The sequence below is a fragment of the Vicia villosa genome, linkage group LG4 (assembly GCF_029867415.1).
Source record: "Vicia villosa cultivar HV-30 ecotype Madison, WI linkage group LG4, Vvil1.0, whole genome shotgun sequence".
NCBI classification, from domain to species: domain Eukaryota; kingdom Viridiplantae; phylum Streptophyta; class Magnoliopsida; order Fabales; family Fabaceae; genus Vicia; species Vicia villosa.
This window is the reverse complement of record NC_081183.1, coordinates 86,683,541-86,755,629: the sequence shown is the minus strand read 5'-3', so window position 1 is coordinate 86,755,629 and position 72,089 is coordinate 86,683,541. Positions and strand designations below refer to the sequence as shown.

The 72,089-nt window shown below is 34.9% G+C and overlaps 2 protein-coding genes across 2 annotated transcripts; both read left to right on the top strand.

Moving 5' to 3' along the window:
* Positions 1-28,888: 28,888 nt before the first annotated feature.
* On the top strand, positions 28,889-29,461 carry LOC131597468 (uncharacterized). The gene has a single exon (XM_058870165.1). It carries the CDS (start codon positions 28,889-28,891, stop codon positions 29,459-29,461), a length of 573 nt encoding a protein of 190 aa, XP_058726148.1.
* Positions 29,462-53,002: 23,541 nt separating this feature from the next.
* On the top strand, positions 53,003-53,524 carry LOC131597467 (uncharacterized). The gene has a single exon (XM_058870164.1). The coding sequence runs from the start codon at positions 53,003-53,005 to the stop codon at positions 53,522-53,524; it is 522 nt and encodes a 173-aa protein (XP_058726147.1).
* Positions 53,525-72,089: the final 18,565 nt, after the last annotated feature.

The following is a 72,089-nucleotide window of genomic DNA, read 5'->3' as shown; positions in this document are numbered from 1 at the left end:
TTCAAGATTCGGTAATTTTCTTCATCTTTTTTTCATCTATCATAATGTGATTCTTTTGTGCTTGTGTTTGATGCATCGTTGATGCTACATTGGTTCTATTTGATGGTGAATTGATGGAAAATTCGTGCTCTAATTGATATGTGATCATAAGGTGTTTGTATGTTTGTCTAAATCAAGTTTTATAGTTCATAATGCTGTTTTTTTGAAAATTGTGCGCAGGAAATCGATTTCCTACAGAGGAAAATCGATTTCCACTCTGTTTTTTTGCCAGATTTGAATTCTGCAGGCAGGAAATTGATTTACTATAGAGGGAAATCGATTTCCAGTGAGGCAGAATGCTTGTTTTTGCTATTTTTGACTTGTTTTTGGTTCTAACTCTTCTTCTACTCCATTCTTTTGATGTTTTCTTTGAATCACAAATTAGAGGCCTAATTTCTCTCTAATACCAATGGACTTAGGGCGTCGATAGGATGAAAATCCGAATCCGCGATATTAAGTGATTGAAATTATGGATGAAAGGAGCTTTTGAATGTGGTTCCATCTTTTCTTTCCTTTTATTTTTAGCGATGAAAGTCTTAATACCTTGAGAATTCTTATGGATTCTTGGTAAAGACTAGATCACTCCCTATTTTTCTTTTCGTGTGGTATTGCTTTCGGAGAGTGATCTACATATTGCTTCTCTCGCATGCATTAGCACATAAAGTTTTGACCGGCCTCATTGTAGGGTGATTTCTACATAAATCACTTGGCGATCTGCTTAACATAGCGCAATATTTCGTGTCCCGAATCAAAAAACGATCAAATATGGAAGAGAATTGTATGCGGTTGATTTAAGACTTATGGAGATTTATCGTGTAGTCGCTATGATTTTATCAAGTTTCTGATAAATTTCCATTGAATTTAAATCCGAGAACATCCTTCACTCACCATCGATCTTTATTACTAACTTTGATAACATACTTGACAAGTTTCAAGATGGTTATCTTTAACATCTAACAATTAACTTTAATTTCTGCACTTTATTATATTGCTCTTTATATTTCTCACTTTATCGCTTTATTTTATCATTTCATCATGTTTATGTTTCCGCCATTTTCTCTTTGTCCATTTGGACGTTTATATTCCGCTATTTTCTCTTTGTTCATTTGGATGCTATGTTTATGTTTCCGCTTTTTTTTTGTCCACTTGGACCATACTTAACTTTTATGCTAAAACACTAATAATCAACAAAAATCTAAAAAACTTTTAAGGCTCTCTTTCGGACTATTGGTTACTATCCTGAGCATTTTGGAGATTCGGACTTATGGACTTAGTACCTCTGGACCCTTACGATATTATTACTCTGTTGTTATTTTGTCTGCCTGGCATTGGATTGTTGTCTGTTTTTGTATGCATGTATTTCCTTGAAAGTCCTTGATGGTTAATGCTAGAACAAGATTTATTCTGATCAATATTCTTAGTTTTGATGATAACAAGGATATGAATTTTGTATGAGATAATTTGGTACTCTAATACACTGCAATTTCCCTTTCAGGAAATATATAAAGAGTATGCACAAAATCAGCGCAAAAAGCACTGACTCAGAAGGTTCAGCATGCAACATCAGAACATGGTCTGGCAAGACATCAGAAGATAGTCAAAGCAGAATCAGAACATGGGTCTATGGAAGCATCAGAAGAACTTGAGTTCAGAAGCAGAAGCACTGAAGTTCTCATGGTATCACGCTCAGAAGCACTTCAAGGTCAGAAGACAAGAAGATGCTCTGCACCAAGCTGTTTGACTCTGATGATATTCAAACGTTGTATACACAAACATCATATCAGAAGCAAGTACAAGATGGCAGGCTACGCTGACTGACAAAAGGAACGTTAGAAGCTATTAAAGGCAACGTCAGTAGACACAACGTGAACAAGGCTCGAGGTAGTTGACAAAAGAGTGAAACATTAAATGCAATGCTGTACGGATTACGCAAAGCATTAAATGCTCCCAACGGTCATCTTCTCAAGTGCTTATAAATATGAAGTTCTGATGAGAAGCAAGGTTGACGAATTCTTGTGAATACTAACTTGCTGAAACGAAGTTTAAATCAAAGCTCACAAACTTCATCTTCATCAAAGCTCACTACATTGCTGTTGTAATATGTTAGTGAGATTAAGCTTAAACTTTAAGAGAAATATCACTGTTGTTATTAAAGCTTTTCAGAAGCATTGTAATACTCTTAGAATTGATTACATTAATTTGTAAGTAACTAAAGTGATCAAGTGTGATCAGGATACTCTAGGAAGTCTTAGCTTGTGTCTAAGCAGTTGTAACTAGAGTGATCACGTGGTGGTCAGGATACTCTAGAAAGTCTTAGCTTGGGTTTAAGCCGTTGTTCCTAGAGTGATCAGGTTGTGATCAGGATACTCTAGAAGACTTAGTCGTGGACTAAGTGGAAAACCATTGTAATCTGTTGAGATTAGTGGATTAAATCCTCAGGTGAGGTAAATCACTCCAAGGGGGTGGACTGGAGTAGTTTAGTTAACAACGAACCAGGATAAAAATAACTGTGCAAATTGTTTTTATCGTTCAAGTTTTTAGACTACACTTATTCAACCCCCCCCCCCCTTTCTAAGTGTTTTTCTATCCTTCAATTGGCATCAGAGCGCCGGTTCTAAGGTGCAAGCACTTAACCGTGTTTAGAAAAGATTCAGGAAGAGAAAAACGCTTCAGTAAAAAATGGCTGGTGAAATTCCAACAAACCCACCTGCATCTACATCTGGCTCTGCTGAGCAATATAATGGTAACAATGGTTACACTAGACCACCAGTATTTGATGGTGAAAACTTTGAATACTGGAAAGATAAATTGGAAAGTTACTTTCTTGGTCTAGATTGTGAACTATGGGATCTTCTGATGGATGGTTACAAACATCCAGTGAAAGCTAGTGGCGTAAGGCTTACAAGGCAAGAAATGGATGATGATCAGAAGAAGCTTCTCAAGAATCATCATAAATGTAGGACAGTTTTGCTGAATGCTATCTCTCATGCTGAGTATGAGAAGATATCTAACAGTGAAACGGCCTATGATATATATGAGTCATTGAAAATGACCCATGAGGGAAATGCTCAAGTCAAAGAGACTAAAGCTCTTGCTCTAATCCAAAGATATGAAGCCTTCAAGATGGAGGATGATGAAAACATTGAGAAGATGTTCTCAAGATTTCAAACGCTAACTGCTGGATTAAGAGTTCTGGATAAAGGCTACACCAAGGCTGATCATGTAAAGAAGATTATCAGAAGCTTACCCAGAAGATGGGGTCCAATGGTGACTGCATTCAAGATTGCCAAGAATCTGAATGAAGTTTCTTTGGAAGAGCTTATCAGTGCCTTGAGAAGCCATGAAATAGAGCTGGATGCAAACGAGCCTCAGAAGAAAGGTAAGTCTATTGCATTAAAATCTAATGTTAAAAAATGTACTAACGCTTTTCAGGCTAGAGAAGAAGATTCTGAAGAATCAGAATCAGAAGAAGAAGATGAACTGTCCATGATCTCCAGAAGGGTAAACCAACTCTGGAAAAGCAAGCAAAGGAAGTTCAGAGGCTTCAGAAGTTCAAAGAGATTTGAACGAGGAGAATCTTCTGGTGACAGAAGATCTGACAAGAAGAAGGCTGCCTGCTATGAATGCAATGAGCTTGGACATTTCAAGAATGAATGTCCAAAACTTCAGAAGGAGAATCCCAAGAAGAAGTTTCATAAGAAGAAATGTCTTATGGAAACATGGGATGATTCTGAATCAGAATCAGATTCAGACTCTGTAGGAGAGCAAGCCAACTTCGCGCTGATGGCTACAGAAGATGATGGATCACAATCTACATCAGAATCAAATTCTGAAGAGGTATTTTCTGAACTATCTAGAGAAGAGTTAGTTTCCAGTTTAGCATAACTTCTGGAACTCAAGGCTCATCTTAGTATCAAATACGAAAAGCTGAAGAAGCAGTTTGAATTTGAAACTAAGAAGCTGGAAGTGGAAAATTCTGAGCTGAAGGAAAATTTTTTAAATCTATCCAAAGATAGTGGATCTCCTTCTGAAACAGAAAAATCCATTCCAAGTCTCAATCATATTCTGAAAGAATATGACTCGAGCTTCAGAAAGTTCTTATCTAGAAGTATTGGCAGAAGTCATTTTGCTTCTATGATATATGGTGTTTATGGAAACAGAAGGTTTGGCTTTGGCTATGAGGGTGATACCTCACACAAATTTGAACCTGTTGATGATCTGAAGATCACATACAAGCCATTGTATGATCAGTTCAAATATGGCCATGCACATGATGTTAGGCTCACTTCACACACACAGAGCTTTAACACTGTTCACACCAAGAAGCATGTGACACATCCTAAGAAATATCATGCTGACAAACCTAAAGAATATCATGTTGTTCCTCCTGTTAAATATTATGCTAAACCCAAGTTCAATCAGAACTTGAGGAGAACTAACAAGAAAGGACCCAAGAAATTGTGGGTACCTAAGGAGAAGATAATTTCTGTTGCAGATATCCTTGGCTGCAAAGAGGACAAAAAGCAAAATGTCATGGTACCTGGACTCTGGGTGCTCGCGACACATGACGGGAAGAAGGTCTACATTCCAAGACCTGGTGCTTAAACCAGGTGGAGAAGTCAAGTTTGGAGGAGACCAGAAGGGCAAAATCATTGGCTCTGTAACCATAAGTCTTGGTAACTCTCCTTCCATAACTAATGTACTTCTTGTAGAAGGATTAGGACATGCTAGTTTGAGAAAGATTTCTCAGATTAACAAACTAAATCTGGTGAGAGGACTCCCTAATCTGAAATACATATCAGATGCTCTTTGTGAAGCATGTCAGAAGGACAAGTTCTTCAAACCTGCATTCAAGTTTAAGAATGTTGTTTCTTCCTCAAGGCCGTTAGAACTCTTGCACATTGATCTGTTTGGCCCAGTCAAAACAGCATCTGTCAGAGGAAAGAAATACGGATTAGTCATCGTAGATGATTATAGCCGCTGGACATGGGTAAAGTTCTTAAAACACAAGGATGAGTCTCATTCAGTGTTCTTTGAATTCTGCACTCAGATCCAATCTGAGAAGGAGTGCAAGATCATAAAGGTCAAAAGTGATCATGGTGGCGAATTTGAGAACAGATTCTTTGAGGAGTTCTTCAAAGAAAATGGTATTGCCCATGATTTCTCTTGCCCTATAACTCCACAACAAAATGGAGTTGTAGAGCGAAAGAATAGGACTCTACAAGAAATGGCCAGAACCATGATCAATGAAACCAATATGGCTAAGCACTTATGGGCAGAAGCAATAAACATTGCATGTTATATTCAGAATAGAATCTCTATAAGACCTATTCTAAATAAGACTCCCTATGAATTGTGGAAGAACATAAAGCCCAACATTTCATATTTTCATCCTTTTGGATGTGTGTGTTTTATTCTGAATACTAAAGATCATCTTGGTAAGTTTGATTCTAAAGCACAAAAGTGTTTCCTTCTTGGATATTCTGAACGCTTTAAAGGCTACAGAGTATACAATACTGAAACATTGATTGTAGAAGAATCAATCAATATCAGGTTTGATGATAAGCTTGGTCTTGAAAAACCAAAGCGGCTTGAGAATTTTGCAGATATAGATATTGTTATATCAGAAGCCGTAGAACCAAGAAGCAAAGCTGCAGAAGCTGGAAGTCTCAGAAGCAATGGATCATAAGATCAAGTTGCTGCATCTTTAGAGAATCTCAGGATTTCTGAAGAGCCAATAGTCAGAAGATCATCTAGACTTTCATCAGCTCACTCAGAAGATGTGATTCTTGGGAAGAAAGATGATCCTATCAGAACTAGATCATCTCTAAAGAATGACAATCAGAAGTAGTGATCAGAATCAGAAGATGTACAGTCTTTTCAAAACAACACAGCTGTCATCTATGAGTATCTAAAAATTAACGCGTGTCTGTACGGTCAGTACAAGCGTGCAGTTGAAAAGACGCCGACCTAGGTAACTGTGTTAAATCATTTCACTTACCATGTTCTCTCTCCTAATGTCATTTCTCATTGAATTCATAATGATGTCTTTTTCTTGTAATCAATTTCTTTCAAAACAGTTTTCTTTTCTCTTTATTTTAATTTCTCTTTTCAAGTCGTTTAAATAACCCGTTTCATCTTCATTTATTCCTATTCTCTCTCTCTCTCTCTTTTGTGTATCTCTTTTGTTGCATTTGCTTTCAAACCCTATTTTCTGATTTGATCTCAAAGCATAATCATCATGAACTCATCTTCAAGTTCATCAAACCCAGCAGAAAGACTCACTTCTACACAGATTCTTCTACGCAAATATGGGTATGCTCCGTTGAAAACATGCATGATTCCCACTGACGAACTGGAAGTTCTTTGTGAATCTGCTGTGGACTTCAACAACCTTAGAGCAAATGGTTTTCAGTGTGACGTCAGAATATTGGAGCAAGGATGGTCGAAATATCTTGATAGATTTGTTGGACCAATTTATCCTGAACTTGTGAAGGACTTCTGGGTACATGCAACGGTTACCCCAACTGCTATCATTTCCTTCGTGCTAGGGCATGAAGTGGTTATCACTGAAAAGCTCATCAGGAAGCTGTACAATCTGAATGATGGAGAAGGTTGGTCTGGTCTTCAACCTAGAACGCTTAACTGGTATCAAGTTGAAAATCAAATCTATCTTGCCTTCGGAGCTGATTCTCATAGAAAGGGCACTTTGAGGCCGTTTTATCAAGTATGGGCTGAGATTATTCTGGGTTCTCTTCACCACAGAAAGAAGATGTTCTCACCCTCCGCCTACATCAGTCCGGATCACAAGTACACTCTCTTCTACATTGGCAGCAAGATAGAACTCAACATCTCTCACATTCTGTTTGAGAATCTGAAGACTTCTATATTTGAATCAAGAGAAGATGAAAGGGCGAAGTACCCTCATATTCCTAGAAAAACTATTCCTTTCGGAAGAATGATTTCAGACATTCTGACTGAAAGCAAATTGCTGGACTCCATCAGAACACTTGATGCGTCCCATTTTCTTGGAGTAGTTCAGGGTCCCATCTTCAATGGTGTGGATTTGTTCAGACAAGAGCTCATCCAAAATGTACCTTCTGTGTGCACAAGCTTTCCTGACATTCTATCAAGAAGAGTTGCTGTTGAAGGTTTTGTCTCTTTGTTTCATAAAGAACTTCATCAGGTTGTCAAGCTTTACCTGGAAGATTGTGTTAGGAAGCAATCAGATATTGATCCTGCTTGGATCCGTGGCAGAGTACTTCTGTCCAAAGCGGATCTTCTGAAGAAGGATCAGAAGGAACAACAGGCAAGGCTAAAAAGAAAGGCCCGAGAAGATGAGGCTAAGAAAGCCAAGAAGCTGAGGGTCACCTATGATCCTGACAAGGTGTACTCTCCTGAATACAGGCAGCAAAGGATCAGAGACTCTTTTCACACCACCATATCTACATATGCTTCTTCTGAATCCGTCACCAGGCATGTTTTTACTCCACCTCCTTCTGTTCCTAAACCTTCTCCCCAATCACCTCCTTCTGAACCAAAAATCAACTTCACTATACCAAATCCTTCTCCATCATCTCTTTCCACTCCCATTCTAAACCCCACACCTCTAAGTATTCTTCCCCCAACTCCTTCTGATAAACCTTTCTTACCAATCCCCTTCATAAATACTCCATCCTCTTCACAACCTATATTTTCTGATACTCCATCCACATCAATCATTCCCTCAGATGTTCCTTCTTCCTCATCCACCGCACCTCCACCTTCTTTATCCCATCCCTTACCTATCATAAAATCCAAACCCCACTGCCTTCTCTACCCTGACTACAAATTCACTTTCAATCCACCTGAACCTGAACCCTATGCCTACCTGGAACTGTTCAGACATGAGGTGATTAGTAGTCTAGACCTTCTGAAGGATGCCTTCCTAAATGGTCTGGATGATGTTTCTACAAGAAATCTCTGGAGAAGCTTTCGCCAGGATTTTCAAGTAGGAGCAATGGGAGTACAGAAGAGACTAGTGGCTGCTGCCCCTGGTTACCCTGGTTACCTTCTGGAGGGTGATAATGGTATATACTACCATCCTCTCAGAAATTGTGTTGCTGCCGAGGAGAAGCCCTTTGTGGATGAGATGGAAGAAGCAAGACTTGCTGCTGCATTGGAAGCTAACCCTTGCAGGGAAATTATGGTCTGGAGACCTCAATATCCTGTTCTGCTCGGAGATTTCAAGACTCTCTTTGACTTTCTGAGGGAAAACCCTTCTAAGAAAGACCCAAGCTTGGTCATTCCAGAAGTTGTTGACCCACCAGAAGTTGAAGGTCCTCTTGCCCCTAGGAATCTAGCTGCCATTCTTCAGGCACTTGAGAATGGAGACTCTGAGATTCTGGCTGCAGAATATGAAGATGCTTCTATGCAAGAAGCAGATGTAGAAGATCATGTTGCTGAAACAGTTCCTGTTGAGGAAAACCCTGCAAATGATCTATCAATGGAAGCTGCAGATCACAATGCCATCCTTGTGGATAGAAGCTGTGAAGCTTCTTCTGATGAACCTTCCCGTCTTGCAAGGACTCTGGAAGTTATTCAGAAGAACCAGGATGAGCAAAGCTCAGTCAATGCTGAGTTTAGAGCTTTCATGGAGAGGCAAAATGAGCACAACAATGGGATTCAAAATATGCTGGCCAAGATCTTGTCGAAGCTAGGGTCATCTTAGATTGAGTCTTAGTTGTTTTGCTTTTCGTTTTTGCTTTGCTGCATCTGTTTTGTGCATCTTCTCTTGCTTATCCTCTTGTACTTCTGTACTTCTGACTTCTTGAGCCTAAATGAAAATTATCTTTTTCTTCCATATGTTTCCTTTTGTTTTTCATCTGAATCTTTTATGTTTTTGATGTTATGACAAAAAGGGGGAGAAAATGTGATAAATGATCTTATTAATATTATCAGTTACAGGGTAAAAAGGCCCCACATTTCTAACAGAATTTGCAAGATTTGTGTTTCTAAGTGTTGTGCAGGAATTGAAAGCTCAACATAAGAAGCAACAAGATGAGGAAAAGCAATTCTATAAAGAATCAAGCTTTTGAAAATTGAAGCAACCTGAGTGCTAGAAAGCTTCAAGATCAGAAGCAAGAAGGAAGAATGTTCAGATATTCTGATGATAGAATATGCTCTGAAACATTATGTCTATGTGTTTTGATACATATTATGTGGCTCTGATACATATTATGTGTTCTGAAACATATTCTATTTTATGATTCATTCATGCTGACTTTTGTCGTTTAGTTTGTTCTGTAACATTTCAGGATGTAGAGATGCTCTGATGATGCTCTGGTACATTCAACAATGTTCTGATACAATCTAGCATGAAGTGATGTAAGAAAAAATTCAAGCTCTGAAGCTGTCCGATGGAAGCAGGAATCAGAAGCTGTGAATGTTCTAAAGATCAGAGAAATTCAAGTTCTGAAGCTGTCCGATGGAAGCAGCAATCAGAAGCTGTGAATGTTCTAAAGATCAAAGAAATTCAAGTTCTGAAGCTGTCCGATGGAAGCAGGAATCAGAAGCTGTGGATGTTCTGAGGATCTAAAGAAATTCAAGTTCTGAAGCTGTCCTATGGAAGCAAAAATCAGAAGTCATGAATGTTCTGAAGATCAAGCATATGTGAACGTCTATACTGAAATACTCAGGGAAGTCTATTATTTATAAAATTCTTCTAGTATTAATTTCAGGGGGAGATTATTCATCTCAGGGGGAGATTGTTAATCTCAGGGGGAGACATATTCACACAATGTCTATATGCTTATGTTATAGCTGTGTAATTGTCTTTAGCCGTCTGCTCTTTCTGATCGCAAATTCATATCATTTATATATGTTTTTGTCATCATCAAAAAGGGGGAGATTGTTAGAACAAGATTTGTTCTGATCAATATTCTTAGTTTTGATGATAACAAGGATATGAATTTTGTATGAGATAATGTGGTACTCTAATACACTGCAATTTCCCTTTCAGGAAATATATAAAGAGTACGCACAAAATCAGTGCAAGAAGCACTGACTCAGAAGGTTCAGCATGCAACATCAGAACATGGTCTGGCAAGACATCAGAAGATGGTCAAAGCAGAATCAGAATATGGGTCTATGGAAGCATCAGAAGAACATGAGTTCAGAAGCACAAGCACTGAAGTTCTCATGGTATCACGCTCAGAAGCACTTCAAGGTCAGAAGACAAGAAGATGCTCTGCACCAAGCTGTTTGACTCTGATGATATTCAAACGTTGTATACACAAACATCAGATCAGAAGCAAGTATAAGATGGCAGGCTACGCTGACTGACAAAAGGAACGTTAGAAGCTATTAAAGGCAACGTCAGTAGACACAGTGTAAACAAGGCTCGAGGTAGTTGACAAAAGATGAAGGATAGAAAAACACTTAGAAAGGGGGGGTTGAATAAGTGTAGTCTAAAAACTTGAACGATAAAAACAATTTGCACAGTTATTTTTATCCTGGTTCGTTGTTAACTAAACTACTCCAGTCCACCCCCACGGAGTGATTTACCTCACCTGAGGATTTAATCCACTAATCGCAAGAGATTACAATGGTTTTCCACTTAGCCCATGACTAAGTCTTCTAGAGTATCCTGATCACAACCTGATCACTCTAGGAACAAATTGCTTAGACACAAGCTAAGACTTTCTTAGAGTATCCTGACCACCACGTGATCACTCTAATTACAACTGCTTAGACACAAGCTAAGACTTCCTAGAGTATCCTGATCAACACTTGATCACTCTAGCTACTTACAAATTAATGTAATCAAATGAGAGTTTTACAATGCTTCTGAAAAGCTATATTCACAACAGTGATATTTCTCTTAAAGTTTAAGCTTAATCTCACTAATATATTACAACAGCAATGTAGTGAGCTTTGATGAAGATGAAGTTTCTGAGCTTTGATTTGAACAGCGTTTCAGCAAGTTTTTCAGAAATAAGTTCGTTCAGAATTGGTAACCTTGTTTCTCATCAGAACTTCATACTTATAGGCACTTGAGAAGATGATCATTGGGAGCATTTAATGCTTTGCGTATTCCGTACAACATTGCATTTAATGTTTCACGCTTTTGTCAACTACCTCGAGCCTTGTTCACGCTGTATCTACTGACGTTGCCTTTAATAGCTTCTAACGTTCCTTTTGTCAGTCAGCATAGCCTGCCATCTTGTACTTGCTTCTGATCTGATGTTTGTGTTTACAACGTTTGAATATCATCAGAGTCAAACAGCTTGGTGCAGAGCATCTTCTTGTCTTCTTACCTTGAAGTGCTTCTGAGCGTGATACCATGAAGACCTCAGTGCTTCTGCTTCTGAACTCAAGTTCTTCTGATGCTTCCATAGACCCATGTTCTGATTCTGCCTTGACCATCTTCTGATATCTTGCCAGACTATGTTCTGATGTTGCATGTTGAACCTTCTGAGTCAAAGCTTCTGAGCACTGATTTGTGCATACTCTTTATATATTTCCTGAAAGGGAAATTGCAATGTATTATAGTACCACATTATCTCACACAAAATTCATATCCTTGTTATCATCAAAACTAAGAATATTGATCAGAACTAATCTTGTTCTAACAATCTCCCCCTTTTTGATGATGATAAAAACATATATAAATGATATGAATTTGCGATCAGAAAGAGCAGATGGCTAAAGACAATTACACAGCTATAGCATAAGCATGTGAATATGTCTCCCCCTGAGATTAACAATATCCCCCTGAGATGAATAATCTCCCCCTGAAATTAATACTAGAAGAATTTTATAAATAAAAGACTTCCCTGAGTATTTCAGTAGAGACGTTCACATATGCTTGATCTTCATAGCATTCATGACTTCTGATTTCTGCTTCCATAGGACAGCTTTAGAACTTTGAATTTCTTTAGATCCTCAGAACATTCACAGCTTCTGATTCCTGCTTCCATCGGACAGCTTCAGAACTTGAATTTCTTTGATCTTCAGAACATTCATAGCTTCTGACTTCTGCTTCCATCGGAGAGCTTCAGAACTTTGAATTTCTTTGATCTTCAGAACATTCACAGCTTCTGATTTCTGCTTCCATTAGGACAGCTTCAGAGCTTGAATTTCTTCTTACATCACTTCATGCTAGATTGTATCAGAACATTGTTGAATGTACCAGAGCATCATCAGAGTATCTCTACATCCAGAAATGTTACAGAACAAAACTAAACGACAAAAGTCAGCATGAATGAGTCAGAACATAGAATATGTTTCAGAACACATAAAATGTATAAGAGCCACATAATATGTATCAGAACACATAGACAAAGTGTTTCAGAGCATATTCTATCGTCAGAATATCTGAACATTCTTCCTTCTTGCTTCTGAAGCTTCTTGCTTCTGATTCTGAAGCTTCATAGCACTCAGCTTGCTTCAAGAGTCCAAGAGCTTGATTCTCTAAAGAATTGCTTTTACTCATCTTGTTGCTTCTTATGTTGATCTTTTAAAGAGGATCTTCAATCCCTGCAACAACACAACTTAAAGCATAGAACTTTGCAAGTTCTGTTAGTAATGTGAGGCCTTTTTACCCGGTAAACTGATAGTATTAATCAGATCATTTATCATATATTTTCTCCCCCTTTTTGTCATAACATCAAAAAGAATATAAAAGATTTAGATGTAGAAAACGACAAAGGAAAGAAACAGAATATAACTTTTCATTGATTAAACAGACAGAATTACAAAAGATGCATGCAGAATAAGCAGATGCAATCAGCAAAGAAAACTACAAGGACTCAAAGACTACAACCCTAGCTTAGACATAATCTTAGCTAACATATCATGAATCCAAGGAGGAAGTGAGAGACAGTTCACAGGAGGAGAGCTAATGTCTCAAACGAGGCTTTCCCTTAACATAGAAGTCAAGAACATGATGCTTAACTTCATCCAATATCTCAAGAAAGTCTTCTTCCTTTGGATAAATGTTGATAACAACATCAAAGAAGAAATCTGACTTGTGACTTCTTGGAATCTTGAGTCTCTTGTGAGATCCGTCTTGAAATCAATGTCAGCGATCCCCGAGATTTGTTTCTCATCCTGGAACCAATCAACCCTTCCAGCCGTTCTCTTCAAAAATATTAACCACCCTTGAGCCTTCGTCTTCACATCTGGTTTGAAACCATAAGCACCCAAGTCATCAGCGTCCACAGAAGATTTACACAAAACCTCCATTTCTGATGGAAGAATGGAGCAAGTTTTCAGTGGAGTAACCTCTTGTCTGTTGAATGCTAGTTGAGAGGAACTTGAAAACGGATTCATGGTGAATGCTAGTTTGAAGATGAAATAAGCTAGGGTTTATGCAAGATGCATATAAAGAGAGAGAGAAAACAGAGATGACAATGAATGCACAGAGATAGAGAAATAAATAGAGGGAAAAGAAACGTTTGAAGAATATAAAAGAAACTAAATAAAAAGAAATGATGGATAGCATTTAATGTTAAGTGACGTGAGGAGAGATAATAATGATAAAAGAAGTGATTAGCACAGTTACCTAAGTAGGCGTCCCCTCAACTGCACGCACGCTTGTCCCGAAATAGTGAACACATATTTACCATCTGGAAAGCCAGTTACAGCTGTTTTACTTTTAAAGAGATTCTGAATCAACTTAGACAATGAAACATTAGTAATAACCGAATCACTACTTCTAATTGATTACAATCAGAACTTCTTATAAAAGACTAATCCAGTCACATTTCAGAAGATACTCATACATAAGATCTTCTCATCTTCTCATTTTGGGCATAAATCCATACTGATGTTCTTCAGAATAAACTTAAACCTATCTTCAGCAAGGGGTTTTGTAAAGATATTAGCCCATTAATGGTCTGTATCCACAAAGTTTAAAGATATAACACCCTTCTGAACATAGTCCCTTATGAAATGATGTTTAATCTTAATATGTTTAGCTTTTGAATGTAAGATAGGATTCTTTGATAAACATATAGCAGAAGTATTATCACAGAAGATAAGAATGTTACTCTCATATATCTGATAATCTTCTAGCTAACTTTTCATCCAGAGCATTTGTGTGCTACAACCAACAGCAGCAACATATTCTGCTTCTGTTGTTGAGAGTGCAATTGTAGCTTGCTTCTTGCTGTACCATGAGATCAGATGACTTCCAAGAAATTGACAACTTCCAGAAGTGCTCTTTCTTTCTATTCTATCTCCAGCATAGTCAGCATCACAGAATCCTACTAAGTTGTATTCTTTGGATTTTCTGTAAACTAAACCAACATTAGTAGTACCTTTCAGATACCTCAGAATTCTCTTAACCGTAGTTAAATGAGATTCTCTCGGATCTGATTGGAATCTAGCACACAAACAAACACTAAAGAGAATGTCAAGTCTAGAAGCAGTTAGGTATAGAAGAGATCCAATCATACCTCTGTACAACTTCTGATCTACCTTCTTACTTACCTCATCCTTACCTAGGACACATGTTGGATGCATAGGAGTTTTGGCTTCTTTGCTTTCAGAAAGATTAAACTTCTTCAGAAGTTCTTTCACATACTTCGTTTGATGAACATAGGTTCCATCAGAAGTTTGGTTGATTTGAATCCCAAGGAAATACTTGAGTTCTCCCATCATGCTCATTTCAAATTCAGCCTGCATAGACTCAGCAAACTCCTTTCCAAGTGTAGCATTAGATGTTCCAAAGATGATATCATCAACATATATTTGACAAATTAAAATATCCTTTTTAAAGGTTTTACAAAAGAGAGTAGTATCCACTTTTCCTCTAGTGAAACCATTTTCCAGAAGAAAAGAACTTAAAGGTCCATACCATTTATATAACCATTTAAGAAGGCACTCTTGACATCCATCTGATAAAGAGTGATGTTGTGTTGAGTGGCAAAAGAAATTAATAGACGAATAGATTCTAACCTGGTCACTGGTGCAGAGGTTTATGTGTAGTCAATCCCTTCTTGCTGACTATACCTCTGAGCAACCAGTCTAGCTTTGTTTCTTACCACTTCTCCCTTCTCACTTAGCTTGTTTCTGAAAACCCACTTAGTGCCGATGATGTTGAATCCTTTTGGTCTAGGAACGAAGTCCCATACATCATTCCTTGTAAACTGATTTAGTTCTTCTTGCATGGCAATTATCCAGTCTGGATCTTCTAGAGCTTGATCAACAGAAGTTGGCTCTATCAAAGAAACAAGACCTAATTGACATTCTGTATTGTTCTTAAGGAATGCCCTTGTTCTGATGGGATTGTCTTTCTTTCCAAGGATCACATCTTCTGAATGAGCTGATACAAGTCTAGGTGATCTTCTGACTGTTGGTTCTTCAGAAATCCTGAGATTCTCTAAAGATGCAGCAACTTGATCTTCTGATCCATTGCTTCGTAGACTTCCAGCTTCTGCAGCTTTGCTTCTTGGTTCTACAGCTTCTGATATATCAATATCTATATCTGCAAAATTCTCAAGCTGCTTTGGTTTTTCAAGACCAAGCTTATCATCAAACCTGATATTGATTGATTCTTCTACAATCAATGTTTCACTATTGTATACTCTGTAGCCTTTAGAGCGTTCAGAATATCCAAGAAGGAAACACTTTTGTGCTTTAGAATCAAACTTACCAAGATGATCTTTAGTATTCAGAATAAAACACACACATCCAAAAGGATGAAAATATGAAATGTTGGGCTTTCTGTTCTTCCACAATTCATAAGGAGTCTTATTTAGAATAGGTCTTATAGAGATTCTATTCTGAATTTAACATGCAGTGTTTATTGCTTCTGGCCATAAGTGCTTAGCCATATTGGTTTCATTGATCATGGTTCTGGCCATTTCTTGTAGAGTCCTATTCTTTCGCTCTACAACTCCATTTTACTGTGGAGTTCTAGGGCAAGAGAAATCATGGGCAATACCATTTTCTTTGAAGAACTCCTCAAAGAATCTGTTCTCAAATTCGCCACCATGATCACTTCTGACCTTTATGATCTTGCACTCCTTCTCAGATTGGATCTGAGTGCAGAATTCAAAGAACACTGAATGAGACTCATCCTTGTGTTTCAAGAACTTTACCCATGTCCAGCGGCTATAATCATCTACGACGACTAATCCATATTTCTTCCCTCTGACAGATGCTGTTTTGACTGGGCCAAACAGATCAATGTGCAAGAGTTCTAACGGCCTTGAGGAAGAGACAATATTCTTAGACTTGAATGCAGGTTTGGAGAACTTGCCCTTCTGACATGCTTCACAAAGAGCATCTGATTTGTATTTCAGATTAGGGAGTCCTCTGACTAGATTTAGTTTGTTAATCTGAGAAATCTTTCTCAAACTAGCATGTCCTAATCTTCTGTGCCAGACCCATTGCTCTTCAGAAACAGACATAAGGCAAGTCACCTTCTGCTTCTCAAGATCTGAAAGATCAATCTTATAAATGTTGTTCTTTCTCTTTCCTGTAAATAGGATTGAGCCGTCCTTCTGACTTACAGCCTTGCAAGACTTTTGATTGAAGATTATATCATAACCATTGTCACTTAATTGACTTATGGACAATAAGTTATGCGTTAATCCTTCTACAAGAAGTACATTAGTTATGGAAGGAGAGTTACCAAGACTTATGGTTCCAGAGCCAATGATTTTGCCCTTCTGATCTCCTCCAAACTTGACTTCTCCACCTGGTTTAAGCACCAGGTCTTGGAATGTAGACCTTCTTCCCGTCATGTGTCGCGAGCACACAGAGTCTAGGTATCATGACATTTTGCTTTTTGTCCTCTTTGCAGCCAAGGATATCTGCAACAGAAATTATCTTCTCCTTAGGTACCCACATTTTCTTGGGTCCTTTCTTGTTAGTTCTCCTCAAGTTCTGATTGAACTTGGGTTTAGCAAAATATTTAACAGGAGGAACAACATGATATTCTTTAGGTTTGTCAGCATGATAATTCTTAGAATGTGTCACATGCTTCTTGGTGTGAACAGTGTTAAACATTTGTGCATGTGAAGTGAGCCTAATATCATGTGCATGGCCATATTTGAACTAATCATACAATGGCTTGTATGTGATCTTCAGATCATCAACAGGTTCAAATTTATGTGAGGTATCACCCTCATAGCCAAAACCAAACCTTCTGCTTCAAGAAACACCATATATCATAGAAGCAAGATGACTTCTGCCAATACTTCTAGATAAGAACTTTCTGAAGCTCGAGTCATATTCTTTCAGAATATGATTCATGCTAGGAATGGATTTTTCTGTTTCAGAAGGAGATCCACTATCTTTGGATAGATTTAAAACGTTTTCCTTCAGTTCAGAATTTTCCAATTCCAGCTTCTTAGTTTCAAATTCAAACTGCTTCTTCATCTTTTTGTATTTGATACTAAGATGAGCCTTGAGTTCCAGAAGTTCTGTTAGACTGGACACTAACTCTTCTCTAGATAGTTCAGAAAATACCTCTTCAAAATATGATTCTGATGTAGATTCTGATCCATCATCTTCTGTAGCCATCAGCGTGAAGTTGGCTTGTTCTCCTTCAGAGTCTGATTCTGATTCTGATTCAGAATCATCCCATGTTGCCATAAGACCTTTCTTCTTACGAAACTTCTTCTTGGGATTCTCCTTCTGAATTTTTGGACACTCGTTCTTGTAATGTCCAGGCTCATTGCACTCATAGCAGACAGCCTTCTTCTTGTCAGATCTTCTGTCACCAGACGGTTCTCCATGTTCAAATCTCTTTGAACTTCTGAAGCCTCTGAACTTCCTTTGCTTGCTCTTCCAGAGTTGGTTTACCCTTCTGGAGATCATGGACAATTCATCTTCTTCTTCAGATTCTGATTCTTCAGGATCTTCTTCTCTAGCCTGAAAAGCGTTAGTGCATTTTTTAACATTAGATTTTAATGCAATAGACTTACCTTTCTTTTGAGGCTCATTTGCATCCAGCTCTATTTCATGGCTTCTCAAGGAACTGATAAGCTCTTCCAAAGAAACTTCATTCAGATTCTTTGCAATCTTGAATGCAGTCACCATTGGACCCCATCTTCTGGGTAAGCTTCTGATGATCTTCTTTACATGATCATCCTTGGTGTAGCCTTTATCCAGAACTCTCAATCCAGCAGTTAGAGTTTGAAATCTTGAGAACATCTTCTCAATATCTTCATCATCCTCCATCTTGAAGGCTTCATATTTTTGGATTAGAGCAAGAGCTTTAGTCTCTTTGACTTGAGCATTTCCCTCATGGGTCATTTTCAATGACTCATATATGTCATAGGCAGTTTCCTTGTTAGATATCTTCTCATACTCAGCATGAGAGATAGCATTCAGCAAAACAGTCCTACATTTATGATGATTTCTGAAAAGCTTCTTTTGATCATCATCCATCTCTTGTCTAGTAAGCCTTACGCCACTGGGTTTCACTGGATGTTTGTAACCATCCATCAGAAGATCCCATAGTTCACCATCTACACCAAGAAAGTAACTTTCCAGTTTATCTTTCCAGTATTCAAAGTTTTCACCATCAAATACTGGTGGTCTAGTATAACCATTGTTACCATTATATTGCTCAGCAGAGCCAGATGTTGATGCAGGTGGATTTGTTGGAATTTCACCAGCCATCTTTTACTGAAGCGTTTTTCTCTTCCTGAATCTTTTCTAAACACGGTTAAGTGCTTGCACCTTAGAACCGGCGCTCTGATGCCAATTGAAGGATAGAAAAACACTTAGAAAGGGGGGTTTGAATAAGTGTAGTCTAAAAACTTGAACGATAAAAACAATTTACACAGTTATTTTTATCCTGGTTCGTTGTTAACTAAACTACTCCAGTCCACCCCCACGGAGTGATTTACCTCACCTGAGGATTTAATCCACTAATCGCAACAGATTACAATGGTTTTCCATTTAGCCCACGACTAAGTCTTCTAGAGTATCCTGATCACAACCTGATCACTCTAGGAACAAATTGCTTAGACACAAGCTAAGACTTTCTTAGAGTATCCTGACCACCACATGATCACTCTAATTACAACTGCTTAGACACAAGCTAAGACTTCCTAGAGTATCCTGATCAACACTTAATCACTCTAGCTACTTACAAATTAATGTAATCAAATGAGAGTTTTATAATGCTTCTGAAAAGCTATAATCACAACAGTGATATTTCTCTTAAAGTTTAAGCTTAATCTCACTAATATATTACAACAGCAATGTAGTGAGCTTTGATGAAGATGAAGTTTCTGAGCTTTGATTTGAACAACGTTTCAGCAAGTTTTTCAGAAATAAGTTCGTTCAGAATTGGTAACCTTGCTTCTCATCAGAACTTCATACTTATAGGCACTTGAGAAGATGACCGTTGGGAGCATTTAATGCTTTGCGTATTCCATACAGCATTGCATTTAATGTTTCACGATTTTGTCAACTACCTCGAGCCTTGTTCACGCTGTGTCTACTGACGTTGCCTTTAATAGCTTCTAACGTTCCTTTTGTCAGTCAGCGTAGCCTGCCATCTTGTACTCGCTTCTGATATGATGTTTTTGTTTACAACGTTTGAATATCATCAGAGTCAAACAGCTTGGTGCAGAGCATCTTCTTGTCTTCTGACCTTGAAGTGCTTCTGAGCGTGATACCATAAGGACCTCAGTGCTTCTGCTTCTGAACTCAAGTTCTTCTGATGCTTCCATAGACCCATGTTCTGATTCTGCCTTGACCATCTTCTGATGTCTTGCCAGACCATGTTCTGATGTTGCATGCTGAACCTTCTGAGTCAAAGCTTCTGAGCGCTGATTTGTGCATACTCTTTATATATTTCCTGAAAGGGAAATTGCAATGTATTAGAGTACCACATTATCTCACACAAAATTCATATCCTTGTTATCATCAAAACTAAGAATATTGATCAGAACAAATCTTGTTCTAACAAAAGAGTGAAACATTAAATGCAATGCTGTACGGATTACGCAAAGCATTAAATGCTCCCAACGGTCATCTTCTCAAGTGCCTATAAATATGAAGTTCTGATGAGAAGCAAGGTTGACGAATTCTTGTGAATAATAACTTGCTGAAACGCTCTTCACATCAAAGCTCACAAACTTCATCCTCATCAAAGCTCACTACATTGGTGTTGTAATATATTAGTGAGATTAAGCTTAAACTTTAAGAGAAATATCACTGTTGTGATTAAAGCTTTTCAGAAGCATTATAATACTCTTAGAATTGATTACATTAATTTGTAAGTAACTAGAGTGATCAAGTGTGATCAGGATACTCTAGGAAGTCTTAGCTTGTGTCTAAGCAGTTGTAACTAGAGTGATCACGTGGTGGTCAGGATACTCTAGAAAGTCTTAGCTTGTGTCTAAGCAGTTGTTCCTAGAGTGATCAGGTTGTGATCAGGATACTCTAGAAGACTTAGTCGTGGGCTAAGTGGAAAACCATTGTAATCTGTTGAGATTAGTGGATTAAATCCTCAGGTGAGGTAAATCACTCCAAGGGGGTGGACTGGAGTAGTTTAGTTAACAACAAACCAGGATAAAAATAACTGTGCAAATTGTTTTTATCGTTCAAGTTTTTAGACTACACTTATTCAACCCCCCCCCCCCCCCCTTTCTAAGTGTTTTTCTATCCTTCAGTTAATTCCAAGGCATTGATATAAGGATTTTACCCGAAAACAGCCGTTACTCTGCCCGATTTTCATTAGAATTTTAATGTGCTTAATGCAAAGTGGCGCTAAAGATAATAAGTTCATCTGGATCCCCAAGTGGTAATGTTTTCGTTTGGTATTGATAAGTCCAAAGGATGGGAAATCTACCTTGACTCATAATGTCAAGTGTTGGCTTCTTCTTCGGTTAGACCATTCCTTTCCTTAGCTTTTATTTTACGCATTAGGATAGCCTCTTCATATCCTCCCCTTCTTTAATTTTCAAAATCTTCTTCCTTTTTCAAAAACCTTCTTATGTTTGCAACCTTTTTAAAATCTTTTCTTAAAAATATCTTTTTGCCCTTAGTGGCTTTTCTTCAAAAGTTTAGACACGACTAATTGTTGAAACAAGTGGCGATACCCCACGATTTTGAAATTGATTGATATAATGAGATCTTTTCCGCATGAGAGAGCTAGTGGCATACTCGTTGATTTCTATCCGAATTGGAGCCCTTCTTTCATTTACGATGCAAAGAACTCATTTTTTCTCATGCTCAAGATCAACGGCTGAGTATTTCTCTCTAACGATGATAAAGTGTTTATTCGCTTTTTTTTTAAATGTTTTCCCTTTTAAGAGGAACTGGAACTACATTAGCTCTGACTTCTCCATTGCACCGAGGAGGTATGTAGGCACAAAACTTAATGTCTTGCCGAGCTTATTTTAAAAATAAAAACAAACTCTTTTTCTAGCACACACGACACAGATTTTCAAAATGGTTCTTGTGGAGTACCACGGATATGAGGGGTGCTTAAAACCTTCCCCTTGTATAAACAACACCCGTACCTAAGATCTCTTCTTTTTGTTTTAAAAACAAACTTTGGGTTTTCTTCATTCCTTTTCCTTTTCCTTTGGAAACAATAAAGCGTGGTGGCGACTTTCACTGAAATATTGAGTCGACTCAATCCTATGGCTTCGATCTCAGATTTTCCCCGCTACATGACCCACTAATATATTTTCTTAAAGATTTTGTTTTAAAAGTATTAAAGATAGACTCATAGTCTTTTCCCCATGCAAGGGAAGGTTTTTTAATGAGGCACCATATTCTCTTGACTTTTGATCTTTACATGTTGGAATGTTATATTGGACCTTCACAGATGGATCCTTGTTGTCCTATGAGAAAATATACGTTGAATCTTCACTAAATGATCATTGTCGCCCTATAAGACAATATACGCTGAACCTTCACTAAAAGATCTTTGTTTCCATATGATACAATATATATTGGATCTTCACTAAAAGATCATTGTCGCTCTATCAGACAAAATATACTAGACATTCACTAAAGAATCCTTACTACCATGTCAGCCAATATACGCTAGATTTTCACTAAATAATCCTTGTCATCCTATGAAATAAAATACGCTGGACCTTCAATAAATAAAACATTGTCGCTCACTAGGACAATAAAGTAGATATACTCCTGCATATGAGAGCATCTCCAATGCGAGATATATTCTTGGTTGCTTGTGTCATAATTTGTGGGTTTAAATTGCCACTTTTAATTTAAGCAATCTCTAAGCAATTTCAACTACTTTTACTCAAATGGTAATTGTAAATAAGCAACATATATTTGATCCCATTGATTTATATTATTTTATTCGTACTAAAATTTAATAACCACTTTTCAGTTGAATTGGTTAAAAAATAATAATATTTAATGTTAAGTTCTTCATTTTTGAGATTGTTTCACGAAGCTTCATCTTTTAAACTTAAGTAACCAAAGTTGCCACATAATACAACTCCAATGGTTAAAAAAATAAACAACAGAACTTAAGGGTTAAAAAATCAATAAATTTCTACCGTTGTAGATGCTATAAAGAAACACCTATTTTTGAGATTGAGCAGCAAAAGGCTGATGAGAAGGACTTCGCTAATACCATGTACTAGTGTTCTACTCAAAGAGATGAAGATAAAATTGAAGAAAATGAAAATATACTTTAATTAAGCATACTGAAAAATAGAGGCAACAACTCTATAACTACAAGACATAAAAATATGGGCCTAAGGATACATCATGGCTGAGCCCACTTGGAGGAAATATAAAAATTACTAACTTGAAATAATAGTTTTAATTCATAACATAATCATGCTGCCATATGGGCTTCTTCATAATTCTCCTGGGCCTATCACTACTATCCATCTCAATGAGAACCTTGTCCTCAAGGTTAGAGAAATTGCGTGGCAGATCCAGCCCACTGCAAGGCCCATCGCAACTTGGATTATGAAATTTGGTGGGAGGGAAAATAGGACACGTGTTGGATGGAGGGGAAGAATATGAACATTTGAGATCCAACGGGAAAGGAAGTGAAAAAGTGTTTGGTGAGGCAGAAATATTGGGCAGTGTAGCATTTAATGGGGCAAGAGGAATACAGCTGGATGCACATGGGGCGGTTGGGTTGGTAAATGGCGAGGGGTATAATGGTGGGGTCACATTTGAGTGATAAAAAAAATTTGGGGAGAGAATCCAATGTTGTTTGACAGTCCCAATCTGAAGCTAGACGGATCTGACGGTTGAACAAGGGTGGAGGTATCTAGATTTTTCTGACTAGTGAGATTTGGAACATATGCACTTGAGTTATACTTTAAAGACTTAGATAAAATCTTTGGTGCCTTTGATACATCATTTGCTTCAAAAAATTTAGAACATTTTTTTTTTGTCAGCCACTTCTTTCTCTCCCACCGTCTGTGAAGATGTTTCCAAAACAATTGAGTCTAACCTTTCATTCTCTTCCAAGTTTTGCTCTTGTATCCCATCTATTCCTGAATCCAAAACAGTTACCTCATCCCCTTCGTCCTCCTCTCTAATGTTCTCCAATAGAGGAATGGGTACAACCTTTTGGTCTTGCGCATGAAAGAAACGCAACTAAAGACATGAAAGACTGGGTGGATCTTAGATGAAGGTGGTAGTTGCATCTCGTAAGCTACGAGACCGATTTTGCGCATAACAGGGAAAGGAACGAAATACCTTTTTGAAAGCTTCTGAGATGTTCTTCGATAAACAGAGGTTTGTCGATATGGTTGAAATCTCAACAAAACAAGGTCTCCTGGGGTGAAGGTATAATCCTTACGTTTTTTATTTACTTGGTCCTACATAGTTTTTTTAATACAGTTAATATTTAGCTTCAATTTATTAAGGATGGTTTGTCTTTGTTGTAGCTTTGAATCAAGTAAAGAGATGGTTTAAAACCCTTTGACATAATCTTTAACTACTGGCGTTGGACGACCATAAAGGGCTTCGAAAGGTGTCATTTTGATTGAAGAGTGTAACCAGGAGTTATGCCAAAACTCAGCTAAGTGAAGATATTTGAACCATAGTCTTGGATTATCGCTTGTGAAGCACCATAGGTACGTTTCTAAACATTTGTTCACAACTTTTGTTTGGTCGTCCGTTTCAGGATAATAAGTTGTACAGTATTTCAGGGTTGTGCCTTGCACTCGAAAAAACTCCTTCCAGAAAGTGCTCAAGAAAATCGGATCTCGGTCGGACACGATCATTTTTGGTATTTCGTGAAGTCTACATACCTCTATGTCTTTGGGTGTTGGATTGGTTAATTTGGGAGGCATGGAGAAGGTAAATGAAAGCACCAAATGATAAGAAGGGTTTTGCTACTACCATGAACTAGGGTTCTACTCAAAGAGATAAAGATAAAATTGAAGAAAATGAAAACATATTTTAATTTAGCAAACTGAAAATAGAGGTAACAACTCTATAAATACAAGACATAAAATATGGGCCTAAGGATTCATCCTAGCTGAGCCCACATGGAGGAAATATAAAAATTGACAATTTCTTTATCCACCCCTCCCTTCTTAGGAACCCACGGCAAAATTCCTTAAATGCCCCTATATTTCGGAAGTGCATCTTTGAATGCATTTTTTTTTTGAAAAAAATGGTTATTTTGGAAGTGTATATCCGAAGACACTTTTTTTATAGAAAAAATGTGAATTCAGAGATGCACTTCCGAAGACACCATTTTTTTTGGGAAAGGGATGTTTTCGGAGATGCATATCCGAAATATTCTAATTTTTGGTCTTGGAATTTTTCGGATACGCATATCCGAAAAAACTCAATAATTATTAAAAAATTAAAATCAACGTGAATCAATACCATTAATAATATAATTAATTATATTAATTAAAATATATTATTAAATATATATCATTATAATCAAGATATAATAATAATAATAATAATAGCCTAATAAATATTTAAATCAACACCTTATTTATATATATATATATAATTAATAATAATAATAATAATAGTAATAAAGATATTTATTTATTATTTTTTATGATACATAAAAATATTATTTCATAAACTAATTTTCAAAAACAATTTTGTAGTTAAAAAAATTCATTTTATAAACAAAATTTTCAAAATAATTTTAAAGTTAAAAATTATTTTACTAACTTATATAAATGAAAAATATTCTTATTATATTTCATAAGTAAATTTTGAATTATATAAAATAAATATATAATTTATTCACTAAATAAAATTAAGTCAAAATCTTCTTGTAATTTTTTTAAACCAAGTGAAAAATGATTTTTTTTATCATAATTAATTATTAAAATAATTTTTATGTTTGTGGTTGTTATTTATTATTTTTAAAAACTATGTAATTCAAAATTTATATTAAAATATGAATAAAGTAGTAAATAATTTTATTCTTACTTGATCTCTTTTATTTTAAACTTTTTATTGAATAATTATTAATGTATTTATTTTTTATATAATCATAATTGTTGTGTATTAACATTAAAAAAATAATAATTGGGAGAGAGCTCCTGCGATTTCCGACGAACCTGCGAATTCCGGTGAACTACTGTGAGAGCCTCCGACGTACACTACATGGAAGGATTCTGTGCTAACGGAACTAGATGAAACGCTGAAACCTCTCTTAGATGGTTTAAATTCCTAATCCTAGGGTTAGGGACCACTAAGGGTGGAATTAGGGTTAACTGTGGTTTCGTCCAATTTTGGGGATGGGGCGTGGCCGGCCGAAGAAGAAGTTGGCAATGACCCCTCCGGCGAGTGTTCGAGTTTTCTCGTCTGAACCAAATTCTGGTGGGGGAAAGAGTGACACAGAAATTAGCATTGTGAGGAAAGTACAAAAGAATAACGAATAGGTTTTGGAGACAATCGTAGAGGAGAACATTGGAGAAGAGGGGAAAGCGGATACGACACCACAACTGTGGGTGGATATCATCAAAGGAAACCGGTTTCCATCGAATGGTATAGAAATTCAGTACATGGCGCCAACGATTGTTAATGGCGAAATTGAGGTGCAAATTGAAGAGCAAGACATAACCTCGGAGAAAGATTTCTGGAAGAATTCTCTGATTCTATACGCTATTGGTGATGAACTTTCAATGAATGTTGTGAGGAAGTTCATGATAAACACTTGGAACTTTGTCACTCTACCAGATCTATACTACAATGAGGAAGGGTACTTTCTTATTAGATTCAAAAGACGAATAGATAAGGTTGTTGTGCTTATGCGGGGACCATACACTATCTATAAGAAACCCATCCTACTCCATGAATGGACACATACGTTCACGCTCAAGGATGATGTTCTGCGGATCTTACCAATCTGGGTAATTTTCCCTCAACTGCCACTGGTGTACTGGGGAGACAAGAGTATTGGCAAAATTACGAGTGCTATTGGCAAACCTCTACTAACGGATGAATGTACTGCGAAGAAACTGAGAGTTTCTTATGCACGTGTACTGGTTGAGGTTGACGTTACTAAGGAGCTTAAGGAATAAATTATAATCAAGGAACCTCAGGGGGTTAAAATGACACAGAGGGTGGATTATGAATGGAGGCCACCATACTGCAATATGTGTAAACAGGTTGGGCATGTATGCAAAAGCAGGGAGGTGATGCCGAAGAAAAGAGATGAGAAGAAAAAAGAGTGGGAACCAAAAGGTAAAAAAGGCTAACAATGAAGTGGAACAACCTAAATAGGCACCACAGAAACCATTAATGAAACCACCTGAAGCTACTACTCAAACAGAGACAGAAAAGGATTGGACTACCATAAAAAATGCTAGTAGAAGCAGAGGGAAGGGACCAATCATGGAAGAAGTTTTAGTATGTAATAATGGATATGAAGCCTTGATTATGGGGGAGAGCTCATCATCCAACAATTCCAATGATTAGCTGGAATGTGAGAGGACTCAATAAGAAGACTAGAAGAAAAGAGGTTGGAGTCCACCTCAGGAAGTTACAGGTTAATTGTTTTGCTTTATTAGAAACTAGAGTTAAGACTAATAATGCCAATATTGTTAGGAAACAACTTGGTTTTGACTGGAACTATTGTGATAACTATGAGAACCATTCAAATGGTAGGATTTGGATTGGTTGGAACCCTACTATTTTGAATATTAAGGCTATTAATTAAGATGCTCAATACATTCATTATGAAGTTTTCAGCACCAATGGAGAGTTCTCACACTTCCTGACTGTGATCTATGCGCATAATCATATTGGTAATAGGAGAAATTTATGGTTTGCTTTGCGGAATATTGGTACCACTATAACGGATCCTTGGATAGTTATAGGCAACTTCAATAATGTTCTGAAAATTACTGATAGAATTGGTGGTAAAGATGTTCAAGAGGCAGAATATAGGGACATGGAGGATATGATGAACCTGAATGGTCTCTATGAACATGATATAATAGGAGCTCACTACACTTGGTCAAATAAACAAATGGACAAGATGATCTACTCACAGATTGATAGGGCACTCTGCAACACTCAATGGTTTAGCCAATATCCTAACATTGTTATTGAGGTCCTTGATCCACACATTTCTGACCATGCCCCCCTGAGAATGCAGATGGATACTAGAGTGGTTCATTGTAAGTGATATAGATACACTTTCCTGAATTGTATTACTGAGGATCCAGATTTCTTTCCACAGTTGAAAGATAGTTGGAGAAATGAGGAACCGGGCCAGCCTATGTATTCAATATGGAAAAAGCTGCAGAGAACTCAGCTTATATTGAGGAATATGCAGAGGAAAGTTACTGATTCTGTGAAGAACATTCAAGAGAGCAGACTCAAATTAGAGCAGGCCCAAAACCAGCTTAGGGATGACATTCATAATACTCAATACTGCCAGGATGTTAAATATTGGACTGATGAAGTGATTAGGAGAACTGAGATTGAGGAGAAAATTCTTCAGCAAAAATCCAAGGTGGACTGGATTACCCTTGGTGATGGGAATAATGCTTATTTCTTTGCCAATTTAAAAGCAAAAAATAAGCAAGTCCTCATAACTAATCTTGAAGATGCCCAGGGAAATATACTTCATGAATTCAAAGATATTTAGAGGGAGATTATTGGATTCTATAGAAAGCCTATTGGTACGGATGCTCATAGCTTAAAACATGTGGATATCCCTGCCCTTAGAAATGGTGCTCAGCTCAATGGGGAACAACAGAGTGCACTCACTGCAGAAGTCACTGAGAAAGAGATTTGGAATGCTATCAATAGAATGGGGGATAATAAGGCACCAGGCATAGATGGGTTCAATTCTAAATTTTTTAAAGTTGGCTGGGAGGTGGTGAAGTATGATGTGATCAAAGCTGTCAAAGATTATTTCCAGCATAACAGACTCCATAAGGCTGCAAACTGTGCTCTGGTAACTCTGATACCTAAAACTAAAGAGGCAAAGACAATGAAAGACATGAGACTAATTGCTTGTTGTACCACACTGTACAAAATTATTTCCAAAATCCTTACAAATCGGTTGGGTAGTGTGATTAATGCTATTGTTGATGAAAGCCAAACAACTTTTCTTTTCGGTAAAACCATTCATGATAATATCATAATGGCCCATGAACTTCTTCGAGGATACAATAGAAAACATCTATCCCCTAGGTGTACTCTGCAGATTGATTTACAGAAAGCGTATGATACAGTGGAGTGGCAAGCCCTGGAAATGATAATGCAGGAAATGAGCTTCCCCGAGAAATTCACCAACTCGATTATGACTGCAGTTAGCTCAGTGTCCTACAGATAACTTATCAATGGTCAGGTGAGCAGCATTCTGAAGGCAAAAAGAGGTTTGAGACAGGGCGACCCTATCTCTCCTCTTCTATTCGTATTGGTGATGGAATACTTGCACCGGTGTATGGCGCACCTCCGTAGATGCCCGAATTTTACTTATCACCCTAAATGTGCTAGACTTCATATAAGTAATATTTGTTTTGCAGATGAATTATTACTTTTTGCTAGAGGGGATGAAGCTTCTATTCAAACTATGATGCATATTTTCCAGCAGTTTTCAGAGGCAACAAGTTTGAAAGCTAATCCTACAAAGTGTAAGGCGTATTTTGGTGGTACGTGTAATCCGGAAAAGCGGAGAATATTGACAGCAACTAGTTTTAAGGAGGGAGAGCTACCTTTCAAGTACCTTGGAGTACCTCTCTCGAGTAGAAGACTGTCTATCAATCAATGTCAGCCTCTAATTGATAAAGTGTTGAACAGGATCCAACATTGGTCTGCTAAGTTGCTTAGCTATGCTGGGAGACAACAATTGGTCAAAAGTGTTTTGCTAACGATTTCAGGCTATTGGATGCAGGTTTTCCCCATTCCAAAAAAAGTGATTACTGCCATTAATTCAATTTGCAAGAATTTTCTCTGGTCCGGAAAAGCGACTAGTAGGAAAGCGCTAGTAGCTTGGGGAGAGTGTCTGCGACCCTAAGAATGCAGGTGGCTTAAATATCAAGTATCTCCATGATTGGAATAAAGCAATCTTGTGTAAATTACTCTGGAATCTTCTCATGAAGGCAGACAAGTTATGGATTCGATGGCTTAATTCTTACTACATTAAGGACAAACCTATTATGTAGTGGCAGATGCCACTAAATTGTTCATGGATGGTATGTCGCATAATGAAGTGTAGAGAATTGGTGCAAAATAGCCAATACTAGGCAAAGAGCGTTCAACTCGGAAAGTACAGAACTGCAGATATGTACAAAGATATTAGGGGAGACCGTGGTGACGTCTGCTGGAAGAAATTTATTTGCAATAATCATGCTCGACCAAGGGCTTGCTTCACCCTATGGCTGGTTTTGTTAGGAAGACTACCTACCAAAGACAGAATTGCAAAGATTGGTATTATCACGGATGGGGTGTGTGTGTTTTGTCAGGGCTCTGAAACCTTGACTCATCTGTTCTTTAGTTGCGGTTACACCAATTGCATATGGAAACATGTGCTGAATTGGACTGGATATTCCCAATCGGTGCAAGAGTGGGAAAGAGAGAAAGCTTGGCTCATTATGGAAACGACAAAGAAAGGTTGGCGTAGAGATATTCTAAAGATGACTCTTACGGAAACAATGTATCACATCTGGCAAGCTCGGAACGCTGTCATTTTCCAGAACCAAGATCTTGTTAATTTGGTTCACAACATTAAGCAAGCTGTGATCCTGAGGTGTTGTGGTCGCAGAACCTTGCAAAACCATGTGAACAAAGAATTGATGATGATTTACTAGTATGTTTGGTTGTAGTAGGTTATCGCGTGTTCTGTTTTGATGTATTGTAGCCTGGGTCATTGGACCGGCGTGTACTTATGGGCCTTTTGGAAATAAAATTATATTTTCTTCCAAAAAAAAATTGTTGTGTATTAGTTATAATTTTAGTAATTATTAATATGAAATTTATCAAAAATTAATTGAATTTTTTATGAGTTTTATTTTTTAATTTATAGTTGGAATTAGAATAGAAATATCAACAGTATAATTATCATTATTATTATTATTCATAACTTATAAATTATATCAATTTGAATTAATCAATATCCTAAAATTTTCAATTTTTTTGGACTTTTTCGGATATATCCGAAAAAAATCTCTGACCTTTTTTTGGGGGGGAGGGGGGGTGTTTCGGGTATGCATATCCGAATTAACCAAAATTCCAGTTTTTTTAATGTTTTTGGAGATACATATCCGAATTAACTAAAGTTTCAATTTTTTCGAACGATATTCGAGCCCATAGAAGACTATAAAAAAATTACTAACTTAAAATAAGAGTTTTAATTCATACCATAATCTTGCTGCCATGGGCTTCTTCATAATTCTCCCGGGCCTATCAAAGGCTCTTCGTAATAAGGATGTAGCAAAAAGTAGTCCCTCCAGAATCCAAGAAGATGAGGTTTCTTTTATAGATAAAGTTGATCAATTGTTCAAAGAAAAATACCACAACTTGAATTCCTAAGATGTTTTTTTGTGTAATATTGTCTGTAACTGTATGTCTAATCGATTATGATTGACATATTATTTAGTTTAGGTATAAATACATTAATTTCTTATTTTTAATAGGAATCAGAATATATATTTTCTATGATACAATTTACAAACATTAAATTATGGAAACAAACGAAGCAAAGTAGTACTCCTTACATCATCATGAGACAAAACAAGGCTTTAAAAAAGGAAAAGGAGAATACATACTACCCACTCAAAAGAATGCCAAGAGTGGTCCTTACCAGCTAGACTATTGAAAACCATGCTTTATACTACTTCTATGCTTATACTCTCTTGAAAAAATTTTAATCCTATTTATAATTTTTTTTTAAAATTTAAAATGTATTTTATAGAACTTTAATCATTAGATCAGGATTAGATATTCTTACACAAACATTAATTATTTTTTAAAACAAATTTCTAAAAGTAAAATAATTATTAAATTTAATATTTTAATCAATTTTTTTTTGTAATTTCCGTGATTTGGTTTAAGAGATTTTATATTTAAGGAAATAGGTAGTATACTTTAGGTGGTATTTTCTTGAATTATTTTAAATAAACTTATTTTTTTGAAGAAAATAAATACTATTGAGTATTGACTTAAAACGACTGGCACGTTAAGCAGTGTTTGCAGTAAACGCGTTTTTGTCTTCACAACTAAAAAAGAGTCTTTCGGCTTTATTGCATTCCTCTGTAGTCAAAGAAACATAAATACATACATTCACCTTTATTTCATATATGTTTTTCGTTCGGCGGAAAAAGACAGCTCTCCAACTTAACAACCTCAAATACTCTCCTTTTTTTTTTTTTTTCCTTCTCCATTTTGTCAAGAATCTTAAATACTCAAAGTATATTTTTTCAACAAGAATCTTAAATAATCAATATATGTTTCGCATTTGTACAATTATCAGTTCTTTGTTTTTCAAGAGCATTATAACTTATAAGTTGTTTTTAATTTATTTTTTTTGACAATTTTTTTTTTAATTTAAAAGTTGAATTTTGTAATAAATAAATTCGGATAAATAATTAAATTGAATAAGTTTTTTAGTTAATACTTTTTAACAATGTTGATGAAAATTCTAAAACCATCAAATATATTTTTTTCTTTTTTAATTTTTATTTAAACGCTAATATGTTATCATCGGTGGTCGTCAGTTAACATTGTCAACATTATCAATTAGGCTTAATTGCAACTTTGGTTCTCCTAGTTTGTATTTTTTTCGATTTTAGTCCCCCATTTTTAAAACCACGATTTTGGTCCTCCTTTTGAGTTTTCTATTGAAAAAAAGACAGGAATAGGGACTAATTTTGCAAAAAATTAACAATAGGGGGACGAAAATTGCACAAAAAACTTAAAAAGGGATTAAAATAGTGATTTTTAAAATAGAGGGATCAAAATCAAGAAAAAGACAAAATAGGGGGACTAAAGTTACAATTAAGCCTATCAATTATTATTCAAATCATCGTTGACTATCACTCAAATTACTTCAGTCACCACTAATTATGAATACCACTCTGATTATTACCTTTAGTTGTTGCGGCTATCTTGTTGTCGATCACAACTCTAACAATCAATCGTCGTCTTATATGTCAATTATATGTCTCTTCCTTCAACAATTACAACTTTTAACTGCTATACTAGAAGAAATGTTCTACATTAATAGGCTCCCTTCCATAGTAATCGTGATCATCTTGTAAATGCCATATTTCAAGTCTAATTTGGTTTAGCATGTTTGTCAAGACAGACTTAGTCAAAAGTATGGTAGTCGAATAATTAGAGTTTATGGTCATGTTCTTTATTTATAACGCAATAAATTGAGGAATAAAATGGTGGAACCACGACCCGAGGAAGTTGTAAGCTTGTAGACATAGTCAACAAAATGTGTAGAGGAATATAAGATAACAGTCAAAGGTGGGGTGCCTCATTTCTCAAAAATAAAGGAAACAATCTTGCAGTACCGACATAAATGGTCGAAGGAAACGACATTTTCGATATACCATGATATCTCTACCAATAGAATCAATTTCTCTATAAATATCACAATCTGTAAATTTTAAACAACATTTAATCAATCGATCAAACTATTTATGCATTTCTGCCAACTCCTCTTGACGAACAACCTTGACTTTGCTCGAGATATACACATTATCTTCTTCAAAAACAAGGGACTGAAACTCCCCATCCATTTAGGACTAGGACGAAAAAGAAATATAGGAGACGAGGTAACTAGAGTTGGCACAAAACTTTCCATGGGACTGGGCCTTATATGGTCTTGCTCGGCTAACCAAGATCTTCTTATGGATGGTCCATGACTAAGGGGCATTTCAACAGTCAAAACGGTAGGAGGAATTCTCCCAACCAAGCACAGTGACGAGCGTAAAGCACCCTCCGATGCGGGTTATCAAGAGAATCCTAGATTTCTGTCAAGATTGAGAGAAGAAGGTAAGTTGTAAATAGACTAGTAGAGGATCCCATAATTGGAATCCTTGTAGTAGCTAGCACATTGATGGACTATGCGGGTGAAAGGAAGGCCCTAGCAGTTCTCTTCATTTGTAGCATTGTTTGATGACATGTCAACTAATCTACAAACTAGAAATTAAGCAAGATAAAGTATTGGTCACCAAGAAATTAGTATTAAAAAGAAGAAATTACGTACGTTACTCACCAAATATGACTCGCCTCTCCTCTTTTATAGTAGATTCCACTAACTGGCACATTTCTATTTTTGTTTATTTCTTCGGTGCCACACCAAAAGGAACAATGCCATCAACGAAACGTAAGTCGTTAAAGAAAGAGGAAGCTTTCTTTCCGAACACTGAAACAATAAAGGCGTCGAGCTAACGACGTAAAACAAGCGCTTGTTGGGAGGCACCCCAACGGTTGTAAAGTTTTGTTTATTTTTATGTTTAAGAGGAATTTAGGTGAAGTGGTGTGTGATTGAAACAACTGGTGCAATTCTGGTTTTTTTTTAGTTCTGATGTGCCCGCTAAGCGAGCTCACCTCCGCTAAGCGAGCATAGCAGAATTTTGTTTTTCTGCTCTGTACCAGTGGGGTTCCTATTCCACCTGGTTCACTCCTTTTTCCCACTCTCACCAAGGATAATTAATAGTATATATTAGTTTTGTTTTTCTAATTCTTTTGTTGTTTTTTGTACTCAAATTTTGTTCGGTAATTCGAAGATTTTTGAGGTGATTTTCCAAAGCTTGAGTGTTTCAACTTGCGGATGTATGGTAGGATATTGTTTTTGAAGTTGTATCATTCAAGGTACTCATTTATCGCTTTCTATAGCATAACATGTTTAAGAAACTTTTCATTTGTACAATTACCATGCCATTCATTCTTTTGCATTACTTGCTTGTTGATTGAATCACTTTAGTTCCCAAACCATAAATGTGAGGAAGCTTTCCATTGTTTACATATACTGGAGGCCACAATCTTTGTTTTAACTGGATTTTATTATGCTTAATCTTTTGTTTATGTTGATTTTATGAAAGCATGAAAAGGATCAAGGCATTTTGTTTCATTTTGAGCACAACCACCATAACCAAAAAGTCAATTCACCTTGTGAGTGTGTGATCATTTGTTAACCCTTTTGAGCCATTTTTTTTCAATGTCCATGTTTTTGCTAAATACTTATCTTTGAGTGTTTAGTTCTCATTTTTGCATGGACGATTGATTCTTTGTTTTCTTGAACCCTCAACCATGACTTTTGGTATGAATTTTTACCTTGCCTTAGAAAGTAGGGAGTATTCACATGATGATGTGGTTGAATTCAAGTTGGGGAGAGAAATGGTTGTGTACTTATTTGGTTGTTGCTATGAGGTTGAAAAGAAAGAAAAAAAAAAAAGTGAAAAGAAAAGAAAAAAAAGTGAAAAAGTTTTGAAAAAAGAAAAAGAAAAGATAAGTGAATAAATGTGCTAATAAGTATTGTGATTGGTTTGAGAAACTTGTGGTTATGGAAGAAGTTTAATAGAGGTTTTGTTGTTTGAATCTTTGGTGGATTGATCACTCCCTTAGGTTTAGGCAAGTTTTTGTTTCAATTAGCCTTAGGACATATCCCTTGTTTGTTAACCAAGTCACATTACAACCTTGAAAAGTCCTTGTGATTCTTGCTTTTGTATCTTCAATGTGATTTTTGGATGAATGCATAATTTAATCTTTAGTTTGCAAGATTGTTGGATGAGTGTTAAAAGTCCTTCACCTTTGTGTGTTCTTCATCCATTGATGAATTTTTGCTAGGTTTGATTCATGATGTGAGCATGTATTGTGTTAGAATGTTTTGTATGCTTTTTGTGCTTAGGATTCGTTTCGTTTACATGTTGTTGTTGTAGGATAGTGGTAAGTATTTACTTTGTTTATACGTTTTTGTATTGAGCCATACATTTGTTTTTGGTTTTTCTAAACTTGTTGATTCACAATTCTTTGGTTTATTACTTTTGATTCTTTAATGTATTTGACATTGTTTGAGGACAAACAAAGTTTCAAGTTGGGGAGAGTTTGATAAGTGTCAAAATGTCGATATTTTGAGTATATATTTGTGGCACTTATCGATTCTATTCTTATGATTTTTGTAATAAAATCCTAACTTTTGTGTAAATATGTGCATACTTGTGTTTTTGATTCATTTTTATACCAATTAATAGTTTTCCATTCATTTTATAGGTATTCATGCATCTTTGGAGCATTGAGTAATAAAGACCAAAGGCTAAGATTCAAGAATGCAAATTCTACCAATTCATCAAAGAATAAGGCTCAAAATAAGGATGACCAAAATCATCATTTTGGTTTCCATTCATTCATTATTGGATAAAGCATTGAATAAGCTTTCCAACGCTTCGAACCGGGCGCAATTCGGAGTTACGGTTCTCGAGTTATGGCGAAAACAAAATCTGATTTTTAGCAGACTCCGCTGAGCGGAGCTCCAGCGGAGCAAATCAGCGTCTGGATGCAATTTTGAGTCCGCTAAGCGGACCTGCTAAGACAACAGCTCGTTAAAAGGGGCAAAAATCACATTTTTAGGTTATGGGTTGGGTATTTTTGAGTCCCAACACCATCAACTTCATTCTTAGATCAAAATTAGCCTAGAAAACAACTTCGGAGGTTGCATAAGGATGATCGGGGGTGGATTGAGTGTCGAACGGAGCTGACAAACCGGGAGATCTTCGGTTCATTTCTCTTCTTCTTTGTGTATTTCTCTTTGGTTGGGTTTGTTTGTATATTTACTTGAATCTTATGTATATTTACCGATTATAATGTTATATTTAACTTACTTTACAAATCTGTGTTGATGTTGTTCTGGATTTTTGCTCTATGCTGGGGATTTGGGGTGCTTTGGAGATAAACTTCTTGAATCCTTATCTAGGATGATTATCTGTTGGTTCTGAACTCTAGAGATAGATTTAGAGCTAGCATTCACCGTTTGTATCTGTTCTTAATGCTTTTGTGTTTGAGCGACGCGCGAGAGATCGCCGACGCGAGAATACGGATGTTCTCACGACTTCGCGTTAGAGATAACCTTAGTTGTGAGATGATCTCGTTTGTGCTCCAGAGATGGACACTTATGTGAGAGATACGTGATGACATAGATGAGTATCGTAGGTTGAGTATAATGGGTTGGTAAGTGTATGTTTGTAAAGAGTGAATATATTTACATTCCTGGTAAGTTATTTCTCTTCTAAGAATGTGTTTATTCTTTTCCTGTCTATATCTTTGTTTACTTTTTGCTCATTCAAATCCAAAGTTCGAAACCGTAGAAACTGTTGAATGGCATCTCTCCATCTCTGAGGACGATAATTACCGGATCAATATTTCCAAATCTTGTTTGTTGCTTGCCCTATACTGCAATTCAACAGTACTCTGGAATTTAATCTGAGTTATTTGATTGTGGTTATATTCTGTTTGTCTAGAAGCCCTTGGAGTTTACTCCAAGGTATTGGGTTATTTCTCTTTGTTTATGCAGGTGGTTCTTTGAAAGTCCTTGATGGTTAATTCCAAGGCATTATGATAAGTAATTCATCTGTACACAGTCGTTACTCTGCCCGATTTTTGTCAAGAGCTTATGATGTATTAAAAAGTCTTGGTGCAAGTTATGTTTGAAGATATCAAGTGCATCTGGATCCCCAATTGGTATTATATTTGCTTGCTTATGGTAGTCCAAAGGATGGGAAATCTACATTGACTCTTTAATGTCAAGTGTTGGCTTCTTGTTCGGTTAGATCGTTCTTTTCCTTATCTTTTATTTTATGCTCTAGGATAGTCCCTTCATCTTCTTCCTCCTTCTTAGATTTTCAAAATCTTCTCCCTTTTCCAAAACCTTCTTATGTTTGCAAACTCTTTTCAAACTCTTTCTTTTAAAATATCTCTTGCCCTTAGTGGCTTTTCTTTCAAAGTTTAGACATGATTAATTGTTGTGGTGAGATATAAAATCCCCAAGAGTCTTGATATTGATTGATATGAAAGAACCTTTTCCACTTGAAAGAGTTAGTGGCATACTTGTTGATTTTATCCAATTTGGAGCACTTCTTTCATTTGTGATGCAAAGGGTCCGTTTGTTCTCATGTTCAAGATAATTGGCTGAGTATTATCTTCTACGATGATAAAGTGTCTATCCAGTTTTAAAACCTTTTTACCCTTAAGTGGATCTATATTAGCTCTAACTTCTCCATTGCACCGAGGAGGTATGTAGGCACAAGATGTAATGTCTTGCCGAGCTTATTTTAAAAAAATCAAACAAACCCTTTTCTTCACACAACATTCTCTTTTTACACAGATTTTCAAAAAGGTTCCTATAGAATATCATAGATATGAGGGGTGATAACACCTTCCCATTAAATAATCAACACCTGTACCTAAGATCTATTTTTTGTTGTTTTTGTTTTAAAAACTTCTTTTTGGGTTCATTTCGCTCTTTGTCCATTTCCTTTGGAAACACTAAAGCGCGGCGGCGAATTTCTCTGAAATAATGAGTCAAGTCAATCCAATGGCTTTGATCTCAAATTTTCCCCGCTATAGTTATCCCTATCAAAAGTCATCAATGGCAAAGGATTTCGTCTAACTTAAGAGTAGGAGGGCCATAAGTCCTAATATCTTCCAATAATAGGTACTCCACCCAATGTCCCACCATCAACGATGAGTTTCTCCTTTAAAATTCTCTTTCCTATAAACCATAGAGAAGCAAACAAATGAAGAAGGAAAGAAAAGTTTTGAAATGTTACCTTAAAATAGATGAACCTGAAAACTTGCATGATGAGCCTCCACAAAAACTGGTGGCGCGAATGAGTTGAAATAATAACCAACTAAAGGATATTGATAAAGATGAAAGAAATTGTAAACATAGAATAAAAATTCTCATAGACCACAAGTAATGAAATATGAAAACGTAACCTCATGGCTCCCATATATTATCCAAAGACAACCATATGATCCACAATAATAGATATTTAAAAGCATGAATCACACAACTAACAATCGAGAACTTACTTTGAACTACTCATAATAATAAAGTACCCTAGTATATGAGGACATCATTACTTCCAGACGTAGGCCCACATGTCGATATTCCCCCATTAAAGGTTTTTATACACGATGTGTATATTTAATGTGTTTGTTCCCAATGTTATTGGTGCCTGATCGAAAATCTTCTACTTCTTTTTGCCAGAAGCCGGAAAAAATACATACATGACAAGCCTTCATTCTACAAGTGTGAACAAGGGCTTAGCATTTGACAATTATGGGATGCTCTCAAGGCCCACAACGGAAGGTCAAACAACAAGTATCACACGTAAAGGTGTGTCGGACCAGTAAGACCTCACCCTAGTTAAGGATACTTGATTCTGGCCTCCAACACACTTTCCACTATTGGATTTAATTAGACGGTCACCGGCATAAGACACCAAATCTAATGGAGACGGTTTTGACTATTTGTCTTATATAAAACACAACACATGTCATTTCATGTATTCTCTCATTCACACACTCAAACTACCCTCTCATTCATTCACTAACTTGAATGTTAGAGTGTTAATCTTGCATGTCCACTCCCGTTCTACCATAGTGGAAGCTCACTCCATTGCATTTGAACTCAAATGCATTCAATCTCCACAAATTTTCGGCTCCAAACAGAACATATTCAATTAAAAACTGCTTGTATTCTTCATGGATAAAAACCTGTCTTATATTCAATTTTTTTTTATATAAAATTTTCATTCAAATTTGTATATGTTTTCTAAATGTTTTAAATCAAAATAATATTGAAAATGTTTTAAATATTAATTTCTTAAGCATTTTAAATTTTAAATATGTATTTTAATTTTAAGAACATATTTTTAAGCTCCAAAAAATATCCTCCACTGCCAACTTTTTATTTTTAGAGATGTTTTCTTGCTATTTACGCAAGTTTAAGTTGTTCTTACTTAAAATTAAATTTATAACAATGTAAGAGTAAAAATTGCAATAAAAGTCAGATTAAAACACGCCATTAAACATTAAACTCACATCAAGACGCTGACAAATATCATTTCTAAACTTGAGTTTATGTTTAAACAATTTCTATGGGGGGTTGTTAGGAAAAGAGAAAAATAAACTGGATGAAGTAGGAGAATGTGTGTAGGCCGGTCGAAGAAGGGGGTTTGGGAATTAGAGACATAAGGTTTTTCAACATAGCTATATTAGGTAATTGGGAGTGTAAAGTCAAATCGGAGAGAAAATGTTTATGGTATAAAGCTTTAGTGAATAGATACGGTTTGAACAACGGGGGAATGAACTTGGAACCGAACGATACCTCAAACTTGTGGAAGAACATATGTCAAATTAATATAGGTAGGTTTCTCACAAAATATGAGTATTCAGTGAAAGAGGTTTATAAGAACATATCATCAATCGACCAATCTTTAACTGATCACTTGTGGGCAAAGGTTTGGAATAGGGCAATTCCATTAAAATTGGCGTGTATGGTATGGAGAATGATGCAAAACAGAATCCCTACTAAAGATAACTTAGATAATAGGGGTGTTATAGGCTAGGGGAAGATTGGGTGTTCGAGAGAGTGCGGGGGAGAGGAGTCAGTATCTCACATATTTTTTTTATTTGCAAGTGCATGGGGGTCCATATGCAAGTGGATTAGAGTTCAGCCGGTTCTGCACAACGACGGGTGGAAGCACTTGGATCAGTTTGAAAGGCTGTTAGGAAGAGGTAAATTGTTGTCTGAAGGTGAAGAAAACACTTAGAAGGGGGGGGGGGTTGAATAAGTGGTTCTTTAAAAACTTGATGAAGGAAAGATAGATAGAACATAATTATTTTTATCATGGTTCACCTTCTCAATAAGGCTACCTCTAGTCCACCCTCAACAAGGTGATTTGCCTCTCAATAGAGGTCTTAATCCACTATAATCAGAATTTGATTACACTTGCATGGCTAACTGTCGTGACTCACAATACAATGCACGAGCCAAACTGCTGGTGACTAACAACTCTGTGCAAACCAACTGTTTGTGACTAACCAACTTCTAAGACTCAACTAGTCCTAGACTTCTTGAGACTCCTGACCCAGCTGGTCTCTCAAGGACTTAGTTACCACGTAACTTCTGCTGATAGTATATAGTATTGCTTCTAGAAAGCTCTAATCACAACTGTGATATTTCACTAAGGTTAAGTACAGAGTAATGAACTCATAATATGGATATGAGAATTTTTGCTACAGAGAGTTTTTCTTCACACTTGATGATATTTCAAAGTTGCAGTTTTCTTGTGTGTTCTTTCTTGTTTTCTTCTTTTTCACGAGTTGTCTCTGTTATTTTCCTCAAACGATCATAAGTATATATAGCTTGAAATTTTTTGACCGTTATCTTCAAAGCTTATATGCAACATTAAATGGTTTGCGTGTTGTCTTTGCTTTTGTTTTCTCCAAGGATTTACATGTGGATAACTTCTTCAATCAACCTTGGGAATTTCGCTTTTGGAGTGTTGCAGCCGTTTTGCTAATGATTATGTCTTTAACGTTTTAATTTGAATCAATCTTCGTGATCTCTTGTCAGCCTTTGTTCTTCAACTTCTGTTGTGGATGTGTTCAAGGTGTTTTGGTGCAGTACCAGAAGTTGCTTTCAACGGTATTATTTTGAATCATTCCTTATGATCTTCTATTCAGCCTTGTTCTTCAACTTCTGTTGTAGATATGTTTGCAGCGTTCTGCTGCAGTATCAGAAGTTGCCTCATGACTTGAGTTGCGTTTCTCCAGCTTCTCATAAGTGCCAAGTTCTGACTGCGTTGGTACATCTTCTGAAATCAACAGTATAGAATTAGAGTACCATGTTTGCTTATACAAAATTTATTTGTTTGTTATCATCAAAACACTTAAATGTGATTAGAACTAAACTATGTTCTAACACTGTCAAAGAAATTTTTGGTAATTTAGTTCGCGTGCGTGTGGAGCATTTGAAAATCAAAGAATGGAAAAGTCTTCTGAAATGACGAAATTCGCGTTGATAAAATAGTAGAAAAGACAAAAATATTGGCATGGAAATGGCTCAGAATAAAATCAAATCTTATTTCAGATGATATTGGTGTGTGGTGCTTGAATCCCGTTGCGTGCCTCGGAATCGTTATCGAATAATCGCATCGCAGGTACTCACGTGAATTGGGGCTTGTCTCCTAAAATTCTGTGACAGTTTAATGGGATTTAGCATTCTGCGCTAGTTTTGCTTCATGGAGTTGTGTTTTTGTTGGTGGACTGAGGTGTTGAGAATCTCGGTAAGCTTTTTCAAGATTTGGAGCAGGTGTGGAGTGGTGTGTATTGTTTTGGAGTGTTCCGATGCTGAATTTCAGACAGTTTTCTAAGGATTGGAGCTATCCGAAATGGGACTTGGCTTAATTTATTTGATATAGTCTTATGATGGGTACTGTGATTTATGTTTAGATCTGCTTTTTAAGCTTGTTGTTAGTAAATGTGTGTTTGGATTGGCAGTGGACATAATTGATTCTAGCATAATTGAGTTTTCTAGAATTGATTTAATCAGAATTGAGTTTAGTATAATTGATTTATGTTTGGATATTTAAAAATGAGTTGAATAAAAAATTACAGTATAAAAATCATCCAAAATCAATTCTGGAGGCAGAAGTTATAAATTCTAGCTTCAAATAGAATCAATTCTACTTTTGTCTAACCAAACATCTTAAAATCACTCATAATCAATTTTACACCTCTAAAATTGCTTTTAACTTTTTCAAAAGACAAACCAAAAACATACTCTTAATATTTGCATCAAAGGCCATGATTTTGATTCAATTTCTGTTTATATACACTAAAAAAGAATCTTGAAATGAGCATCATTAAATTTGCAGGAAGGTTCTTTATAAAACCTAGGGGTGGCAAAATGGATGAATTGGATGGATATGGATTGGATTGTTAATGGATGGATCAAAACAATCCATTAATCCATTAACAATCCACTAACATAACCTTTAAAAAATCCAATCCAATCCATCCATTAAGGATAAAATCCAATCCAATCCATCCATTAACATCTTTTTATTGGATGGATATCCATCCATCCACTAAACTAATTAAAATATTTTAATTATTTTATAAATTTTAGAAAATCTTTTTTTTTTAAATTTCTTTAAAATAGTTTTTTCTTAACTGCATATTTTTTTAAATTAATCTTTCAATACACTTTTTATTAATTTTACAATGCACCTTCTTTAATCTCTAAAACATGGATTGATAAAATCTTTTTTTCTGCCCCACTGGCCACTGCTCACAGTTTAAAGGGTCTGACACATTTAATACTTAAACTTTAAATTGTACTGTATTGATTAAATTAAAATATCTAGATAATGTTGCTTTTTATTAAATATATTTTTATTTCGTTTGCAAATAAAAAGAGATTTGTTATAAGAAACTTAAAAATATTTGCTTGTAGTTGAGTTTATCGGGTCCATGTTTTAAGTAATTACACTGATTTGTGTTTTCGTATTGATTTAAATATTTTAAACTTAAAATTCTATTGCATGAAATTATAAAAATAACTTGATATATTCAGATTTTATATTTTGCAAAACACATGATAAGGTGGCTAAGATCAAAGATATTTTGTAAAAGTAACAAAATTCAACATTTATATACAGTAATTATATACAAATTATAATGTTTATTTTAAAATGAATTGTGATGTTATTATATTAAAATACTGAACCAGCACCGTATGATATAACTCATTTCTCTTCAAAATAAGATTTAGTTTTGTTGCTCATTCATCTTCTTATAGGGAATCCAACAAAACAAAAAGTAGTGAACATGTTTGATACTGTTTTAATTTTAACTGATATATATATATATATATATATATATATATATATATATATATATATATATATATATATATATATATATATTTGAGAGAGATTTATAAATTTTTTAAAAAATTAATTAACTTTTTTTGACAAAAATACATATTTATTATTTAAAAATAAAAACTATCAATTAGTTTTAAAATAAAACATTAGATAATCCAATGGATTTTTAAACTTTGTTGGATGGATTGGATCCATCCATAACTTTAAATGGATGGATTGGATTCAATCCATTAACTATTTTTTTTTATAATGGATGGATTGGATGGATAATTTAGTGGATGGATTGGATGGATTTTACTCTAATGGATTTCATTGCCACCCCTAATAAAACCGTATACCTTTATATATTAATTTAATGTGAATAATATTTTAAAATAAAAAGAAATATTCATATTTATTAAACTTGGACACTGTTCATCTTTTTCTAAATACTATAATTCATCTTTTTATCAGAAACTTTTAGTTTCAGCTTAATCTAAAATTATAAAATGACAAACACTTAAAAACTTACCTCTAATCTACACGGACAAATATAAATTAAAAAAAACAACTCATGATGGCATTGAAAAAAATAATTACATAGATGAAAATCAGACAAATTTGCTGAATGACAAAAGTTAAAATACATTTAATCCTAAATATTAATTAGAAAACGTGCTAGGGTGAAAAATTGGTCTCCCTCACTCTAAAAACATTGAAAATTCTTTCGCAAATGACTAGCAACAACCATATGGGTCACTTGACTAGTGTTAACGTTACTAAAAACAAACAAACATACTTTTTATTTTATTTTCATATGATAGATCATATGGTACACGAAAACGGTGCGATTTAACATTTTGTTTTATGAACAAAGTCACACACTAGAGAAAGATAACAAGTCAATGTGATGGCAAAATTGATGAGGCAGAAGCTGTAGATTTCACTAGATGGGTGACTGCAAATGAAAGGATACCCTATAAATTTGTCCACATAGGAGACTGACATTCCACGTTACTAGGCAGGGGCCCCTTACAATTAAAATTCAGCCATACCCTTATGCTCTCTCTATTTAAGAATTATTACTAGTTCTTTTAAATTATTTATATTATTAATGGTGTTTGCATGTGAGTTGTTATTTATATTATTAATGCTGGTTTACGTGTGAGTTGAATGTTTCATTAAAATTTCTGTCTAACGATTTTTTATATGATTTGTAAGATGAGAAATATCATTATATATAAATGATTTTCAGACTTTATCTTTAATTAATATAGAATTTGTTAGAATTATATTTAAAATTTAAAAAACTTCGAATTAATTTTGAAAAACAAGAATCAATTCTTTTGGTTGATTTTGTCTTTTGTTCTTCATTCTTCACCCGAGTGAATCAACCACACATTGGTTGCAAGATGATTCCTCTACAGAATGATTATGAGAGAAAAAAAAGATGAATTGGAGAAGAAAAGAAAAATTAGGGTTTGAGAAAAAAAAGAGAAAATTGGTAAGAAAATTGGTCGCCATGTAGAGTGGGGTGGATAAGAAAATTGGTGGTGCTAGCATGTTATTTTCACCGTTTGAAATAATTAAATGTCTTTTATTTTTCTTAAAAAAAATTGGTGGTGCTAGAATGTTATCCTCTCCTAAAAAAGCACAAAAATATCCTATCCTATCCAAATGTCTATAATTCAAAAAAGGCTATATGGTAAGGCAGCAACATTTCTAGACAAATTGGAAGAATATCACCGGCCTAGACCAGACTCAAAGATAAAAAACGTGCAGACACTGTTTGTCAAGTACATAATTCTAGTAGTAGTAATACATAAACATTCCGTTTCATAGAAGAAGACGGTACTTGTTAAAAACAACTTGAATTTAATTTATATATATCGACGATTACATTAATATTTAAAAAGTAATAATATATATGACTAGTCCTTTTTCACATCAACAAACTTAATTCATATTATTGAATAAAAGTGTTTCGAGCACTAGGATATAATTAACGGTGTTACGCCTAGACTAAAAATTGACCGTCTTTGTTATCGAATGAGTAATCATATTCACTTGACGCTTAATAAACTTTACTTTAAAGTTGAGAAAAGAGAGTAACAAATGCTTAATAGACATAACAATAAGATTAAACTCAAAGTTAGCAATATTCCTAGAATGGATGACTTGAATCACTGTTTGAGAGTCGCTTTCGAACTTCACACAAATCAAATTTATCTCGATAGCGCTAAGAATAGCTTCTTTTAAAGCCATAGCTTCCGCCTCTATGATAGAAAAGAGACCGAAATCCCTAGCTACTCCAACAATAATAAAGTCACATGTATAATGTATTATTGCAAAAACACCCCTTATTAGTGATTCTAAGGAGATTGTTGAATCCCACGTTTGATATCATTTATTAAATTTTAATTCTAAAATAATTTTTAATTAAAATTTATAATGAGACTTTAAGTCAAATTTTAATTTTAATAGTTAATTATTATAATTATTTTAATTTAGGATCCATTTTTTTATTTGTCCAGGGCTTCTAAAAAGTCGGGACCGATCCTGATTATTTAAGGTTGGCCATTATTAACCTCTGAAGTTTCATGAGCCAATAAATGATTGTAATGCAATGATTGTGTAACAAAATTTACATTGATAATGCATATAATTAATCTCAGACAACTTAATGCTAGAAAATAAAAAATTTAACATATTTTGAACCTTTGTATTAATTTAATTAATTTAATTAATTTCTTCTTTAATAAATATTTTGTTAATCAATTTAGAGAAAAAGGGATATGCACTGTTTTTACATTGTCAACCAATCATAACCATGTATTCAATTAAAACACAATTTTAATTTAAAAAGACTAATATGACATGATAAGTGTAAGGATTTTGATTATATGTATGTGTAAAGTTAGTTTATCCTGTCAGTAGACTACCTTTAAACTCATCAATTTAACTCATTTTATTAATTCTTAATTTTAAATGTTTTAAGTGAAATAATATTCTTAAATGTCTATCATAAACTTTATTATTATTATTATTTTAATTTTAACTATTTAATTTTTTAAGAATTTTACACTTTGGAAATTGAAGGTCTACTAATTATAATTATAATGGTATACCATCATCAACACCTAATTTGTTTTTACCTATCTTCATCTACATTAATCGTTCGTCCAAACTTCAAAAAATTTAAAATGGTTAAAATTAATACCAAAATAAAAACCAAATTTGTTATCTCAAAGAAACACAGGTTATTATGAGAAATGAGAACAATGAATCACGACCATTAAATTTTAATTTTTAGATTTTAAAGAACTGAATTGGTTTCTCTTTCTATGTTGATTTAAAATAAATATTAAGGATCATAGAAAGAGAAACCAATCTAGTCCAAAAGTAAGTGTAGAAGAGTTACTCCAAATTTTAACCATTAATTTTTTATTAATTTAACTATTTTAATTAATTTTTATACTTAAATAGTGTTTTCGTCCTTGTAAGTTAGCGTGTTTTTGGTTTTAGTCCCTGAATCTTTTATTGGGTCCAAGTCTTCATATGTTCAATTCTTGTTGGATACAGTCCTCGTTGTAAATGGAATGTTAAAAAAAGGTGAGTTGGCAGACGGTGATGACCTGGATAGTGTTGTATCATTTTTTATTTTATTTTCATTAACACGTGTGGAATTGTTCTCTTTATAGTTTATTAAATATGGACTAAATTAAAAAATATATATTACATTTGATGTTCTTCTCATTCACTCTCATCATGTTCAAGTACTGTCTTCTTCTTCGTTGCACCGTCTTCTTCCATTCATCCATGGCTTCTTATTCGTATATCAACTCTTATCACGTTCAAGCACCGATTTGTGGTTGCAATAGAAGCATGAAAATTTTCATGTCATACTCTGTTGAAAACCCTAAAAGAAGATTTTGGAAGTGTTAAAATGCAGGGTTAATGGATGGTTGCAAGTTATTCCTTTGGGATGATGAGCTTGAAAAAAATCTAACTAATGATGTTAGAAGTTCAATTAGGTGCAACTGCTCGGATATGTTGAAGGATTTAGGGTCCACTATTAAGGACATTGAGATTGGCAAAAAGGCAGAGATGAAGATTAAGTGGGAGAAGGAGAAGAGAAAGGCGACTCTGTTGAAGCTTTTGTTGGTTGGGTCATAGGGGTTCTTTATACGAGAAACACATCACTTCTCTACAACTTATCCCGACCAACATCAGGGAGGTTATCGATATTGTTATACAAGAATAGTTGACGTCACCTGTGGGAAAAGGTAAAACTTTCCTACTCACTCATTAAAATTGCAAATAGACGTAGCTTAAACCGCCAGGAAAGGATTCTCCCAAACTCATATGCCTTCAAGGTTCTACATTGATTTACATAATGCTTTCAATCTAGATTTCCATTTAGTACCAGACATTTTCTCCCCACAGCTCACCCAATAAACATACTAGGGTGCCTTCTCTAATACCAATTGAAATTCTGACACATTTAAAACATGTTAATACTGATGTCCCAACATCAGAACACAATGCCAGGACAGATATTACAACATCTACTGACTGACAGAATACAATAAAACATACACTAAAATATGCAAAAAGAAATTGCAGAATGGTAAATCACATAGTCAATTATTAACCCAGTTCGGTGCAACATCACCTACTATAAGGGCTACCAAGCTAGGAAGGAAATTCATTATGATAGTATTAGTCAAAGCCTAAAAAATTCCATTTTACAAACTTATAGCCTAATCACTACCTTGTGAAACTTCTACTTAGAACCCTCTAGATATGAGATCCCCGTCTCACTTCCTACATCTAATCACCTCAATGATAAACTATTCAAAAACTAGTGACAAAATATCAGAAGATTACACTTCCAATAAACAATACTTAGTCTTTCTTAAAATATTTAACTAATAACAATACTTAACTCTTTGCTTAAAAGCTCATAAGTGAGAATAATAAGTTGACAAACATTCAAGTAACAATCAGTTTACCTCAATTTATCAAAAGATACATGGGTGACTTACAAAAACACAAGAGACTCTCAAAACCTAAGACTCTAAACTTCCCCTAATTTTATAATTTTGAAAAGAATTTATTACATTAGGTTTAGGGTTCTCTTTAAAGACTATTCAGCAGTCCATAGGCTTCGAAAATCTTCACCCAGATATTACTTGATCCACAAGCTGAGAGCTGCACCAATTATGCAGAAAATCTCCTTAAATCTTAGAACACAACATTAAGCTTCCTAAATTGTCTTAACACCCAGTTTTAGAAACTTATGTACAATTGGAGATCAAATCACTTATTGTAGATTAAATATTCTTGAACTGCAAAAATAATTGAGATATATCTAAAAGGAATCTCATAAAACCAAATCAAATTTGTCAAGAATTAAAATAGCCTGTACTGATGTCCTGGTATAACATGTCACAATATATGTTAGAACATCTGTCTTCAATGAACCTGACCAACATGCTAGGGCATCTTCCATAACATCTTGATGTGAACCATATTTTGTCAAAATTGTTGTCAATCCTAAAACCATGGTACTAACATGTACCATTATCATTATGGACGTATGCATTAAGATCTGCTGCGTGTTTTCTTTAATAAGATTCAAAGTAAGACGATTCTTAAGACTCCTTATGAACTATGAATACGAAGGAAACCTAGTTTAAGGTATCTCCGTGTTTAGAGCTATCAAGAAAAAGTAAAGGTGTATAATCCATATGAAAAGGTATAGTTTTACTGTCTTAATCATAGTACGAGAATAATCGAGTCTGGTAATGCTTGGTTTATTAAAATATGGTCATCTCAATTGAAGTGAGAAATTACCTAAATTGGATATTATGAAGACTTTCGAAAATCTTCTTCACCAAAATAATCTCTTCATATTGGTGTCCATCTAATTGTGTTGTCGTCATACAACACAAATATACAACAAATATTTATTCATTTGAGCATGAACTTAACTTGAATTGATGAGGATTCAATCTCGTTCACACATGTCATGTAAAACCAAATAAGATTTTTAGGTACTTGCAAGGCATCAAAGATTATATGCTAAGATACAAAAGTTTGAATCATGTTGAAGTGGTTTTCTACTCAAATTTAAACCTTGAGAGATGTGTGGACTCAAGGAAATCTATATTTAGGTATGTTTTCTTCTAACTCGAGGAAAAATATCATGGAGATTGGAAAATAGTATATCATTGCTACTTCTACTATGGAGTAGTTTGAGGTCACAATTCAATCATTATGGTTGCGGAACTACATCTTAGGGCTTGGTATTGTCACCACAACAAATAACGCATCTAACGTCAGAAGCGAAATTCATTTTATCTCGGGAATAGAAGCTATGTAACTAAGATCGTCATAACAAGTAGCGCATTATAACCTCAGTGTTTAATGTATCACCCCAAATTCTACCCGAAATTATAATGCGGATAATATCAGAGTATTTTAAAATTTCAAACAACATATTGGGGTATCACATATCAACTTATAACTTCAACTTGTATTTTATTCAACAATGATACATAGCATTCGAATTAACAGTCAGCTATCATCTTATCTTAACTCAAACAACTTGGAAGTATAATAAGTACTTCATATTATTCAACTTGGATTAAACGGTTATAATAACAACAACTAAAAACATCGACAACATAGAAATAACGATATAAACGACCCCCCGAGTGCTACGTATCAGAGCGACACACCAACAGGACTTGATGAAGAAACACACTTCCACAGCTATACTTGAGTACATGCGCATTTCCCATGGTAGGGGAAACATCAGCAGAAAGGGTGAGATATCAAACTATATAAATAGGATCATGATAAATCATATATCAGGTAAAGAATATAAATGAATCACCGCTTCGCACAACATCAACGTAAACAACTCCAATAACATCATCAATGAATAGTCAAAATATCAACATATAAACATATTCGAAAAGTCATCATATACGCATATTCAGACAACTCAACGTATAAGTATCTTCAACAAGTCAACATATAATCATCAATATCATCATATAAGCATTTTCAGCAAGTCAACATATAAGCATCTATATTGTCATATAAGCACAACAATGCATAATCAACAACTCCAACCAACCACAACGGACAACGACTCAAATGCGACTCAGCTGTGCATATGCATGTGGTAGCATTAGAGTAAACTCCCAACACTATCAATTGCCAGTAATTTTGAGGCATAAGGAAAAGCCTACAACTTACAACACAGTAACATGTCAACATCACACCGTTCAACTTTATGTTATGCTATGCTATGGGGCATCATACAACAACCATGATTCGACAACGAAACAACGACATAACAACAACGGTCAAATATCAACATCACACCGTTCAATTTTATGTTATGCTATGCTATGCGACATCATACAACAACCACGATTCGACATTGAAACAACGACATAACAACAACAACAATAATAAAAACATTAACAACATCAACAACGGTCACATACGCACGTCATACCGTTCAACTTTAGCCAACGGCTCACAACACAACTTATCAATTCATAGCATCATATATACAATATCTAAATTCGCTAGAGTTTCCATAATAAGGCTATCCATATAACAATTCACAATATAATCATATTGGCAACCACGACATTATTCGCAACAAAGGCATCCAAACCTAAACTACCATTTTCGGTCAATTCGCAAAATAATCACAATATGTCAATATATCAAGTAAACCAATTCAACTTACAATTAATCTTTAACTAAATTAGATATCTTGTTAATTATCAAAACGACATCTTTGGCATAGCAATATATTATTCTTAACATAAATATTCAACCAAAACACAATTACAGTCAAATTCGCAAAATACCACAATTTACTAATAAACCGAACGATTTATCCAAGTTCAAGTATTTTCCAATCAAATAGACTAATTGAAATTAATTCAGCTATTAATTAAATCAACTAATTAATAATTATACTATATTAATTTCAATTCAATTATATTTCTATTCCATTAACTATCCAATATCCTAAAAATACTACTGCACACGACATATTGTTCTACTAGTAATCTTCTACTATTTTCAACTTATTAATTCTGCTGATTTTATTATAATTACCAACATCCTTTTAATGTGATTAATTACACCATATTCTATTAGTATAGTATTACCAAATGATGATACATACATATTAGAAATAGTTATAAACTAATATCTAAAAGGAGAGTTTAAATAAGTAATAAAAGAATAGTGTAGAACAGGACAAAGGAGGTGGGGACGGTCTTCTCCAAGTGGAGACCCCATCTCCATTTAAATTATATTTCTCAAATAATAATGGATGAAAATATGGAAACAAAGCCACATGAAAGGCTTTAATATATTAATTTGAAGGAAAATAAAACAGCATGAAACGAAAACAATAATACTGCCGCACGTCACCCACTTGGTGCCGGTCGTCCCTAGAGATATGCAGTGTCGGCCATTTTTAGGTGCGAGAAGCGTTGTAGCGCTGGGCCTCAATTTTGTGGGGGCCCAATATTTTGTATTATTCTTATATATATATATATATATATATATATATATATATATATATATATATATATATATATATATATATAAAATGAAAAAAATATTGTACAAGGAATGCAAGATGTAAAAATACAAAAGATGAACCGTTATTCTCCTTTCTTTTCCCTGTTTTCTACAGTAGCGTGTTAAAAAGAAAATCAAAACTTAAACCGTCAAACTCTAGTTTCTCCATAAAAAAGAAGCTTCTTGCCTCTATCAACAACGAAAACAAAGTGGTATTATTTTTTCCGCACCGTCGAAACTCGAAACCATAAGTTAACGACAACGTCGACAAGTTCAAATGAAGACGATGAATCGGCGACGGTGTGTAGTTGTGACTCAATAGTAAGTTTATTTATATATTTTTCTTTTATTTAGCAGAAAAATTTCAATAATCTACTGCTTTTCTTGTTTGTTGAAATTGAAATTAGCATGTGTTTTTTTAATCTTGTTTTTGTTTGTTAAAATTGAAATTAGCATATTGTTTGTGTTTTTTAAATCTTCTAGAATGTACTTGTATTTGTATTATGTTCATGTAACTTGTTACTTGTTTGTTGGTGTTTTGTATTTTTAATTAATTATTATGTATTGATCGATTTTTAATTGATGGTGAATGAAACTATGAAAGTGACTGAAAAAGTTAAATGTGTTTCCAATTTATTGAGTGTGTCGTTGGGTTAGTTCATAGTAGTTTCTAATTCTTCAAGTCTCTAATGTGTCAAACTTTACCATTAATAATAATTCTATTTCCATATGAAGAATAGTCATAGTAATAGACTAGTGGAAATATATATATGGATAGATGTTACAAAAACATATTTTGTTTAGTTTTTTTTAATTAATTTCTAATTCAAATAGACACACAAAAAACTGCCAATTTATTTAGTTTTTTTAATTAATTTTTAATTATTTGATTACTTATGATTCTCTTGCTTAATGAAATTTTTTTTCTTGCTAATAATATAATAATTTATTGTAGAAACACAATTTTGCTTGCTGGTAAATACTGTGGAATGGATCATCAACGAACATAGTACACATAGTGAAATATTCTAGGTTTTTTTACTATGCCTCTTAAGATGCCTCCTAAGAATAGAAAGTATGAATGTGGAAATGATAAGCGTAAGAAAAAGAGAAAAGTAGAAAAGTTAATTCAATCTCAAGCAGGAGCTCTTGATAAATTTTTAATAAAAGAACCAGAAGTTCCAAATGAAAGTCATGTTGAAAATGATAATGTTGATAATGTGCTTATTGAAAATGATAATATTGATAGTATGCCCATTGAAAATGTTGATCGTGTGCCCATTGAAAATGATAATATTGATAATGTGCCCATTGATGATGAAGTCAATAATGATGATGATAATCTTGAAGAAGTTAATAATGATGATGATAATGTTGATTATGATATATTTGATCAAAGAAATTGGAATCGCCTTCAACCTAAATTGATTGATTTATTAGTTGCGAAAGATCCTAAAAGAGATAATTCCATTATGAAGGGTCCTAAAGATAGTTTGAATAGACGTTTTACAGCTAATTTGTATACTAGAGCTTTAGTAAATGGAGAGATTTGTGATAGAGATTGACATGTTTATTCGAAAGAGCTTAATAGAGTATTTTGTTTTTGTTGTAAGGTTTTTAAAAATGGGACTAGTAGGGGACAATTAACAAATGAGGGTTATATTGATTGGTCACATGTTGGTGCAAGAATTAAAGAGCATGAGTTATGCATGGAACATGTTAAAAATATGACTACTTGGTACGAGTATCGTCAAAGGCTGCAAAAATTCCAAACTATTGATAAAACGACCCAAAGATTAATTGAGAAAGAAAAAGATCATTGGAAAAATGTTTTAAAAAGAGTTATTTCAATAGTGAAATTTCTTGCTAAACATGATTTGACATTTTGTGGTTCTAAGGAGAAATTGTATGAAGATAGCAATGGCAACTTTTTGGGTTTGATTGAAATGTTAGCTGAATTTGACCCGATCATCCAAGAACATGTTAGACGTGTTACAACGCAACAAGTTCACGTTCATTATCTTGGGCATAAAATTCAAAATGAGTTGATTTTACTACTTGGTTCTGCAATTAAAATTTAAATCATTAGAAGAATCAAACAAGCAAAGTATTTCTTTGTGATACTTGATTGTACTCGTGATATTAGTCACCAAGAGCAAATGTCCTTGATAATAATATATGTTGATATTTCTTCATCATCTGTTAGCATCGAGGAATCATTTTTAGGATTTTTTAATGTGAATGATACAATTGGTCAAGGGATTTTTGATGTTTTACAAAATTAATTGAAAGAACTTGGTCTCGACCTATTTGCTGTGAGAGGGCAGGGTTATGATAATGGGTCAAATATGAAAGGAAAACATCAAGGTGTACAAAAGAGATGTTTAGATATGAATCCGAGAGCTTTTTATACTCCTTGTGGTTGTCATAGTCTTACTTTGGCATTGTGTGATATGGCTAACTCTTGTAATAAAGCTAGGAACTTTTTTGGAGTTATTCAACGCATTTATACAATTTTTGCCAATTCTACTAAAAGATGGCAAATTTTAAAAGATAATGTAAAAGGGTTGACTCCAAAATCGTTGTCATCCACTTGTTGGGAGAGTCGTGTAGAAAGTGTCAAAGCTATAAGAACTCAAATGTTAGATTTTACAGAAGCTTTACTTGAAATGTCAGAAAATGATCTTGATCCTTAATAACAAAATGAAGCTAAATCCTTAGCAACAAATGAGCTTGGTGATTTTGAGTTTTTGATGGCTATAATTATTTGGTTTGAAATATTATCTGCAATTAATTCAGTTAGCAAGATTTTATAAGAAAAAGATATGCTTATTGATGTTGCTATGGAAAAAATAAAGGGATTGATTTCATGTTTTGAGGGATATAGAGAAACAGGTTTTTATAAGGCATTAGTTAACGCTAAGGAAATTGTGGTTGATTTGAATATCGCTCAATATTTCCTCAAAGGCGTATAATTAAAAGAAAAAGACAATTTGATGAGAATTTGAATACCCCGACAGTCGAGCTATCTGAAGAGGAATCTTTCAGGGTTAATTATTTTCTTTATCTTGTTGATCAAGCTGTTGTTTCTCTTAATAAGAGATTTGAGCAATACCAAGAGTATGAAAGTATTTTTGTTTCTTGTTTACTTCTCACAAGTTACAATCATTGGATGATGAAACTTTGAAGTCTTGTTGTAGTAACTTTGAACGGGTATTGAAACATAATGAGCAATCTGATATTGATGGGAAAGAACTTTTTGGAGAGTTAAATTTACTAAGAGAAATGTTGCCTGAAGAAATCACAAGACCTACTGATATATTACTATATTCAAAAGGCTTGGATTGTTTTCCTAATATAGATATTGCATATAGAATTTTATTGACTATTCCTATGACAACTGCTTCTGCAGAAAGAAGTTTTTCAAAATTGAAGTTGTTAAAGACTTACCCGCGGTCTACCATGTCACAAGAAAGGCTTAATGGATTGGCATTAATAGCAGTTGAAAATGATATTCTGGAAACGACAAAATATGAAGACTTAGTTGATGAATTTGCTTCAAAAAGTGTCTGTAGGAAAGCTCTTTTTAAGTAGTTAGATACTTTAAGTTGTACGAAATGATATTTATAGTTTAAACAATACTTTAATATTTTTAGTGCTTCATTTGATTAATATATAATTTTGTTGTGCTTTAATTTTTATTCATTAAAATTGTATTTTTTATTTTAAATTTAGGCCAATTTTTTAAATTATAACATGGCCCCGTAACTGACCGGGTTGGCCCTAGAGATACGCGCCAGACGTCACTTACTCACGCCGGTCGTCACAGGGCCTCCGTCACCACATTTACTTATTTTTCAGTTACGCATAACATCAACATACCATTTATTTCCAGAATAGCAAGGACAATTTTCAAACAATAACAGAAACAGATTCAACACAACACAGTGATAAATTTATACCCTAACTCACATACAACCCATCATATTCTCATTTAGGTAGTAAGAATCCTCCCTTACATTGGATTGAGTGCAACTTTAAGAAAAATCAATGGAAGATTGAGGAAAAATGGCACTTGAGAGCAACACCCCTTGGCCTTCTTCTTATCCTCTTAACAACCCTAGCCTTTCTTTTCCTTTCTCTTTCTCAGGTAACTCTACTAGCTTCCTCTTCTATTTTTCCAAAAATGAATCTATGTTAGTCTTTTAACCACACAATTGGGTCTAATAACATTATATCCCTTAATACTTAGTAACACTAATATTTAAGCCCAATACCATTTATACACTTAATGTAAAAATAATACATCCACTTAAACTCCATTAAAATAAACTTCAATTATTTTAATATACCGACTTAATAAAATAATTCCGACTTCGACAGTAAAAATCTCAATAAATAAATAATATTATTTTTAATATTATTTTTCCGACTGTCCGACCAAAATCCGACTTTAACTTAATAAATCCAAATACGCCTCTTAAAATAATAGCGACAATCAAAATTCGACTAAATCCAATATTTAAATCCTTTAATAATTTAATTAACTAATTTAATTAAATTTGGGGCGTTACAACTCTCCCCCACTTAGAATATTTTTGTCCTCGAAAATTCGCCCAACACAACCATCCCTAACATCGCGTCCTCATCCAACTTTCTTATTCTCAAGTTGCGCTTGGCAACACTCCAACTATTACTTTTTTGATATATCGGTATTTCAACACGACTTGAATCCAAACTCATACGTCAATCTCCCAATTATCCTTGCAACATAATCGTTTCTAACTTGCCAACCATTTCAGCAAAATCTTGGAACAACATCTTACGACATAGCAACAACCTTCACTCGGGTATACTTGACGATATAACATTGTTTCCTTATCGCAACAACATACTCAACAATGATACACATATACAATCCTTATTTCCATACGAAGAACCAACTACCATATTCAAATCCAATACATGCTTGCTAGTTGTGCAACACCTTCGCGGCATAACCGTTAGTAACTCACTAACCACTCAATAATATCCTAAAACATCAACTTATAAGAACATTCTATTTCAACCAGTATTGTTCACAAGAAAACACAACACTTCGGCACATCACGCTTCAGCTGTGCAACTCTGATCATTCACCTTAATTCATTGTCCTTTATTAGAGTTTCTATCAACTTATACGATTCACAAGATCCAACCAAGTTTCATCTCTTTTAGCATCCATCACTTCACACACCATTAAGATAGTAAGATAAGTCTATAGCATCCAATACAATTTCGTCTACTATCAACAAGAGATTAAGGGTGACCACATCCTCAATTTGTCAATAGAAAACCGACAATCATAATGGAGTATAACTACCATTACCAAATATATTAGTGTTCCTTTAGAAATTGTACTTACGTCACCAAAAGTACCATACTTCAACAACTTGCAAAACCATCTGAACCTGCTAAAACCGACGTCTTGCAGCTACCTACTAAAACACCTCTGACGATATATTAGAACAAAATTTATTTACGCCATCATCAACACTTCTTATCATTGAAATCATACTCATCTCTTTGTATTTCCAACTCTTACTCATGAACCATAACGTTTCAATAACTTCAACAACTTCTATTACAGTTTCAATCACTTATCAATAATCCTACAGCAAGGTCTACAACAATTCTTCACTTAATCACTAATCATTCATCTTACGCAAGACTACTTAAATAACAACTTCATAGTCCATCAACAATACTGAACACAACAAATTTCTAAATTCCATCCTCCGGAATTTATTCTTGGTACTTAACGGTTACCTCCCGAAACATCACGGATTTGCACCATACTTGCATATCAACAACTGCTACACTGCTCCCCATCCTTCAAAGAGTAAACATCAACAATTCCTAATCGTTCTCCTTCTACAGACTCTCCAAGCTTGTTAAACAACTAAAACCTTGAATCCATATCAACATGCTCCAACAATACTTGCATTGTCTCCTTAAGCAGTACATTGCACCAAAAACTTACAATCGAAGCATAACCAAGAAGCACAACTTCTCCCCCACTTTGCTCAAACAAAACCCTGCATCCATACAAACAACTACCAACAGTGTTTCACACACATCTCGTATACTAAGGAATAAAACACTAACATCATTTAACTGTCACACAACTCAATTGACTCGACAACTTGGCCGGACAGACCGACCCACTCTGATACCACTTATGTAACACCCCAAACTCTACCTGAAATTATAATGCGGAAAATTTTAGAGTATTTTAAAATCTCAAATAACACATTGGGGTATCACATATCAACGTAGAACTTCAAATTGTATTTCATTCAACAATGATACATAGCATTCAAATTAATAGTCAACTATCAGCTTAACTCAACTCAAACAACTTGGAAGTATAATAAGTACTTCATATGATTCAACTTTTATTCAACGGTTATAATAACAAAAACTAAAAACATCGACAACATAGAAATAACGATATAAACGACTCCCGAGTGCTACGTATCAAAGCGACACACCAACAAGACTCGATGAATCAACACACTTCCACAACTATACTTGAGTACCTGCCCATTTCCCATGGTAGGGGAAACATCAGCAGAAAGGGTGAGATATCAAACTATATAAATAAGATTATGATATATCATATATCAGGTGAAGAATATAAATGAATCATCGCTTCATACAACATCAACTTAAGCAACGCCAATAACATCATCAATGAATAGTAAAAAATATCAACATATAAACATATTCGAAAAGTCATCATATACGCATCTTCAGAAAACTCAACATATAAGCATCTTCAACAAGTCAACATATAATCATATAAGCATTTTCAGCAAGTCAACATATAGTCATCAATATCATCATATAAGCATTTTCAGCAAGTCAACATATAAGCATCTATATAATCATATTGGCAAACACGACATTATTCGTAACTAAGGCATCCAAACCTAAACTACCATTTTTCGGTCAATTCGCAAAATAATCACAATATATCAATATATCAAGTAAACAAATTCAACTTCCAATTAATCTTTAACTAAATTAGATATCATGATAATTATTTAAATGACATCCTTGGAATAACAATATATTATTCTCAACATAAATATTCAACCAAAACACAATTATGATCAAATTCGCAAAATACCGCAATTTACCGATAAACCGAACGATTTATTCAAGTTCAAGTATTTTCCAATCAAATAGACTAATTGAAATTAATTCAAATATTAATTAATTCAACCAATTAATAATTATACTATACTAATTCCAATTCAATTATATTTCTATTCCATTAATGATCCAATATCCTAAAAATACTACTGCACACGACATATTGTTCTACTATTAGTCTTCTACTGTTTTCAACTTATTAATTCTACTGGTTTTATAATAATTATCAACATCCTTTTAATGTGATTAAGTACACCATATTCTATTAGTATAGTATTACCAAATGATGCTACATACATAATGGAAATAGTTATCAACTAATATCTAAAAGGAGAGTTTAAACAAGTAATAAAAGAATAGTGTAGAACAGGACGAGGGAAGGTGGGGACGGTCTTCTCCAAGTGGAGACCCCATCTCCATTTATATTTTATTTCTCAAATAATAATGGATGAAGATATGGAAACAGAGCTACATGAAAGGCATTAATTTATTAATTGGAAGGAAAATAAAACAGCATGAAACGAAAACAATAATACTGTCGGACGTCACCCACTTGGTGTTGGTCGTCCCTAGGGACACGCGTCGAACGTCACCCACTCATGCCGGTCATCACAGGGCCTCCGTCACCACATTTACTTATTTTCCAGTTACGCACAACATCAACATAACATTTATTTCCAGAATAACAACGACAATTTTCAAACAATAACAAGAACAGATTCAACACAACACAATGACAAATCTATATCCTAACCCACATACAACTCATTATATTCTCATTTATGTAATAAAAATCCCCCTTACCTTGGATTGAGTGCAGCTTTAAGGAAAATCAATGGAATATTGGGGGAAAATGGCACTTGAGAGCAACACACATTGCCCTCCTTCTTCTCCTCTTGACAACCCTGGCCTTTCTTTTCCTTTTTCTTTCTCGGGTAACTCTACTAGCTTCCTCTTCTATTTTTCCAAAAATGAGATTATGTTAGTCTTTTAACCACACAATTGGGCCTAATAACATTATACCCCTTAATACTTAGTAACACTACTATTTAAGCCTAATACCATTTCTACACTTAATGTAAAAATAGTACTCCTACCTAAACTCCATTAAAATAAACTCCGATTATTTTAATATACCGACTTAATAAAATAATTCCAACTTCGACGGTAAAAATCTCAATAAATAAATAATATTATTCTTCCGACTATTCAACTAAAATCCGACTTTAACTTAATAAATTCAAATACGCCTCTTAAAATAATATCGACAATCCAAATTCGACTAAATCCAATATTTAAATCCTTTAATAATTTAATTAACCAATTTAATTGAATTCGGGGCGTTACAATTAAAACATCAAGGTAAAAGTTTTTTAGCGCATGGATTTGAACCCTAACTTCTGCACTTTTATTATTTACAAAAACTAGCGCTTTTTTTATCTCGGTTTTTCAAGAAAAACGAGGGGTTGTTAATTTTTTAATAGAACTCGTTACATTGTTACACAAAACATTAATAAAATAATATGTTTACAAACTAATTGATTGTCCATGAAGATCATATGTTGGATCTTCAATTCCTTGACATTCTTGGCAAGAACAAATGATGGGAAAATATTTTCTTCCAACAAAAAAAGGGTTAGGTAAATTAATTTCCCCATGATATAGATTTTAGATCTTCAAATCATCTAATTTTAGGGTTGATCAAATGTCAGGTTCCAAAATGTTTTCAATTTCTTTTCCTTGCATTTGTTTCTAATATAAAAAAATAGATAAATAAATGATTTGATGTTCAAATGAATATTTAAGAACACAAACCTTAAACCCACATAATTTTGTGCTCCTGAAATCCATCATAGAGAACTCTTCATTACAAAGACTCTTGCAAATCTTAAAGTGTAAGACAGTTTCATGTGCTTCATGATGTTGTATTATTATTTTTTGATATTCAGATTGCTTTTGTAATGGAAGTTATTTAGGTTTCACGCAGATCACTAATGGTAGTGTCTTGAGCGTTGATAGTCATGAAATGGACGACAAGGATTTGATTAAGGACGATGAAAAATCTCCTCAATATTAACACTAAAATATACCCTCAAATTTTAGGAACACCGAAGTGCAAGATATATATATATATATATATATATATATATATATATATATGTTGTGAATTCAATACCAAGAACAAAGTATTATGCAAGGGAAGAATAAAGGACAAGGAAGAGGAGGAACACAAGAATTGGTTATAGCTGCTATTCTTTTACTTTCTCTTTGAAAACAAGATTACAAGTTTACAAGAATAAAAAATAATCTCTCTCACCCTAAATAAGGATTTGCAGCTTGGCAATGATGAGAGACTAGTATGCTATTTATAATAAAACCTAACATACTAACTAATGGGCATTTTCCACAAGGCCCATTACACAAACCAACTTAATAAACAAGCCAACTTAACAAATTAGGGTTTAAACACTAAAACCTAATTTAACATGCTAACAACCCTAGCATCTTCGACACAAGCATGTGAGAAACCTTCGACTTCATGCTTAATCTTGTCAAAGCAAGAAGCTACCCTTCAAACATACTAGAGTTTGATCCAATATCTCACAAATCTCCACCTTGGACCCAACTCTACAACGTCAAGGGAACAAAATAGCTTTCTTCATGCAGCTTTATCAACTGCATATAGTGGAAAAACTTACAACTCGGTAATGTCTTTGTGATCATATCAGCAGCATTGTCCTCAGACAAAACCTTCAGCACTTGGACTTCTCCACGCTCGATTACTCCTCAGAAGAAATGCAGCCTCACATCAATGTGCTTAGTTCGCTCATGATAGGCTGAGTTCTTCGACAAGTGTATTACACTTTGACTATCACATTTAACAGTGACACCTCAACCTTGAAGTTTCAGCTCCTTCGCAAAACCTTCAAGCCATAATGCTTCTTTCACAACTTCAGTTAGAGCAATAAACTCCGCTTCAATGGTTGATAGAGCAACAACCTTCTGAAGTGTTGATTTCTAACTAATTTCTGTGCCAAACATGGTGAAAGCATATCCAGAAATAGACTTTCTAGAATCCATATAACCTGCATAATCAGAGTCGACATATCCTTCAATTGCTGTTTTACTATCTTCACCCAAGGCTCCACCATAAATTACGGCTCTGTTCAGAGACCCATTTATGTACCTTAAAATCCACTTCAATGCTTGCCAGTGAGCCTTTCCAGGATTCGCCATGTACCTGCTTACAAGACTTACTCCATATGCTATGTCGGGTCTAGTACAAACCATAACATACATCAAAGAACCAACTATATTAGAATATGGGATGCTATTCATATAGGCTCTTTCGACATCAGTACTGGGACACTGATCAATACTCAGCTTGAATTAAGGGTTCGTTGGAGTCACAACTGGCTTCGAATTCGACATACCAAACTTTTTGAGAATCTTTCGTAGATATGCCTCTTAAGATAAGCATAACTTCGACTTCTTTCTATCTCTTCGAATGTCAATTCCAAGAATCTTGGAAGCCACTCCCAAATCCATCATATCGAACTCCTTATTGAGTTCAGCCTTCACCCTCGTCACATCTTCAACATTGTTGCTTGCTATGAGAATATCATCCACATAAAGCAACAAAATAAAAAATGAATTACCAGGTCGAAATCTGAAGTAAACACAGTGGTCGAACTGACTTCTAATGAAACTTATGCGTGCCATGAACTTGTCAAATCTCTTATTCCACTGTCAAGGAGATTGTTTCAGTCCATATAAAAATATCTTTATCTTGCACACATAATATTCCTTCCCCTTTTCGACATACCCTTCAGGTTGCCTCATCAGGATCATTTCATCTAGATCACCATACAAGAAAGAATTCTTCACATCCATCTATTCCAATTCAAGATCGAACTGTTCCACCATGGAAAGCAACATTCGAATGGACCTATGCTTCATAACAAGAGAAAACACATCATTGAGGTCGACACCTTCTTTCTGAGTGAAACCCCTTGCAACTAACCTTGCCTTGTATCTTTTTGACGTCACTCCTTCGATTCCTTCCTTCACTTTGAAAATCCATTTACAGCTGACTAACCTTGCCCCAAAAGGTTTCTTGATCAGTTCCCAAGTATGATTATCATGAAGATATTTCATCTCATCATCCATGGCCTTCAGCCATTCTGTCTTATTTCGACTCCTCATAACTTCCTTGTAGTCTCTAGGTTCTTCGTCTAAAACCTCACGCAGAGATTAAGGCATAAGCTATAAGATCTGCATACCCAAGTCTCTGAGGTGGCTTGATGGTTCTTCTCTACCTATCTCTTGACAATAGGTAGTCATCGACAATTTCCTCAATTTCCTCAGCATCTTCTGCTTCTTCTTTGACTTCATCAGGAGTATGCAATTCATCATGAACATGCTCTACCTCAACAGGAATCTCTACCTATTCCAGCTCTTCGTCAGATGTTTCTTTATTTTGACCAGCATCATCAGTTTTCTTAAAATTCATTTCAGTTTCATTGAAAACTACATCTCGACTAGTGATACACCTCCCGTAACCTGGCTCTAGGCACCATCGCCTATAAGCTTTAACTCCTTCAGGGTATCCCATGAACATGCATTTCAGAGCTCTAGGTTCAACCTTGTCTTGCCTAATGTGAGCATAGGCTACACAACCAAATACTCTCAGTTTGTCGAGATTTGGTGGATGTCCCGACCAAACTTCTTCAGGTGTCTTCATATCTAACATCGTCGAAGGACATCTGTTTATCAGATATGTTGCTGTCGAAACAGCCTCAGCCCAGAACACATTCTTTAACCCCGCACTAGTGAACATGCATTTGAATCTTTCCAAAATAGTTCGATTATACCTTTCAGCCAAACCATTTTGCTGTGGAGTACCTGCAGTTGTTTTGTGCCTTGCAATACCAGATCCCGCACAGAAACTGTCAAATGCCTCATTGCAAAATTCAAGGCCATTATCGGTTCTCAACCTTTTGACCTTCCTGCCAGTCTGATTTTCGACCAGAGTCTTCCAGCTTTTGAAATTCTCAAAAGTTTCATCCTTAGTCTTTGATCACTGCATTTTGATGCACGTTCTTCCATGTTTGTGCTCAAGCATTTCTTCCATTTATTTTAATTATTTTTATGTTTTAATATGTTTTTATAATTTATTTTATTTTTAGCCTTATTTGATTTTCGTACTTAATTTTCAGCTTTAGCAGCTTTCACGAAAACGATCATAACTGGAGTTTCAGGAATCCGATTGAGGCGTTCTAATAATCGCCGGAAAGCTAAGAGAAAGAGCTACAATTCTCGTGTTGGAGTCGAAGTCAGATTCTGAACTCATATTTTCCAGAAATTCGTTGAAGTTGCAGCACTAGTTTTTTATTTAGTTTTGGATCGTTAGTTTTCGGCCTGGGTTATGTCTGTTTGACCCAGTTGAGTTATGACCCGAATTCTTGTTTCTCTCTAGTACCTAGGTCTGGCCGTAGTGTTCATGTCACTTTTTACTTTTCACAAAATAATTTTGAGAGCTTTGTGCGAAGGATGAGGAACTAATCTCCGAAGGCAATTTCTGCTGGTTACGGTTTCCAGTACTTTGAGGTTTTTAATCTTTAATTCAATTTCTTTTCCCTTTTGATATTAATCTATATGTCTTGTTTGCTTAAGTCGAGTTATATAGAATATTATTGATTTATACCGATTGATTTATGTTCCTTGACTTTTATCGTACTTTATCGTTGCTTAATCGTTAAAGTGTGTATGTTAGAATCACGTTTGCTTAATTCGTGATTGTGCTTAATCCGTTTGCTTTATTCGGAAAATAGGAATGAAATCTTATAATGTCAATTTCGCTTGTTAATTGATGTTGTAATCGGTAGGGGAATAGAATCCGCTTAGGGGATTGAAGTTTATTGAACCAATGATAAGTTGGTAACCGAATCAGTAGAATTGTCGTTTTAGCTTATTCAGATAATCACTTTTTCATAATAACTTATTTTCTGCATTTTTATAATTGAACACGAAAAACCCCCCCTAATTCGAATTCCATTTGGTTAGTAACAACTAAGAATCCTTGTGAGACGATATTCGAGTCACTTGTCGCTATCTACAGTTTTATTCAAAATAACTCGTTTTGATCCGCGCGCGACAGCGGATCAAATTGGCGCCGTTGCCGGGGATTCTTGTTATTATTAATCGTTTTTAGAGTCATAGGTTTAGTGTTCTCGCGTTTAGGTTGTATTTTCCTTACGGATTTGGCCAGTCCGCGTATAGAGTCGGAAAAAAAAACGGTTTTTTTGGAAAATTGAGTCTGATCGATAATCTTTTTTTCCTACTGGAAGTAGAAAAATCGTGCGATCAATACTCCCTTACTCTAGAAGAGTAAGGGAATTCGACCCAAAATCGCCAAATTCATCGTTTTTCTATTTTTAATGAATTTTTTACTGTTTTCATAGAGTCAAAAAAATCCAAAAAAATTCCCAAAATTCTTATTTGTCTTAATTAGATTAAATTTCGTGTTTTTATATTTTTCTGAATTTAGTTTAATCGTTTTTATTCTTTCTATTCATTTCTGCATGTATGGGACATAATCGGTATTTCGGTGTTTGTTGAACCCATGGCTGAACAAAGAACACTAACGCAATTGGCTGTCCCTAATGTGAACTATAATGGTTTATGTATTGACTATCCTGCGGGTGATGCATCTTTTGAATTGGAATATGGTTTAACACATTTGTTGCCTAGGTTTAATGATTTTGCAGGTGAGGATCAGCATAAGCATCTGAAGGAATTTCAGGTTGTGCGCTCTGCACCTTCTGAACCTTCACTAGAGGATATTATCAAACAAATGGCTGAAAATAATCTTCAGTATCAACAACAAATAGATTATACTCTTCAGACTTTGCAAACACAGATTGGACAACTTTCCACTTTGATGAATGCCATGCAGCAAGCTCAACGACTAAACCAACAACCTTTGGAAGAGAATTCTATTTTTCAAATTGAGTCGCTTTCTGAAAATGTTGATGATACTCGTAATGATTTGCTTGCATCTGATTTTCCATCACTGTCTGATTTTGGTGATGTTTACTCATGTTCTGATTGTACTGACACTAACATTTGTGTTGTATGTGCTGAGATTGATGCTGCCTTGCAGGGTAACATATTTACTACAGGTGAAGTTCTTATCGATGAAGCTGTTCATGCAGCTGATACTCTTGACATCCCGGCAACCTCAAGCACTCATTCCATTGAGCAGCCACCTTCCCCCGAGCTGAAACAACTTCCTGAAAATTTGAGATACGCTTATTTAGAGAGCAATAAAAAACTCCCGGTTATAATTTTTTCTAACCTTGATTTTGATCAAGAAAATAAGCTATTGCAGGTTTTGAAGAAGCATAAGAAGGTGATTGGGTGGACATTGGCCGACATTTCCGATATTAGCCCGTCCATGATTTTGCATAGGGTCTCAGTTGAAGGGGAAGATGAAACAAAATTAGGGAGGCAGCCCCTCAATCTTTTTATCTTTAGTGTTGTGGAAAAGATCACATGCCCATTCAACACTTTTATTTATCGAAGATTCTTCTTTGATCCTGGAATAAAAGGCGAAGGCTTTAATAAAAATTTCAAGTTCAATGGACATTACCCAAAGCTACTCCATGAGAGTCCCACTTTGGAAGAAGAGAATGTAGAAGATCCTTCACTAGAAAAGGCTGCTTATGTGATCACCTATCCTCCTTGACCACGCGGGTGTGTTCTTTCCTTTCTCTCCCTCTTACTTCAATATTTATGTCTTTTCATTGAGGACAATGTATGTCTTAAGTGTGGGGGAGGGAATCATTATTTGTTTTGTTTTCTTTCAATTTTTTATTTGTTTTTGTTAGTATTTTGTTTAATTTCAATCAATAAAAAAATGCATCTTCTTGAAAGTTTTGGGCTACAGACTGATTTGAGTCGAGTTTGCGGAAACTTGGGAAAAATTCACAAGATCGGTATCGTTCTAACACCGTAAGTCTCCTGCATATGGAAATTGATTTGAATTTGTTATTATGTTTTAGCCTTAATTTCTCATTCTTTGACAGCTCTTGAGTAGTTTATTTCAGCAGTCGGCACCATCTCTCACACACTTTACGCAAGAAGCCGATGAATATAAGTGAATGTTCCGAAAAGAAAAGAAAAAAAAAAGAGAAAAGAAAAAGGTAATACACCTTCTAAGTTTGGTGATCCTCACCCGGTCACTTAACCCAACGGTTGTATAATCTTCAAAAAAAATTCAAAACTCTTTGTTAGTTGGTTCAGCGGTTTCTGGTGCTGAACTTGGTAGGGAGGATTACGGTCCGATCCCCCGCAACTACATCTGAGTAAGCAAAGGGTTATGCCACGCAAGTACCGGAACCCCGTGCAAAAGGATCAGAGTCACTAACCGGTTGTCCTGCTATAAGTGTGTGGAGATAACGGGCTTAATGTGATTGCGCCTGAATGAAAAAGAGCAAAAAGGATGAGTAAGTTAGGCTATGGTATAATAATATGATTTGAATTGGTTTGTGTATTTAGGAGGCCTATGTCTGCATATTTGTGGTTAGTGTTCTTACGATGTCCTTAGTGTGCAAGATTAGTATCTGTCGATACAAACTTACCCGAAGAAGATTTGTAGCCTAGGATGAGTAACTGTTGATGTATTTGTGCTTTCTTTGTTTTGTTTTTTATTTTGCTCGGAGTGCAAAAGTTCAAGTGTGGGGGAATTTGATCACTGCATTTTGATGCACGTTCTTCCATGTTTGTGCTCAAGCATTTCTTCCATTTATTTTAATTATTTTTATGTTTTAATATGTTTTTATAATTTATTTTATTTTTAGCCTTATTTGATTTTCGTACTTAATTTTCAGCTTTAGCAGCTTTCACGAAAACGATCATAACTGGAGTTTCAGGAATCCGATTGAGGCGTTCTAATAATCGCCGGAAAGCTAAGAGAAAGAGCTACAATTCTCGTGTTGGAGTCGAAGTCAGATTCTGAACTCATATTTTCCAGAAATTCGTTGAAGTTGCAGCACTAGTTTTTTATTTAGTTTTGGATCGTTAGTTTTCGGCCTGGGTTATGTCTGTTTGACCCAGTTGAGTTATGACCCGAATTCTTGTTTCTCTCTAGTACCTAGGTCTGGCCGTAGTGTTCATGTCACTTTTTACTTTTCACAAAATAATTTTGAGAGCTTTGTGCGAAGGATGAGGAACTAATCTCCGAAGGCAATTTCTGCTGGTTACGGTTTCCAGTACTTTGAGGTTTTTAATCTTTAATTCAATTTCTTTTCCCTTTTGATATTAATCTATATGTCTTGTTTGCTTAAGTCGAGTTATATAGATTATTATTGATTTATGCCGATTGATTTATGTTCCTTGACTTTTATCGTACTTTATCGTTGCTTAATCGTTAAAGTGTGTATGTTAGAATCACGTTTGCTTAATTCGTGATTGTGCTTAATCCGTTTGCTTTATTCGGAAAATAGGAATGAAATCTTATAATGTCAATTTCGCTTGTTAATTGATGTTGTAATCGGTAGGGGAATAGAATCCGCTTAGGGGATTGAAGTTTATTGAACCAATGATAAGTTGGTAACCGAATCAGTAGAATTGTCGTTTTAGCTTATTCAGATAATCACTTTTTCATAATAACTTATTTTCTGCATTTTTATAATTGAACACGAAAAAACCCCCCTAATTCGAATTCCATTTGGTTAGTAACAACTAAGAATCCTTGTGAGACGATATTCGAGTCACTTGTCGCTATCTACAGTTTTATTCAAAATAACTCGTTTTGATCCGCGCGCGACAGCGGATGAATATCCATAACTTCCTAGAATAATAATCTACTATGGATAGGAAATACCTCGCTCCAGAATGTGATGCACACCTTCCAGGCCCCCAAAGATCAGCATGGATGTAATCAAGGGATCCATGTGTTTTTTGTTTGCCTTTGTTGAACTTCACTCTACAAGATTTTCCAAGTACACAGGGTTCACAAAACTTTATCTTTTCGACTTTGTCTCCACCAAGCAGATTTTGTTTCCCTAATTCGACCAGACCCCTTTCACTAACATGTCCCAATCTCATGTGCCAGATTTCTGTCTTTGACAAAGGTTTCGTGGATGCAACATTTGTCGAACCACTTACAACTTCAGCCTCAAGGGTATACAAGCCCTGTTTCTTCACGCCTCTTAAGACTTCTTTCGATCTCTTCATGACTCTTAGGATACTTTTCTCTCCTTGGAGAACATATCCTTTCTTGTCGAATTCACCAAGAGAAAGTAGACTTCACTTCAAATCAAGAACATACTTGATTTCAGTCAACAACCTTATTGACTCATCATGAAGCTTGAATCTCACAGATCCAACACCTGCAATTTTGCAAGCTTTGTTGTTTCCCAGCAATACTGATCCACCATTTGATCACATAATTCCTCGAACAAGTCTTTGTTTAGAGTCATGTGCCAAGTGCAACCTGAATCCATAATCCACTCTCTTCTCGAGTCACTGCTTGAAACCACAAGAACATCAGATGATTCAAAATCATCTTGAACAATGGCTTCATTGCCATTATCTTTACCTCAATGATCTTTCAGGCTTTCGGGACACTTCTTTCTCGTCTGACCCTCCTTCTTACAATGATACCATCGAATTCCAGATGCTTCGCCACTATAAGACTTCGACTAGCTTTTATCCTTCTTCTTGTCGAACTTACCATCCTTTCGCAAGAATTTTCCTTTAACGGCCAAACCTTCACCAACAGTCGAAGGTTTATGCTCCTTTCATTCATTCAAGTCCTTAGAATACAAGGCTGATTGAACTTTTTCAAACTTCAGGGACTCCCTTCCATACAAGAGAGTTTCTTTGAAGTGAGCATGTGATCGAGGCAAAGAACACAATAGTAACAGCGCTTAATCTTCATGATCGATCTTCACATCAATATTTTCAAGATCAAGAATCAGCTTGTTGAACATATCCAACTGCTCAGCCAACACTTTGTATTTAATCATCTTGAATGAATACAAAGCTTGCTTCAGGTAGAGTCGATTTACCAGTGATTTGGTCGAATATAAACTTTCAAGTTTCACCCATAACCTGTTAGCTGGAGATTTCTACTGGAGAATATGTTTCTCGAAGAGTTAGAGTTCAAAGTAAAATGGCTTTCAATGGCCGTTCTCGAGAATGTTATTTATGATGAAGATGGCTGAAATCGAAGCTGAATCAAGATAGGTTATCTTCGAAACTTAAGTGTTTTTCTGAAATACAAAAGTACTCAAACTTGTAGTATTTCGTTGCATTCTCACTAGAGAACACGTTGCCACGTATCGAAAGAGGATTCAGGCAGGAGGATTTGAAATTCGAAACATTCTGTATAACCCAACAAGGACAAATGGCGCCCAGGGATTCAAAACGCATGCATGTGAGCAACGTGGCATTTCGTTAGCGTAGGACCGTTAGAGTCAAATTAGTATAAATAAGGGTCTTAGTATCAGGATCCGGGGTGTTCATTTTGTACAAATCACTCACAAATCACTTAAGTATCAAGTGTTAAGAGAAAGAGTTCGCTGAGAAATGTACGTATGACATCAACACTTTCAATATGTTTGTATTTCTATTTACAGAATCAAAGTATCTTTAAATTTCCTTTACTTTTTCGCCTAGTCTTTCTTTTAGTTTAAGTTTCTTTACTTTCTTCGATAAGTCTTTACATTCTTGAACTTTACATTTCTAAAGTTTACATTTCTGTTACATTTGTCAAAGTTACATTTAAGTTCATAAACAATTTACTTTCGGTTGTGTATTTTGTTAGTTTATTTTCGCAAGTCATTTATATGTTCATACCATAAACAAGTTTTCGAAAAAAAGCAAAGGACCAACGAACATGGACCAAATTATCTCGAAAGACAACTATTTAACTATGTTCTAGGATCAATCTAGTCGATCCTGCGAGTAACCAAAGTATATTTATAGTTTGGAGGACTAGCGGTTGTTTATTGGAAATCACCGTAAACATAACCTTGATGCCGTCGTCTCCTTTGATACCTGCCGGAGAACCTTATCACCAAGGCTCAACAAAATTGCGTTGTGTGCTTTCTTGATCATATTCGTCTTCTCCGCAGCCATCAACTCTACATTCATGACTGCCTCTCCCTTCAACGCTTCCAAGCAACCCTGCTGAACCAGTAGGGCTTTCATATTCAAGCGCCACAGACCGAAATCATTCACTCCAATGAACTTTTCAATCTCATACTTTATTGAAGGCATCTTCTCCATGCTCATTGCACCAATTTGTTGTGAATTCAATACCAAGAACAAAGTATAATGCAAGGGAAGAATAAAGGACAAGGAAGAGGAGGAACACAATAATTGGTTATAACTGATATTCTTTTACTTTCTCTTTGAAAACAAGATTACAAGTTTACAAGAATAACAAATAACCTCTCCCACCCTAAATAAGGATTTTCATCTTGACAATGATGAGAGACTAGTATGCTATTTATAATAAAACCTAACATACTAACTAATGGGATTTTTCCACAAGACCCATTACACAAGCCAACTTAATAAACAATCCAAGTTAAAAAATTAGGGTTTAAACACTAAAACCTAATTTAACATGCTAACAACCCTAGCATCTTCGACATAAGCATGTGAGCAACCTTCGACTTCATGCTTAATCCTGTCGAACCAAGAAGCTACCCTTCGATCATACTAGAGTTCGATCCAATATCTCACAATATATATATATATATATATATATATATATATATATATATATATATATATATATATATATATATATATATATATATATATATATATATAATGTTTACAAAGAATGTTAAAATAACATAAAGTATTTACAACAAATTCTGAATACTCTTTAAAATAACAAAGAATATT

Coding starts and splice junctions, on each gene's coding strand:
- LOC131597468 (XM_058870165.1), top strand. CDS start 28,889: ATGGCGCACCTCCGTAGATGCCCGAATTTTACTTATCACCCTAAATGT.
- LOC131597467 (XM_058870164.1), top strand. CDS start 53,003: ATGCCTCTTAAGATGCCTCCTAAGAATAGAAAGTATGAATGTGGAAAT.